General features: G+C 45.4%; 5 protein-coding genes and 2 pseudogenes across 26 annotated transcripts; 3 read left to right on the top strand and 4 right to left on the bottom strand.

The window, feature by feature from the left end:
- Positions 1–18,167: 18,167 nt before the first annotated feature.
- LOC147984299 (uncharacterized) lies at positions 18,168–20,188 on the bottom strand (annotated as a pseudogene).
- A 4,419-nt stretch (positions 20,189–24,607) lies between these two features.
- LOC125541249 (COBRA-like protein 6) lies at positions 24,608–26,731 on the top strand. The gene is made up of 5 exons (XM_048704706.2): positions 24,608–24,768; positions 24,873–24,952; positions 25,065–25,521; positions 25,653–26,120; positions 26,217–26,731. The coding sequence occupies exons 1-5, from the start codon at positions 24,705–24,707 to the stop codon at positions 26,495–26,497; spliced, it is 1,350 nt and encodes a 449-aa protein (XP_048560663.1). The 5' UTR covers positions 24,608–24,704; the 3' UTR covers positions 26,498–26,731.
- A 1,914-nt stretch (positions 26,732–28,645) lies between these two features.
- LOC125541250 (COBRA-like protein 1) lies at positions 28,646–32,552 on the bottom strand. The gene is made up of 6 exons (XM_048704708.2): positions 32,021–32,552; positions 30,940–31,019; positions 30,025–30,484; positions 29,653–29,812; positions 29,285–29,562; positions 28,646–29,132 (listed from the first exon to the last, which is right to left on the bottom strand). Exons 1-6 carry the CDS (start codon positions 32,109–32,111, stop codon positions 28,840–28,842), a joined length of 1,362 nt encoding a protein of 453 aa, XP_048560665.1. The 5' UTR covers positions 32,112–32,552; the 3' UTR covers positions 28,646–28,839.
- A 6,613-nt stretch (positions 32,553–39,165) lies between these two features.
- On the top strand, positions 39,166–49,770 carry LOC125536245 (U4/U6 small nuclear ribonucleoprotein PRP4-like protein). Of its 17 annotated transcripts, none has more exons than XR_007294939.2 (5): positions 39,169–40,907; positions 41,781–43,819; positions 43,938–48,213; positions 49,198–49,458; positions 49,547–49,770. XR_007294939.2 is itself a non-coding variant. In XM_087543467.1 (2 exons), the coding sequence occupies exon 1, from the start codon at positions 39,326–39,328 to the stop codon at positions 40,877–40,879; it is 1,554 nt and encodes a 517-aa protein (XP_087399593.1). In that variant the 5' UTR covers positions 39,166–39,325; the 3' UTR covers positions 40,880–40,907; positions 49,198–49,770. The 17 variants fall into 17 exon arrangements, 2 of the variants coding, with proteins under 2 accessions (XP_087399593.1, XP_048555388.1); XR_015615898.1 differs by having other exon boundaries at positions 43,938–44,541; positions 44,675–48,213; positions 49,198–49,770; XR_015615897.1 differs by having other exon boundaries at positions 43,938–44,319; positions 44,420–48,213; positions 49,198–49,770.
- A 2,214-nt stretch (positions 49,771–51,984) lies between these two features.
- On the bottom strand, positions 51,985–55,499 carry LOC125536248 (uncharacterized). 5 transcript variants are annotated; one of them, XM_087543469.1, is made up of 7 exons: positions 55,192–55,499; positions 54,705–54,819; positions 54,492–54,598; positions 54,292–54,350; positions 54,060–54,082; positions 53,769–53,873; positions 51,985–52,437 (listed from the first exon to the last, which is right to left on the bottom strand). In XM_087543469.1, the coding sequence occupies exons 3-7, from the start codon at positions 54,518–54,520 to the stop codon at positions 52,291–52,293; spliced, it is 363 nt and encodes a 120-aa protein (XP_087399595.1). In that variant the 5' UTR covers positions 54,521–54,598; positions 54,705–54,819; positions 55,192–55,499; the 3' UTR covers positions 51,985–52,290. The 5 variants fall into 5 exon arrangements, with proteins under 5 accessions (XP_087399595.1, XP_087399594.1, XP_087399597.1 ...); XM_087543468.1 differs by having other exon boundaries at positions 54,492–54,618; positions 55,192–55,498; XM_087543471.1 differs by having other exon boundaries at positions 54,255–54,350; positions 54,492–54,618; positions 55,192–55,495.
- Positions 55,500–55,767: 268 nt separating this feature from the next.
- LOC125536246 (putative 6-phosphogluconolactonase 2 pseudogene) lies at positions 55,768–57,684 on the top strand (annotated as a pseudogene).
- Positions 57,685–58,205: 521 nt separating this feature from the next.
- LOC125536250 (putative 6-phosphogluconolactonase 2) lies at positions 58,206–63,461 on the bottom strand. Of its 2 annotated transcripts, none has more exons than XM_048699441.2 (4): positions 63,289–63,461; positions 60,581–60,815; positions 60,333–60,468; positions 58,206–59,005 (listed from the first exon to the last, which is right to left on the bottom strand). In XM_048699441.2, the coding sequence occupies exons 2-4, from the start codon at positions 60,763–60,765 to the stop codon at positions 58,481–58,483; spliced, it is 846 nt and encodes a 281-aa protein (XP_048555398.1). In that variant the 5' UTR covers positions 60,766–60,815; positions 63,289–63,461; the 3' UTR covers positions 58,206–58,480. The 2 variants fall into 2 exon arrangements, with proteins under 2 accessions (XP_048555398.1, XP_048555397.1); XM_048699440.2 differs by lacking the exon at positions 63,289–63,461 and adding an exon at positions 62,967–63,215.
- Positions 63,462–69,960: the final 6,499 nt, after the last annotated feature.

The following is a 69,960-nucleotide window of genomic DNA, read 5'->3' on the forward strand; positions in this document are numbered from 1 at the left end:
CGATCCGAGCTACGGTTTATTTTAAAATGATTTTCTAAAGTTTTATTAATTCTTGGAATTAATTATTTAATTCAACATTATCCAGAATAGTAAAAGATGACGTCAGCATGACATCATGCTGACATCAGCAGTCAACTAAGCAGTTGACTCGGTCAACTATGTGTGGGTCCCGCATGTCATTGATTGTTTAGCCTAATTAGTGTTTAACTAATCTAAGTACTATTTAATTAAACTAATTAGTTAATTAGGTTAATCTAATTATGATTAATTAACTTAATTAATTCCTTAATTAATTAATTAATGTAATTATTATTGTTTAATTAATTATTTTTATTATTTTTTTAATTCCTTTTTTTTATATAAACGTTCCAGGGGCTAGGCCCCACATGTCATTGGGTCAGGGGGCCTTAGCGGACGCCGGCGCTAGCGGGCAGCGGGTGTGGTGCCCGTGCCCGAGGCCGTAGCCTGCCCGGGCGATGGGGGGGAGCCGGGTACGGGCTCCGGCGGCCAAGGGCCGCGATGGCGCTGGCCGGAACAGGGCGGCAGGGCGGAGGCGGGACGGCGCGGCAGCAGGTGGGCGCTGTGGTGGCAGGGGAGCAGCAGCAGGGGAAAACGCGGCGCGGCGGTTACGACAACCTGATTGAGGGAGGAGGTGGGGGTCGTCGGAGAGGCTCACAGCGGAGCTCGTGGAGGGCTCGGTGAAGCCGGGGGAGGTCGAGGCCGTCCGGCGAGGTGGGGATGAGGACGACGGTTCCAGGCGGTGGCGGTTGGCGTCGGTGCGACGAGCACGACGTCCTGCGGAGCTCGGGGAGGAGGACGAGGACGCGAGGTCCGGCAAGGAGGCGTTCGATCCGAGCGGCAACGGCGAGTGGCGATGGGTGACGACGTCGGCCTCGGGGCGCCGCGGCCCTCGGGGGCGAGGCGGGGAGATGACGGTGACGAGGCCCGATGCGTAGAGGCCGTGGGCCACAGCTGCGGCGGGACGGCGCTGGGAACGGGTGCCGGTGTCGGGGCCGAGCGGCGGAGGGCTCGGGGCGGTTCCAGCAGGAGGAGGTGACGACGAGGGCGGTCCGACGAGGAAGCAGCGCCGGCGATGTAGAAGCGGGACGATGGGGGTCTCCTGCCCCAATCCAGATCGGGTCCGAGAGGAAGGGGCGCGAGGAGAGAGTGGGGGGGTCGGGGGGTGGGGGGGTTGGTGGCTAGGGTTTCGGGTTGGAGTGGCCTAATAGGCCAGTGGGCAGCGAGGGTGGGCCGGCCGACTGGACGGGTTGGCCCAGTTGGGCCAGGGCCCGGGGGGGAGAGGGGTGGTTCTATTGTCTTTTTTTTGTTTTGTTTTCTAGTTTTCTTTTCTTTTTATTTGTTCCCTTTTTATATGTTTTCTCTAATTTTCAATATACCTTATTTTTATTAAAATATCAAAGTTGCACCTAATTTAGTATATGTAAATATGCCACAACCACATTTAACTTGGCGCACAAAGTAAAATAGTTTGCGATGGTTTATTATTATAAAAGCTTTTAAATATTTGTTTTTGCTAATGCTTTGTTCATTTTAGAGTACTTAAATATTTTATAAAAGTGAGAATTATCCACCACAATTACCTATGCATTATTTGGTTCACTTCGAACATTTAGTTTTTATATTAGAAAACTTTTATTGTTTGCCTTTATTTTAAATTTGAAATTTGAACTGGGTTTTGAACTGACGCAAGTTTATCAACAGTAACCGAGGTGACGTGGCATCATTAGCGTGGGATCACTGTAGCTTAATTATCCGGGCGTCACAATTCTCCTCCACTACAAGAAATCTCGTCCCGAGATTTAAGAGGTGTGTAAGGGGGAAGAATAGGTTACGAAATCCTAGTGATTCTTCTTGATCGTTGTTGCTCTTCTCGAAGAGGTCGATCCATAACATTGATGTCTTCAACCCTATGCTTCAGTCATCATGATGAAGTCGGCTTCCTTTCTTCGAGAACTCAATCGTACTTACGAAAGAATAAAGGGTGGGTATATTCCGGGAGAACGGACCTCTGCAAGGTTGACTATCTGGTAGTTAACATCGGGGAAGGTGGCGGAAAGTAACTCTCGAATTAATACTTAAGAAAATATCGAGAGTAAAGTAAGGAGGTACCATGAGAAGTTTCAAGCGGGTAGGCAATCGTTCGTTGCCTGAAACAGAATGTGAAAGGGGTTCAAAGCAACGGAAACAAGTATTGTGTTTAATACCAGGATTGAGGATCACACGGAAGGTGGCTCGTGAATTACATACGAGGCCAGGTGCGAGGAACAACCTTAAAAACAGGGGGGTGTATAGGAGAGTCAGGTTTCGATCCTGTGGAACTGTGGGTTATGGGCCCACCACGTGGTTAAAGTAGGAAGGGCATTGACATCTTGCACGGCCATGATAGCAAGGCATGTCAGTGAATAATCGGTCAGTTATGTTGGTAGCATCATTGGTACCAAGGGCGAGGGACAAAGAGAACCATTTTCCTGCTCGTTGAACGAGGTGGACCATTAGGCAAAGTTCTCGTCCATCGGTGGATACCAGAATGTCATCAACAATAGTAACAGGGTCTTACTGACAGAGTTATACACCGAGGTGTTTACATAAGCAGGAGATTATTCCTGCTTAGATCATATAGATCACAAGAAACGTTAAACCAACCAATGGAAGGGAAAATACGATTATCAGATTAAACAGGACAATGGAAAGGAAATTGTGTTTAAACACATATTTCAAGGGTATATCCTACCCAAGGACAAGCAGATCATGATATCCATGACATGATATAATGTAGAAAACTCCTTAGGTACGGGAGAGAATTTTCATGACATTATCCATACAGCGGTGTTTGGATAATTGAGCAGGAAACATTTAACATTGGGCTTCAATTGTTCCTGTTCAAAATCGAAGTACCACAGACATGCTTCAAGATAGCATGGACATGGTCAACAGGTGAATATCAGACTTTGGAAACACAAAGGGTCTATTAGAAATAACTTGTAGAATAAGTCTTACAATTTCCTCATGGAAGAATGGATAACCTTGCTGAAAAGGAAACTATAACAATAGGTCCTCCGGCCAGGTGTGCTAGGCATGACATCATCTTACCGGGTCATATAAGGACCAATGTTGTAACTCTTGGAAATATGTTCCAACCATCATATCTAACCTAGATTCAGATCTGATTAGTGCCAGGATACCTCCGACTTAGTAAGCCTGAGAAGAAAGGTGCAACACAATTGACGAGATGACAATGTAAGATTCTCGGGAAATGAACTATGAAGTGATTTCCGTTAACAAGAGTTCATCATTAATCCCAGGAGAGGACAAGGAGGTGTCTGGTGAACTCAACGGCAATTCATCGAGATTTCCAAAAGATGGATTTCCACAATTAAGCGAACAAGGAGATAACATTTGTCAGATCAAATGATATAAGGGAGTATGCTCACGGAAAACATACACAATTAAACATTGGTTGAAAGGTGCGCCCAAAATATGGGTTGGGTTGCACGACCAATGTCAGAATGGTGATTCAATAATCAATAGTCTAAGAACGAACGGCCGACCATTAACTTCAAATCAATAGGGTTGCTAGAAAGGCAGAATCCAAACAGCACCGTTCACTTGTTGGTACCCCGGTTGGAATCAACGTGAGGACCAAGAAAGAATGGTGATGATGAGAAGTATCACTATACCAAGAATTCTTAAGAGGAGGAGCAATCCTCACAACATCCTTGATATTAAAAGATGGTAATACTCCAAGGTAAAGAAGAACAAATGCTAGATAGCAGGGAACTCAAGGTATAACACAAAACACGAACAAGTTTGTGTTGAACGGAAGGCAATAAAGTGGTCAAAGATAACACAAATCAGCGGGGGCAAGGATAGTATTTCTTATCATGAACTCAATTGATATCCTGGAAGAGCTCATAAGGTCGATGATGATCACGACACATTTGTCGAGAGATTTCATGAAGATGTAATCAATCAGCGATGACATCAAGTCAAAGGAATGATGAAGCGGAAGGTTATTGGAACCATGGGTAGGACACAAACTTGAAATCAAGCTTGTTGTTCAAGGCGAATGGAATGACGAGGGAGATCGGCGTAACCTTAGCTCATCATCGAAAGTTGTGCTCCGGGGTTAAGGACCAGGTAGAACAGTTAAAATTGGCACGATAATGATATAGCCGAGCAGGCTAGTATTTACGTGATCGAGTTCAAACTCGGACTTAAAGAAGATTATCAAGAGTTGTTGAACCGTAGGGCAGACTCGGTTCAGTTATCGGTGTCTTTGAGTGTTTAATAACTCAGAGCCCATGAAAACTGTCATCAGTGAGAATGTAGTACTTGATGAAGAACTCATAAGAAGTTATGCAGTTCCGTGATAATCTCAAGATACCAGAGGGGGTAATACTCGACGACAGATCAAAGTAGAGGTTGGACTGGGGTATTGCTCTACAGAAGACAAGCGCTTAAACTTGCACGCGAAACGGTATTTAAAGGAGAACATGGTCGGAACCACGATTGAAAAAGGTCAGATCCCAGATATAAGATGAACTTATACCAAAGGAATAATTTAATCTAAGAGAAGCTTTAACGATAAGATCTACATCGTGCCCATGGGCATGAACACAAAGTTCAAGGTCGACTCCCACTTCTCCAATGCATAACCTTTCATTCACTTCTCACTTTTGAAGAAGTTGTAGTGTTGAAATTTCATCTGGCAAAATACTAGAAGTGTATGACTCGTGAAAACTTTCGAGTTCACACGGTTTTAGAGAAGGTTGTATAGGTTCAACCCATCGGGGTTTCTTAGAAACATATACCACAAGTTTCAAGGGTAAATATCACAAGCTCAAAAGTAGAGCATGGTTAGCAAAACAGAGGATACAATTTACCAAAGGTATCACATACCCATGGAGAGGCTCACAAGGTTATTGAATAGGAAGGACACTACCGGATAATAATCCAACAAGGGGTCCTATGGTCTACAATGGAGCTGATGCGAGTATCGGTACTTTATCTGAGGAAGATGGAATGAAAGGGCATCAGATTAGCATTTCCAAATCAAGGGATCAAAAGCCAACGCTCTCATTAAGAATGGATCAGTCGAATAGACTTAGGGGTACAATCGACGACAATTTGATTGGTCGATAACCAGCTCATGTTTAAAATGACGTGTGAGCCGGAAGGATGAATCATTGGATCTGATTGAGGCTGGCGAGCATTCACAACATTCTGAATCAACGGACTCAAAATGATAATGACAAGGGATGCCAATAAAATTATAGACTTATGGGATTAACCATAATGCAATCAAGTAAGAACTTCAAGAGTAATAGGCTACTCAAGATTTTCGGAAGTTCAAATAGTATTTTGAAGACTTTTGTGAAATACTTGAACCAACTGGGGATGAGCAAATATCCGGTGAGTGCTAGAAATTACCCATAGTGGTATTCATGTGGCAAGGAATGCAAGGCAGTAGGCACAAAGTATTCTCAGAACAATAGAGAGAATTTTGGGGCATCTTGTAATAACAAGATCAATGAGGAATGATTATATGAATGGCACGTGTACGTGGTTATCCATAGAGGTTTATCGATAGAAGGGAATTGCAAAAGCAACACGCACAAGGTCTCGACAGAATATCAGAGACTATCTTCGAAATCTTCTAGTGCAGCCGGCGATCATCTGGACTGAAGGGGCTCTCCGGGAGAAAGTATTTTCGAGAACCTAAGTTAGATTTTTAGTAAATTCATTTAACCCGAATAGAAGAGAGCTCAGAGTCCCAGAGTAAGGATCGAGGAGTAAAAGATCCTAATACCACCCAGATGGCGACGTGGGCCCGTAAGGCACACAGCCATGTTAGTAAAAGTTTTGCAATGTCTAGACTCGACTTCGGCCAAGGAGTGTGGAAGGGGGATTCCTACAGGCAATCGGCTCTGATACCAACTTGTGACGCCCCCGATTTAATCGTACACTAATCATACACGCAAACGTGTACGATCAAGATCAGGGACTCACGGGAAGATATCACAACACAACTCTACAAATAAAATAAGTCATACAAGCATCATATTACAAGCCAGGGGCCTCGAGGGCTCGAATACAAGAGCTCGATCATAGACGAGTCAGCGGAAGCAACAATATCTGAGTACAGACATAAGTTAAACAAGTTTGCCTTAAGAAGGCTAGCACAAACTGGGATACAGATCGAAAGAGGCGCAGGCCTCCTGCCTGGGATCCTCCTAACTACTCCTGGTCGTCGACAGCGGGCATCACGTAGTAGTAGGCACCTCCGGTGTAGTAGGGGTCTTCGTCGAAGGTGGCGTCTGGCTCCTGGGCTCCAACATCTGGTTGCGACAACCAGGTAGAAGGGATAGGGGGAAAAGAGGGAGAAAGCAACCGTGAGTACTCATCCAAAGTACTCGCAAGCAAGGAGCTATGCTACAAATGTATGCATTGGTATCAACTGGAATAAGGCTATTATATGTGGACTGAACTGCAGAAAGCCGGGATAAGGGGGGGATAGTTAGTCCTTTCGAAGACTACGCTTCTGGCAGCCTCCGTCTTGCAGCATGTAGAAGAGAGTAGACTGAAGTCCTCCAAGTAGCATCGCATAGCATAATCCTAACCGATGATCCTCCCCTCGTCACCCTGTGAGAGAGCGATCACCGTTTGTATCTGGCACTTGGAAGGGTGTGTTTTATTAAGTATCCGGTTCTAGTTGTCATAAGGTCAAGGTACAACTCCAAGTCGTCCTGTTACTGAAGATCACGGCTATTCGAATAGATTAACTTCCCTGCAGGGGTGCACCACATAACCCAACAAGCTCGATCCCATTTGGCCGGACACACTTTTCTGGGTCATGCCCGGCCTCAGAAGATCAACACGTCGCAGCCCCACCTAGACCAACAGAGAGGTCAGCACGCCGGTCTAAACCTAAGCGCCCAGGGGTCTGGGCCCATCGCCCTTAGCACACCTGCATGTTGCGTGGGCGGCCGGAAGCAGACCTAGCCTAGTGGCGTTCCAGTCCAATCCAGCGCGCGCCGCTCCGTTGCTGACGTCACGAAGGCTTCGGCTGATACCACGACGTCGAGTGCCCATAACTGTCCCCGCGTAGATGGTTAGTGCGTATAGACCAAATGGCCAAACTCAGATCAAATACCCAGATCTCGTTAAGCGTGTTAAGTATCCACGAACGCCGACCAGGGCCAGGCCCACCTCTCTCCTAGGTGGTCGGAACCTCCCCTGTCGCTCCACCTCAAAGATCCACTCGCGGGTGCTCCTATGAGCCGACCCGTCTTTAATCACCACATGTATCATGTATAAAGTAAATAGTATATACCCGTGATCACCTCCCGAGTGATCACGGCCCGATAGTATAGCACAGCAGACGGACAATAATGTAGGGCCACTGATGATAAACTAGCATCCTATACTAAGCATTAGGATTGCAGGTAAAGGTAACAACAGTAGTAGCAAGGATAGGCTATGCATCAGGATAGGATTAACGGGAAGCAGTAACATGCTACACTACTCTAATGCAAGCAGTATAGAGAAGAGTAGGCGATATCTGGTGATCAAAGGGGGGGTTGCCTGGTTGCTCTGGCAAGAGAGAGGGGTCGTCAACTCCGTAGTCGAACTGGGCAGCAGCAGCGTCGGTCTCGGTGTCTAGCGAGAGAAGAGGGGGAAGAAACAATAAATATTTAAGCAAGCAGGTGCATAGCGATGCATGACATGACAAGTATCGGTGCTAGAGGTGCCCTAACGCGGTATGAGGTGATACCGGTGAAGGGGGAAACATCCGGAAAAGTATTCCCGGTGTTTCGCGTTTACGGGTAGAGGAGCCGGAGGGGGAAAGTTGCGAGTTTGATAGGTTAGGGGGGTGTGGCGGACGAACGGGTTGCGTATCCGGATTCGTCTCGTCGTTCTGAGCAACTTTCATGTACAAAGTTTTTCGATCCGAGCTACGGTTTATTTTAAAATGATTTTCTAAAGTTTTATTAATTCTTGGAATTAATTATTTAATTCAACATTATCCAGAATAGTAAAAGATGACGTCAGCATGACATCATGCTAACATCAGCAGTCAACTAAGCAGTTGACTCGGTCAACTATGTGTGGGTCCCGCATGTCATTGATTGTTTAGCCTAATTAGTGTTTAACTAATCTAAGTACTGTTTAATTAAACTAATTAGTTAATTAGGTTAATCTAATTATGATTAATTAACTTAATTAATTCCTTAATTAATTAATTAATGTAATTATTATTGTTTATCTGATTATTTTTATTATTTTTTTAATTCCTTTTTTTTATATAAACGTTCCAGGGGCTAGGCCCCACATGTCATTGGGTCAGGGGGCCTTAGCGGACGCCGGCGCTAGCGGGCAGCGGGTGTGGTGCCCGTGCCCGAGGCCGTAGCCTGCCCGGGCGATGGGGGGGAGCCGGGTACGGGCTCCGGCGGCCAAGGGCCGCGATGGCGCTGGCCGGAACAGGGCGGCAGGGCGGAGGCGGGACGGCGCGGCAGCAGGTGGGCGCTGTGGTGGCAGGGGAGCAGCAGCAGGGGAAAACGCGGCGCGGCGGTTACGACAACCTGATTGAGGGAGGAGGTGGGGGTCGTCGGAGAGGCTCACAGCGGAGCTCATGGAGGGCTCGGTGAAGCCGGGGGAGGTCGAGGCCGTCCGGCGAGGTGGGGATGAGGACGACGGTTCCAGGCGGCGGCGGTTGGCGTCGGTGCGACGAGCACGACGTCCTGCGGAGCTCGGGGAGGAGGACGAGGACGCGAGGTCCGGCAAGGAGGCGTTCGATCCGAGCGGCAACGGCGAGTGGCGATGGGTGACGACGTCGGCCTCGGGGCGCCGCGGCCCTCGGGGGCGAGGCGGGGAGATGACGGTGACGAGGCCCGATGCGTAGAGGCCGTGGGCCACAGTGGCGGCGGGGCGGCGCTGGGAACGGGCGCCGGTGTCGGGGCCGAGCGGCGGAGGGCTCGGTGCGTTTCCAGCAGGAGGAGGTGACGACGAGGGCGGTCCGACGAGGAAGCAGCGCCGGCGATGTAGAAGCGGGACGATGGGGGTCTCCTGCCCCGATCCAGATCAGGTCCGAGAGGAAGGGGCGTGAGGAGAGAGTGGGGGGGATCAGGGGGTGGTGGGGTTGGTGGCTAGGGTTTCGGGTTGGAGTGGCCTAATAGGCCAGTGGGCAGCGAGGGTGGGCCGGCCGACTGGACGGGTTGGCCCAGTTGGGCCAGGGCCCGGGGGGGAGAGGGGTGGTTCTATTGTCTTTTTTTTGTTTTGTTTTCTAGTTTTCTTTTCTTTTTATTTGTTCCCTTTTTATATGTTTTCTCTAATTTTCAATATACCTTAGTTTTATTAAAATATCAAAGTTGCACCTAATTTAGTATATGTAAATATGCCACAACCACATTTAACTTGGCGCACAAAGTAAAATAGTTTGCGATGGTTTATTATTATAAAAGTTTTTAAATATTTGTTTTTGCTACTGCTTTGTTCATTTTAGAGTACTTAAATATTTTATAAAAGTGAGAATTATCCACCACAATTACCTATGCATTATTTGGTTCACTTCGAACATTTAGTTTTTATATTAGAAAACTTTTATTGTTTGCCTTTATTTTAAATTTGAAATTTGAACTGGGTTTTGAACTGACGCAAGTTTATCAACAGTAACCAAGGTGACGTGGCATCATTAGCGTGGGATCACTGTAGCTTAATTATCCGGGCGTCACAATAGCTTGCTTCATATTAGAAACACACATTGAGGTAGCAGGGTCTAAGAAAACGGCAGCAAGGTCTTGGATTCTGTTTGATGCATTGTGCACTTGCTTCACATAGTTGCATGCTTCTTTAGTTATCTGCTTGATGGTTTTGCTATGCTGGTTGATTTCATCTGACTGTTCTAGCAACCTGGCTGATAATCTTATATGTGCCATTTTCATTTGCTCTAGTTGATAATAGTTATAGTCCACAAGCACCTTACCCTCTTTGTTCTGCATGTATTCGATGGCCTTCTCGGCTGCATGATTCATTGATGCTACCACATTCTGACATATACGGCTTGATAATTTAGTCCGGCGCGCTGAAGCATGGTACCGTGCTTTTGTGCGATGAAATTGAATCTCTGTTCTAAATCGATCTTGTGAAAGATGATGCACAAAGTACACTGGTTTAGGGAGACCGAGTTTCTCGAACATTGCTTCAGCCAGTGATGTGCTAGATAGCTCAACCAACTCCATGAGAATAGATCCACAAGATAAACCCAGAGGGTTGGCAGAAGGTATAAACACAGCATCCATTAAGAACAATAAGCACTGAGCTTTAGATTATATATATGCACTAACAATTAAAGAACTTTGTACTGAACCTATGGGAAAACGAAATTTTAATATCATGAGGACATCAGGAGAGCCAAGCATGTACCGGGACAGGAAACGAAACCTATCAGACTCTTCCTCCAACCGATTTTATGTGGATAAGAAAATAATAAGAAAGCATTTATATGGACAGTGTATTGTAAAGCAGGAGTATGGCTAGAGCTAAAATATAAGGATATACCTTGGTAATTAGATTTGTCCTAGGTGGAGGATCTTGTTGCCCTTGCTGAGCATCAGAACGGATGAACGGATCTAATATGCAAGAAATCAAAACGAGTCAGAGAGAGAGGGATGGGGATTTCTCCATCTAGCAACACCACGGGGGAATGAGGAGGAGGGAGCGAGAGGTTCCCATGAGGATTACCTGCAAGTTGGCTGGCTGGGAGCTCCTCTACTTGCGGGGGATCCAGGCGACCGCGGGTACAATGCAGGTAGAGAGCAGACGAGGGTGAGCGGATGAGGGTGAGAAGATGTGGGAAGGAGATAAGAACAGGGCAGCAGACAGAAAGATTTTTTTTATAGCAACAGGATAAGGTTGGGTGGATGTGGCAGGCTAGAAGAAGGGCCTCAGTTATGGATCGATACAAATGCCATTGGGCCATAGAGTAATATTAGACAATATTGCAATATATTAGTACTATAAAGTATAAGGATAAAGACGAATACTATTTTACATTATAACATATATAGTGAATATTTTAAATATAGTTGAAACATAGTGATTAGTTATAAAAAAGTTTGCAGAATGTAAGGATGATAATAGATTAAGATTATATAATTGTGCGTGTTATTATAATCAGTAGAATAATTAAATTAAGTGTATATTTGTTTGATGTTTAAATACGATAATCGTTGTATTGTGATAAAATAATAAGAGGTATAAATAATCTATCTACTATACGGATATAAAAATGTTAATAATAAGTTCTTCTCATAATTAATTATAAGTGTGTAGTATATAAAGATAATTGTAAAAAATCCTTGCAGGGGGTGAACATGCATTCTATGCTCGTGTTGTGAGGTAACTAATATTGATCTTATTAAAGGAGTGAGGACTTAAAAATTAGCACCGCATTTGATGTGACCTTAGATAAACCTACAGCCTCTGATACAGCACAAGGCGGAGCTTGTGCGCTCGAGGTAGGGGCGGACATGGATGAGGAGAAACTATAGGAGCTTCTCCTTCTTTGGGACAGGACGGCAACAAGTATGCTCAGCACGGACTACAGGAAGTATGGAAGCACCAGAATGGCATTGTCTTTGACGGAGCAACTCCATGTGCTACGCCCGTGGTTGCCAACATGGAAAAGCAATGTAGAGCGCGGAGCATAGCCAGGCTCAAAGGCGAACCCACCACCTTTCTCGGAGGTTTAGTTAGTTCAACGGAATGAGTGGTTAGTTATGTAGGTGATCCTAAGGGTGTGCACTCTTGCAAGTAATATATTGTAAGAATGGTATGCGAATGGGGCTCTTTTCCCCACTCCTTTAATATATGATGATGATTCCAGGGGAAAAATAAATGAACAGCAGAAATCAAGCTTTGTGAAGGACCGGGACACGACAGGCAGCGAGCATATGGATCTACTTAAATCTAAATAGGAAGGATGAACTGCATAAGCGCTGGAAAAATCACCTGGTAGCAGGTAACCAGTCAAGGACACAAGGAAAATGAGGTATGGATGATACTATCTATTCTGAATATTAAGATTTCATAGCTTTTAATCCCTAATGTGTGTACTAACACAAAGAGAAGAGGGAAAACAAGACTTGAATGATGCAGTGCTGCAGCCAATCAACTGTAAAAATTAGTATGTCTGGCATTATGAGATAAGCCAGTAAAGGAGAACCATTTTTAGATCATCAAGCCCAGTAGTAAATGAAAAGCACAAGCAAACACACATAATATAGTAACAACGGTAAGATCTAGACAAAGCAGGATATCCCAGTGGTATTTACAGAGAGCAGAAATTGTCATGCGAAGGAGGATAAGGTAGAAAGGGATAAAGGTGATATTTACAATGCATAGTAGCTGGTCTTTTTAACGGCTTAGATAGAGGAATTGTTACGGCAGTGGCTTGACATACGTCTGTAGGTGTCAAAGCCTTGCCTTACAAAGACGCACAAAATATATTAAGTGCATGACCAAAAGTGTGCTGAGTTGACGACCTTGAAATCTGCTGTCTAGATCGTTCTTGCGGTGCAGCAAAGTCGAAATCTCTCGTCAGTGACACAACCATCCAGCGGTAAACGTAGCTTAATAAGTAGAAAGAACGCAGAAGTAGCCCTGAGGAGAACAGAAAGCACAAGCGTTGTATGATTACATATCATCTAGCATGGTAACATGAAAAAGCGAACGGAAAGCACGCCAGTTATACCGTATGTACATATCTAGTGCAGTTCATGGAAGAACTACTGTCTTGCCTTCTTTGGAGTGCCACTCCCCTTTGCAGCAGGGTTTGCCCTGAGTTTTTTCCATTGGCAAAGCAAAGAGGCGTGTTAGCAAGTCCAATTGCATCGAAAAGGACCCAAAGGCATAGAATGCAATAAAAACAACAAGGTCATAAAGATTAGGCAAATGAAACGGACGATGCCATAAACAAGCAGAAAGGAAACCAAACGCTAACACACAGCTAATTCCACTGTATGGTTAATCAACTCGAGTTCATGAATCAAGCTATCTTGCATGGAACAAGGAAAATGGCATGTGCATGTAGTAATGTAAAGTAAGGAGAATGAAGTCACATTCTATGCTGAAGGCACTGAATATAACAATTATGAATTTTAACCTTTTGGTTATAGACTGGACAACAGGAACGCCCTTTGAATCCTCAGCAGCTGCAGCTCCGGTTTCCTCGCCAATCTATTTAGTTTAGCAGCATTAAATTCTATTGAAAATGAAGCTTTGTCTGCACAGAAGCAGAAACATATTTGCATAGTAAAAATGGCCACGAACATTTGTCACGGATGTAGGCTGAACAGCTTTTCCAATAGAAGCATCGCCTTCAGCCTGGGGATCTACATTAGTGGTTGAGTCAGATGGAGTGGCGTCCTGAGACTGTGGTGGTCCAGCAAGGAGCTTGCGGCGAGCGTTCTTAGGACACGGTGATTTGCTGTAAAAATAGTTATTTGCAGGAGAACACACTGAACTTTCAAGATGCATGGCATGGCAAAGGCAATGACAATACCTGGGTGTTTTAGGCTTTATACCATGTCTTTTTCCTTTGAACGTAGATATAGGAGTGTTCATCTGCCAAACAAACAGTGCAGGAGTCAAACGACTGAAAGGAAATTTGAGAAAGAGAATCAATAGCAGATATACCTCATTGGGAGGCAACATGACAAGCGTAGACGATCCTGTAGGGTAAGAAGTGAGGATAGGCACGGTTGTGCCTGAGCTATCAGCAGAAGATGATGCGCCAGATGCATGTGATGCACCAGCAACTCCCAAGGGCACAAGATCAGGTTTAAAGGCTTCAGCAATCCTGCTAACTTGAAAGGACAGCTGGGTGCTTGAAGGCTGGAAGCTCTTCGTGGAGATAGTGACGACAAGGGTAAACTTCCAGGTAACAAGACGGGAAATTTCAACAGGCAAGCCTACATCAGCACCTCCTATCTGGGCAAGATCAAGTGCACTTGTAAAAACTGGGTACTTGTGGTAGATCAGAGTCATGAGTGGCCTGCCAATAGCACTCTTTGCAACCCTATCAAAGAACATAAATCCCGCCTCATCTGCACCATCGCTTCCGAAGGTGCATAGACAGTACCTAGACATTGCAAGGCAAATGTATTGAGAAACAATTTACCAGATAAACCAGAACAGAAGCTCTCGTGGGAAAAGCACTCACGAAGGATCTGCTGCGACAGAAGAGCACGTGTTGTCTGAGCATCGATACTGTCTGCCACAGGTATATGTTGTTTTATGGCATTCCTTGCATGAGAGAAACCACCAGTGATTGTCGGTGCCCAGACCTGTAATATTAACCTTGACCACGAACTGTTTTTTCTGTGTTGATGAGAAACACAAGCGCAATGAGAAGCAAGTACAAAACACAGCAGGAACATCACAGGGGAAATGAAGAGAAGGAGAGAATACCATATTATCAAACGGGTCAAGAGAAAGCATCTCCCGAACGCTCATCTCAACAGGAGGTTCACGAACAGGTGTGGCAACCACTGCCTGTTCTCCTAGGATGTGATCAGTGACAACAGCAAGACCTTCTGGAAGGCTGGATGAAGAAAAGTCAATTGAATTAGGAATGAAACATCTGTAAAGATCTTCGCGAATGATAATGTCATACAAGGAGAAAATACCTAGCACGAAAGGCATTAATCTCTGACAAGTCCTCATTAATATACCAATGGCATGCAGAGCTACCACTCAGTCCCTTCAGGCCTGTTGAGATAGGTAAGTAAAAATCTGTATTAAGGTAGCAGAGGAAGCAATACGCCAAGCAAGGTGTAAGCGAAAGAATTACCTCGGTATATTTTTGGCGGTGTCCCTACGAAGATAGCGACAACAGCTCCTGTTTCACTTGCAGCACGAACCTCTTTTGCTTCAAACGCAGGAGCTCGACAACCCCAGACAACAAGATTGATTTCATTTCCTCTATAAATCAACGCGAGCATGTCAGGAAAGGGAAAGGGCGGAAGACAAGAGGAAGAAAGAAGAAGTAAGGTAGCAACTCATGATTCATTTTGAAGAACTATAGTCCTAGTATCCGAAGGTTCGGGCTGGTACTGAGAGTGGACAACAACAATGTCTGTGACCGCAGTAATTCTACCAATGACATCTGCAAGCAACAAAACAACATTAGTATGACATTATGAAAGGCCAGCAGTAAACAGATCATACATAAAGGAAGCATAGAATTACGAACCAAGAAAGCGAGGAGTGTGTGGGCCTGGCACAGGTATATCCGAAAAGGACAGGAGGTTGTAAGTGCAGTATGGATAGTCTTCTTCATCACCGGGCTGAGGGATCACAGTAGTAAAGCGAGTGAACTGCATCATATATGGACTTTCAACAGCCCTGTAAGTCTGCTTGGATTGTTTGCACACAAATCTGTTTATCAAATAGACCTCGCCTTCCTTTAAGACATCTCTCAGAAGTTCTGATGGCTCTGGAGGGATCTGACCATACATGTGGGTGCCCTACATATCCACATCAATAATTAGGGCCAGAGGTCAACAACAGCAGTATAAGCAAAGATGACACAAGTCAAAACAAACCTCTTGGTCAAGCACCACAATGCCAGTGTGCACGAGTGGGCCATCGTCAGTTGCACCTTGGTACTCCCACAGGCGAGACACCAGAACCTTCGCATTCCAGTACAGTTCCTTGGTATGGACCTATGAGAGAAGGCTAAACTTTCCGCTTGACATCTGTAGTGCGGAAGCAAAAGTCAAAGTGATGAACAAATGAAGGGAAATAAAGTTTAAATCTGATGAGGCCATTCATACATGCTTACTTGACGAGGCACGAACTCAAGAGAAAGCAAAATGAGGGGATCAGGTGAAAAAGAAGCATAACATGCAATCGCAAAAGTGATTTGGGGCACGAAGTTGCATAAGCCAGGATGCAAGCCAAAATAAGTTAAGAACATGTAAAAACTGCAACTCTATCATAGGAAGATTATAGGAGAAAGAAAACATAGATCAGCAAAATCTTATGATATATACTATAGACTATTATCGATAGCACCTAACGAATGGACCGAAAAATCTCAGGGAACACGATGTTCCTTGTCTGAGAAGTAGTCTTATCATCCTCTCCTTTGATTAAGATCTTCAGCAATTTTTTTGAAGTGACACGCGATACAGCCACATAGAGTTGCCCGTGTGTGAACACAGGTGTATCCAGATATAAACCAACATTTGAAAGCGTCTGCCCTTGACTTTTGTTAATGGTCATCGCATATGACACCCTAACAGGAAATTGACGACGATGCAAAGCGAAAGGCCATTTAGGATCATTTGAAGTCAGGCCTATCCTTGGTATGAAAAAAACATCACCTATGTTTGAACCAGTGATGACAGCTGCCTCAATAATCTTATTAGCAAGCTTTGTGACTATGAGCCTTGTGCCATTGCATAAGCTTGTTGATTGGTTCAGATTCCTCAAAAGCATGATGGGAACGCCTACCTTGAGCACCAACCTATGGTACGGAAAGTTATTGACCTTAATCCCATTCAAGTACTCGACAGGATAGAAAGCATCTTGATTGTGAACTGCGTCAGCAGAATTCCCTATAGTATCACAGCTAAGGTACTCCCTCTCATCGGTAGGCACTAAAGACAAGACATGCTCATTTATTTTCTCGGCGACCTCATTTGTCGGTGTTAGTATTGCCCTTTCTTTTAGATAACTAACATCAGAATACCTTGTTGGGATATCTTTATATATGGCCTGAACAATGGCATCAATTTTGTCACTGTCGGTGTGTATTAAGAGCTCATCGGGGATAGTTATCCAAGAGGGTTCAGACTCCCCCTCACGAGCCATAGCAGGTGTTGTGCCATCACCTAAACTGAGGACCCACTCAGCAAAGGCAACAACCTCAGACTGGAGAATTGGATCATTTGTGTGTGCAGTCAAGCGCATGTTAATGTTTAGGTGCAAAACATCTACAATATTCCACAAAGGGGAGTTAGTGATAGCAGCAGCAAGAATCTGCACTCGAGACCCGCCCTCAATGACAGGCAATATTTGTCTAAGGTCCCCACCCAACACAACAACCTTACCGCCGAATGGAACTTTAGCTAAAGAAGGATCATTGGCAGACAGGATATCACGAAATGATCTGTCCAAGGCCTCAAAGCATTTCTGATGGGACATCAATGCATCGTCCCATATAAAAAGATCAGCTGATTCTATTAGGGCGGAGAGCATGGTAGACCGTTTAATTTCACAGGTGCCATGATCAGGTAAGTCAACAGGTATTTTAAACCTAGAATGCGCAGTTCTGTCAGCTGGTAAAAGCAAGGCCGCAACCCTCGAGGAAGCAACCGACAGAACCACCCTCTCATTACCTCTAAGATAAGCATCGAGCGCATTCCAGAGAAACGTTTTTCCAGTACCACCATAACCAGAGACAAAGAAAAAACCAGGCTTCCCGGATCTAATGCGGTCAACTATAGCAGAGTAAGCATAGAGCTAGTCTTTGTTTAACTTGTCATACATCAACTTAGCCTTTTTAAGAAGACTAACAACATCAACATCTAGTGCATCCGAAAGCATATCAGTTTGCACTGCAGCATCATGGCATGCAGATTTCAAAGGCAATCGATGATCTAGGATGCATGCACTGTTCTTAGAAAATACAGCAGCTAATTCATCAAGGACCATGTCCCTTAATGCTACAGGAGGTACGACATGCGTAAAATCATTTCTAGACTGCCGAATCCTATGTTCAATATCATCGCCTAGGTAAGTTTCATACTTCTCAAAGAAAGCACCCTCATCATTAACAGCACAGTGAAGTATCATAGTAACAAACAGCTGGCGCAATTGATTCCCCATACCCCATTTGACAGCTTCATCAAAAGCATTGTACCATTCTATATCATCACCAAGCAAACCCCTTGCCCCCACATGCCTCTCTAAAGGTTGAGTATACGATGCCATTGTAGGTCCTAACATCCTCATAGCATTTTGCACCTTTGACAATCATAAGCAACATTCTAAAATAAAAAAGTTCTCCACTTGCTGGATGGACAGAGTATATTCTACCAATTCTATCACTTCGTATCCTATGTTTCCACTTTTTGTCCTCAGCTATCCACGACCATCTAGTAGGGAAATCACAATAAGTTAAGGTTCTAGCAGCAAGGTATAGCCTGTTCGCTACAAACCATTCTGTCAACATTGTTTTCTGCATCCATGCATTATTAACAACTGAGTTCAGTGTGGCTTTAGTGTGAAATTGCACGACATGCATGTTTAGGAGATGAACAGGCAATCTCTCAACAGAGGGTGTTTTACTATGTATGTCAAACCCATAGACCCTCCAAAAAGAATCATAGTCAACAATATAACGGCACTCCCTATACTCTTTGATCTCATCAACATCCTGGCTGCTACCATTTCTAACATTCTCAAATAGGGTTTTAGACTTGTCTAGTCCTTTGGTGACGTACTTGTATAGATATTTGATAACATAAGTTTTGTTACACCATTCAACATTAATATGAGCCTGCCACTTTTTCAATATTAGCATGTTATAAGGAACCACATGTCTATTATCAAGCCTGGCATTATTCTTCATCACAAAACGACCATTGTCAGGGCGCTTATATAAGGGAAACCCACTCTCATCAATAGAAGTTTCATTCTGAAACGATTTTGGAATTTTTTTTGAGCAAACACCCTTTTTCATGCAAGGACACTTTGGGCCATCAATGCCACAGGGGCCATGCATCATGAACTCAGCGACAAGCGCATATCCTAAAGGATCCTGTACAGGATCAGGTATTTCAGCCGAAATATAAGAATCTATCAGAGCCGGCGTGACAATTCTATCATCATCCTTCTTTTGCCAAACAAGGATGTGTGCATGTGGCAATCCCCTCTTCTGAAATTCAATAGTGTGCAAGACTGAAAATAGGAGAGAAAGGCGACATAATGACGTAAGAACAACGTAGAAAGAGGAAGACCAAAATGAAAGAGGCTTGCAAGGGACAGTACCAGCAACAATAGGACCAAAGGCATTCCCTTTTTTGATCCGATGAAGGTACTGCATAAGTTTCATGTGGTACACCCTAACAGCAATGTCAGCCCTATCTGTTGTTGTTTGCCCAGGTTCAACAGAATCAAGGATTTCCTCCCACTTTGGGTTACATGTGAAAGTTGTAAAAACGTCCGGTGACCCATGAACCCGGGAGACAGCAACAACATCTTGGAAATTTTCATACATATACCGACGACCGCCAGTGTAGGTTGATGGAAGAATATTTTTCTTCCCAACCTCTGACCCATCAATCATACCCTGGTCTACTGCGTCAGCAACCCCCTGAAGATTTTCAGCCCGCATTTCATCGTTACACTTAAGAATAAAATTGAGGCGTCACTCATCAATGCAAGCACGGAAGTCAATAGCAGCCTGTGATGACAACAGGCCACATCAAAGATATGGATTGTGCTGCTTTGGTTTATAATGTGAACAAAAGCAGTAATAATCTTGCATGGTCATTTTCACCCTCTTGTTCAGGTCATCAACATCAGCACCCATGTAGTGCACACTGAGCTGAAAACCACGCTCACCATATGGAAATAGCAAAGGGTATTGCAAGGACATGTAGGTGGTATCCAAAGAAGAAATACAGTGCAGTCTGTCGCCTTTAGTCTGTATGATCAGATCTCGACATGGTGCCTCTAACGTGAACTCACCATAAACCAAAGCCGCCAGCTCATCCGTCGCCGGTAAACTAAACTGAGGGCTATCATTCTCGCCAGGAGCTATAAGCCTTATTGAAATCACCTCATGTTTATTTTGTTCTAATATCTCCGCAGCCATACAAAAATTTTTGACTAAAGAATTATTTGTATCAAGCATTTGCATAAGACCCCTCACAGTGTCCTTATCTAACCCGGCACCTTTTTCATCATGGTGATTTAAAACCTGGATTCTATTATTAACCTCATTTTCTCTATCATGTATATATAACTCTGCATACTTGGGTGTATCACCTTCATTGGGAAGCAACGAGCCTATACGATGACAAACCTGACCATTTATTTTAAAAAAAATTGGGCCTCCGCCATCATTAACAGACCAGTCAATTTTTGCCCCCATGGATGTAAACGCAAACAGACAATTGTACCGGCGTATTTGTTTAATAAATCTTAGGCTGCGTGGTGGTCCTGTATAATCAAGCAGGGTTGCTAAGAACGGGGGGGGGGGGTCAAAGGGTTTAATGAAGACCTTCCCAGATTTACAACAGTTGTTGTAAACCACTCGTCTTTTTGTAATAGCAGACTTTGACTTCACCCTCTCGCGCCACCAAAAGCTAGCCTGGTAGCGGTTGCATTAGTAGTCTGGGCCTTCGTAGTATGATCTTTTTGGATAAAAGGCTGCAGAACGTCTCGCGTGTAAGGGCACACGACATTGTGCTGGTAGAAAGAAGCAGGGTCGACGAGAGTACACAGGCATACCTTTAAGTATGTCCACCTCATCAGGAGAAAAACCAACCCAATCAGGATGCAGAGGTGACGCAAGGACATGCTCTGCGAGAGCCATAAGGAGAAGGTACTAATACAACACATTGAGGAAAGGAAGAAACCCATGTACAATGAAGGGAACATGAACTAACCACCCTTGTTGTGAGCGCGCATCCTTAGCAACAAGAACTTGCGCCTTTTACGATTGCGTGCAGTCTCAGCAGAACTAAGGAATGGAAAGTAGCCATCTCCTAAGGAAGTAGAAAAATAAAAACACGCTGAAGCAACATGACATGGCTAAGAGTAAGTATCCAATAGCATCCAAGTTATGACAAGAGGAACAGAATGTACGCTTCCTCTTTCGAACAAGGGGAGTGGCATGCACGACCGGAATAACAGGCAAAGCAGGTGCAGCACGGGCTGCTCGGCATGGAGGCCGGACAGGGACCGCACGACCAGAAGTAGAAGCACGTCCCGAAGGGACAGCTGGCCGTGTTGGAACAGGACGACGCGGAGGCATACCGTGAGCAGAGGAACTAAAAGCAGGAAAAAGCATACACCATAGTGCTGCAAACAGAGAGGAAACAAAGACCAACAGAGCATTGAAATTGCTCTGGTGGAATATAAATAAGAGGAGCATAGCCTATGAGCATAGAAGACAGCACCATGGGTGCACGTATCATGAAAAGCAGTAAGACTTTACATCGGAAACTAATTGTTTACACTGGATCTACAAGCATCTGATAAAATTATTATTTATTATTACTACTAAATGAGTACAATAATACAACAACAACACCCCATGATGATTAAATGTAACACACAGACGCTAGAAGCCTTGAGTACAGCAACGCTAAGTTAGGAGGGGGATGCGCCTGGGCACGAGAGACACTAACAGAGGAGCCCGTGCCTAATGAGTGCGGGTAGGCAAGAACTCTTTCTAAATAAGCTGCATAGAGAACAGCTGATGCAGCAACAGCGACCGCAATATTCCCACAATTCCTATAGACAACAACACACTCATAATTGTAATCTCTAACTACAAAGCCATAGAGCCCCTGCAAAAACTTGATTGCCTGAAGGGCAGCCTGTTCGTATGCATCTGCAGAACTGAGGCACGCAGGGCTCCAAAAAAAAATTCTCCGTGGCATCACCGCAAGACCATCCCCAGGGATCTCAACCTCTACCCCAGCAAGGACATGCCCATCCCCATCAACCTCACACAGATAGACAGGAGGAGGAAGCTCATAGTGTGCTGCCACAGTTTCCAGAATTGGCACAACAAATGGCACCACAGGACGCATCCTGAGCAGGCGAATAATAAGACCGTAAGCAGGAAAGAGCGTGTATGAGCAATCAAGAAAAGCAAACTGAAGAAATAGTCAACAGCAATAACAGTACACAAAGACATGGAAGAACCCAACGCACATAAGACACATGATTAGAACCAAGTTAGAGACTGAACTTTAAAGGAGTACAAGAATAGAAATAGCAGGGAAGGAAAGCATGAAACCTTGGCTAGATGAAAGACAGCACACGAGCTGTGAGGTGAACCGAAGCGTGGCAGAACCTTCCTGAAACATGAGCAAGGAGATCAACTGACCCGGAAGTCCAATGTCACCGAAGGAGACCTACACATGTATAAGAAAGTCAAATTAGATATTTAAACATCTTTGTTCTACGGAAATAGAATATAAAAATGAAGAAGCAATAAGTAACTGAACTAAAGCACGGAAAAGGGCAGATCAAGCGAACGGGAAGAAGGAAGACATCGAAACGAAAGTTGAGATGCAGAACACACACATGGCAGGCAGAAATTAAGTGAGCAAGAACAAAATCAAGTCAAACAAGCAGGAGCATTAAAGCAGATGCAAAGGAGCATTAAAGAACATTAAAGAACAAATAGGGCAGAAACAAGTCCTGGAGAGAATGTAGGTGCGACAGGCCACATCGGCATGCAACCGTACGTATAGCAACCATCACTCTAGACCAAGGCAAGAACGCAAACAATGCAGTCCTAAACCCTAAACCAACCAAGATAATCCCTGGAACGAACACACTGGGTAGGAACCGCAGCAACCAAAGCGGGCTAGCATCTGAAAATCGATGGGGCCTGTCAGAAACAGGACCGGGTATGAGAGCAGTGTCAAGTAGAGGCTAAGCTAAACTAAATCAACCCCTAGGAGCACCACACAGTAGATCTAAACATGGCACACACCCATTTGTGTCTCGCACAACATATGAGATTCTTAGGCCGACAGAAATCCAATCGCGCATTTCATCAAGCGCATAGCAAGCACAGGAGCAGGCAGAACCTCACCTTGCACAGAAGAAACAACCAGCCGCACAGCCACAACACAGCAAAGCAGTCAAAGCAGGCCTACAAGGCATAAAGAAGCAGAAGGCAGAAGGAAGAACAAGTCAGGCAGGAGCAGGCAAGAATCGAGCACGAACCAACCGAAAGAAGGAAGGAGCTCACCCTTCCTAACCAAAGGCCACAGCAGCAGCACGAGGAGACAAGACGAAACAAGGCGAAGGCGGCGCAAGCAACCAACGAAGAAGCCGACGGGGATCGATTCCTACCGATGGCGAGCGGCGATGGCGACCAGATGAGAACGAGGAGGTGCGGGCGGAGGAAGAACAAGGAGGCGCAGGCGGGGGAGTGAACCGGGAGTCGAGGCACCAGAGTAGATGAAGGCAGCACGCCCCCGACCAGACGCTGTAACTCCTAGAGGAACCGACGGACGAACACAACCTGACTAACGAGCGGGACCAAACGCGTGAATGGGCCACCTGCAGCGGCACGGAGAGAAGAAACCCCGCGTACGAACAAGAAACAGGCGAAGCGCCTCTTTACCCAGCGGACCGAAGCGGGCCAGCCACGCGAGCAAGCAAGAACGTAACCCCCACGCACCCAAGAGACGGACAAATGGGCCCAACGCAGCTGAAGCGGAACAGACGCAGCTGGGTGCAAGCACGGAAGGTAAAAAAATCGAACCAACCCACGATGGACGGGCCTGCCAGCGCTGCGAACCCACGATCGACGCCCGTTTTGACCGAGCAGGCTCTTGGACACACACACGCACACACGGCGGCACTGCGAGATGGACCCACGCGCAACCCTGGCCCAGGCTTCAGTGGCTCTAGCGCGAGAACGAAGCGTACAGGAAAACGGACGGCCCGATTTTTACCAGCACGATGAAAAGGACGCTGGCACTGGACAGCGAGTCAAATCATGCGGGGAGGTCGATTTGAAACCGAGATGGCTCTCGTAAGGCGGGTTGCGTAGCTAGAGTTATATGTTCAATGATATGACGCGCAATTCTCTTGCGCGTTCCAGAAAAGAGATACATCAGTCGTTGAATTAGAATCTAACGGCTCTCATTAAATAGACCGAAACATGAATCGTTTTCCGTAGTGCTTACTTGGGACGCAAGCATACGGCATGGGCCACACACACACGTTTTGAGAATGTTCAGGCGTGTTCGGACGTTGCGGCGTCGTGATCGGAGACCAGTCGCAATCGCAACGGCCGGCCGCCGCTACACTGCATCAACCAGTTTCTACAAAATTCCATTTCCCGCAAAAGAAAGAATCCACGAGACAGGAACCAAACTGTTCCTACTCCCACTCCGGGCGCGGCCAGACCACCCACCACGTTGCTTGCCCGGTGAGGAACCAAACCGCAAGCAAACCCCGATCCAGCCAGCCAAACCGCCAAAGGCGCACGCCACGTACGTACGTCGCGCTCGCGCACCGACCCGAGCCACCACACCCAACGCCGCGCGCACAGGGGCGGCATGGTGCCGCTCTGTCGAGTCACCAATCGTCAGAGATCAGAGCCCATGTGATGTGACCATGAGTTCAGCAGCGCACACACGCAGGCACGCGCAGCACCAGCCCGATCGAGGTTGGTGGCGCATTGCCATCGAGATCGCGCGGGCGCCGCCGGCCGCTGGCTGGCATGGCTTGGCTTCCTTCCCGCACAATGCACCTCCTGCAAAAGCCACCCGCCGCGCGCTAGCTAGCCCTGCTCCGGTGCTCCCTTTCTTTGCCTTAAAGCCCCCGGCATCGCACGCGCACCACAATATCTGCGCCTTCTGGTGAGAGTACGTGCGTTGCTCTTGCAGGCATTTGCACGCGTGGTGACCATGGAGCTGCCCAGCGCCGCGCTCGCGCTGATCCTCGCCGCGGCGGCCACGCTCTCCGTCGCAGGTTCCTCTCTAGCTCCCTACGCTTGTGTTTTGGCGAATTCGATCATGGTTTGTTTGCTCCATGGTGGTGCTGAGCAGCGTGTTGATCTCGCTCGTGCGTTGCAGTGGCCTACGACCCGCTGGATCCCAACGGGAACATCACCATCAAATGGGACGTTCTCTCGTGGACGCCAGACGGATACGTCGTGAGTATCCTCTCCTCTCCATCCATCTCTCTCCGGGGTTCATTATGATCGATCGTGTCAAGGACAATGTGAAGGAGCTAACCGATCGGTTGCATGCGTGCGTGCATGGCAGGCGACGGTGACGATCAACAACTTCCAGACGTACCGGCAGATCATGGCGCCGGGGTGGACGGTGGGGTGGACGTGGGCGAAGCGGGAGGTGATCTGGTCCATGGTGGGCGCGCAGGCCACGGAGCAGGGCGACTGCTCCAAGTTCAAGGCAAACCTCCCACACTCGTGCAAGCGCACCCCCGCCGTCGTCGACCTGCTCCCGGGCGTGCCCTACAACCAGCAGATCGCCAACTGCTGCCGCGGCGGCGTCGTCTCCGCCTACGGCCAGGACCCGTCCGGCGCCGTCTCCTCCTTCCAGGTCAGCGTCGGCCAGGCCGGCACCACCAACCGCACCGTCAAGGTCCCCAAGAACTTCACCCTCCTCGGCCCCGGCCCCGGCTACACCTGCGGCCCCGCCAAGGTCGTCCCCTCCACCGTCTTCCTCACCGCCGACCGCCGCCGCAAGACCCAGGCCCTCAGTACGTCCTCACCTTCTCTCTCTTCTCCTCGCCATGCATGCATGCATGCATGCATGCATGAAATAGTTTTGTAAGTAACTAACGAGTAACGAGCCACCATGGATGGATGAATATAATGGCGCTCCATGCAGTGACGTGGAACGTGACGTGCACCTACTCGCAGCACCTGGCGTCCAAGTACCCGTCCTGCTGCGTCTCCTTCTCCTCCTTCTACAACGACACCATCGTGCCGTGCGCCAGGTGCGCGTGCGGCTGCGAGCACAAGACCTGCGCCCGCAGCGAGCGGGACTCGAAGCGGCTCATGCCGGCGTCGTCGGGGAAGAGCGCGCACGCGGTCACCGCGGCACTGCGCGGGCACGTGAACCGGCAGAGCGCGGCGCCGCTGCTGCAGTGCACGACGCACATGTGCCCCGTGCGCGTCCACTGGCACGTCAAGCTCAACTACCACGACTACTGGCGCGCCAAGGTGACCGTCACCAACTTCGACTACCGCACCAACTACACCGGCTGGACGCTCGTCGCCCAGCACCCCAACCTCGACAACATCACCCAGGTCTTCAGCTTCGACTACAAGCCCGTCGTCTCCTACGGCTCCATCAGTAAGCAAACAAGATCTCGATCAATTCCCTTCGTTTCATCATCACAAACTCTGCAATGAGAACTAAATTTAGATCTACGGTTGGGTGGGTGTGCAGATGACACGGCGCTGTTCTACGGGATGAAGTTCTTCAACGACCAGCTGATGGAGGCGGGGCCGTACGGGAACGTGCAGTCGGAGGTGCTGATGCGCAAGGACGAGAGCACATTCACGTTCAGGCAGGGGTGGGCGTTCCCGCGGAAGATCTACTTCAACGGCGACGAGTGCCGGATGCCGCCGCCGGACTCCTACCCTTACCTGCCCAACTCCGCGCCGGCGCCGCTCGTGAGCTCCGCCTCCGTCGTCGTCGTCGCCTTCTTGGTTCTCCTCGTGGCATGAGCGTCGGAGGCGGCCATGATGTTTTGCCTGTAGATCATAGGAGAACGTTTTGGGCTTCAAGATTGACATCGGTTGTGTTTTGATCTGGATATAATTAAACGCAAGTTTTTTCCCCATTTCAAGTAGAGCACGCAGGACAGGAGCATGATTTCGGTAGAGGAATATGTCTGTGTAACACAATCAGGTTGGAGTTTGCATCTCCCGTTTCTGACCCATAGCACTTTCTTCTGTTCATTGGTGTTTTTTCTTGGATGCCGATATCTGCCACCCGTGTGGTACAATGGACACCCACCCGCACGACTCGTCCGGTCGTACCTGGGAGCCAGCCCACACGATCCCGTGCGGGCGAGCATATAAACTGCACGCACGTTCGGGTGTAAGCATGACAGCCTGCAGGCTGAACCAACGACAACTACTAACTCCCCAAACCATGAGCGCGAACGCGTGGGCCACCACGGGACAGACTCCCCGAAAAACCTCTAAACCCCTCTCCGATCCGCGGTGCGAAGGCAGTCATCAAAGCCGCCACTCCCAGTTTCGATCATCTCCCTCCCTTGCCCCGATCCCCTTCTAGCAAGTTGCCATGGCGACTCGGCGCAAACCCTAGGCAGATCTAGAGGACTACGGCGAGGACATGCTTAATCAAGGTCAGTTATTCCCTTGAAATCGGGTCATACCCCCCCCCCCCCCCTCCCCCTCAAGATTTATGCCATCAGTTATTTGTGTTGTTGCCCACAGATCCGTAACCTTTTCGAACCGTAGTTGTCAACTATGGGTGAATTTGCCATGTGCAGTGTTTTTTCTCCTGATTTTTTTATGCACATCATGTCAAAACCTTGGAGTATCTAAAATGAACTACTCCCTCCATTCTTAAATATAAGTCTTTTTAGACACTTCAAATGGACTACAACATACGGATGTATGTAGACATATTTTAGAGTGTAGATTCACTCATTTTGCTCTGTATGTAGTCACTTGTTAGACTCTCTAAAAAGACTTATATTTGGGAACGGAGGGAGTAGTTGCCACGAAAATGAGTAGTTCATTTGACATTTGAGGGGAAAGGGGGAGAACAACAACGCAAAATTGATCAGATAGAAATGAAATTCCCTTTATGAAACAAATAAAAATTGTCATCCCTATTGGCCATCCAAAAAAATCCGATCTGCCTAAATTAGAGATTTCAAATGAGTCCTAGCTATTGCACATCTAAGTGGCTCAAATCAAACATAAAAAGAAAAAGGAAAAGGAAAAAGAACAAGCAAATTTCCGCACAAATCTTCATGTAAATCAATGACATAGGACTTAGATGTGCAATACTTAGGGTACATCTGATGTGCTTTAGCAAAACCGATTTCAAATAACCTCAATTTGCCTGGGTATATGCTTTTCTTCTTCTTTCCAAGAGCATGCATGAAGCATGAGCTCTACGTGTTTATATGTTAAGATAGAAAGCAATGCTTATCTGAATGTGCTTTTCATATCCACAATGGAAATAGATGTTCTATACTTCTCTGTTTAGTGCACATAAAATATTTGAAAAGTCAAATTTCCCAAACTTTGACTACATTTATAGAGGAAAATAGCAATATCTATAATAATAAATAAATATCATTAGATACATCATTAAACATATATTTATAGTAGGACTAGTATTTATTTGGTATTATTTCTGTTGATATGTTTCTCGCTAAGGCTAGTCATAGTGGGAGTAACTTAGCTAGTAACATAGCGCACTTCAAGAAAAGTTTGCTTACGTGGCATATAGTTAATGAGAAGTGGTAACATAATATGTTACTGTAACATAGCGCTTCCCAAGACAAGATGAGTCTATAAACTAATAAATGAAGTCATCTATGACACTAGTACTATGTTACTTTGCACTATGAAGATAGTAACTTAGACTAGTGTCATATGCATGACACTAGTATAAGTTACTCCCCACTATGACCAGCCTAAACTTGGTCAAACTAAACAATGTTTGACTTCCAAAAAAATATGCACACTACACGAGGAATAGAAGGAGTACAGTCAATATCTATCTTTATTGTGTTTTTTTCTTTATTAAAAATTTAAAATGTTTTGCGTCAACTTAAGTATCTGTCTTGCCTTAGTTAGAATGCACATCAAGTATCCCCGCAAAAAAGAAAAAAAGGAAGCACATCAAGTAGTAATGTACAACCATCAGCCAGAGCTTCAGGCTTGGTTAGGTTGTTCAATAATCATCTGAATCTGAATCTGCACTCCAAGATAGTTGTCATATAAACCTTTGTTCAATAATCATGTGAAAACCTCTGTGCAATTCCATCTAATGTATTCATTCCTCCTTGGACCGACCTTCACTACGCATGAACCAGCAAGAATGCCAATGCTGTCCAAACGGTTATGAATGGAATGGTAAGTGACGCCGACAGTCGATGAGAAGCGTTCGGCAGCCATGGGTACGCATCTGGAGGCGGCATCACGCAGTTCTCGCCGTTGAAGTACACTCGCCTCGGAAACGCCCATCCTTTCTGGAAGGTGAAGGTGTCCGGGTCCTTCCGGAACAAAAGCTCAGACTGAACATTTCCATTATGCTCGGCAGTCATGAGCAGGTCATTGTAGTACTTGATGCCCCACATCATCCCGGTGTCGTCTGCGATCGACAGAGCAATAACTTGTCAGTAGCTGGAACATAAACATTCTTTTCTTTTTAAGGAGGATTGCCCCCGGCCTCTGCATGGAGACAAATATACACTGCATAATGTATAAGTTTTCAGGGGAAGATGATTGAAACAAAGCCCTCACTTATTGTTCCATAAGGGTTCAGATCTTTGTATCTGAAGCTGAAGATAGTGGTCAGGTTGTTGAAGTTCGGGTGCTGCGCGACGAGGTTCCAATGCGAGTAGTTCATCAGGTAGTTGAGATTTGTCGCCGTGATCTTCACCCTCCAGTAGTCCTTGTAGTTAGCCTTGACGTGCCACTGCACCCTTATTGGGCACATATGAGAGGAGCATTTGACGAGAGGTGCCGGGATGTTGGTGCTATCCCCGGGCACGACAGAAGCCAGATAAGGTGAGTTGGGCCTGCCAAGGAGGACACCCAACCGTGTCACATATATAACCGAACACAAAAGTTGTGACTCATGTTCTTGCATCATATGTAACTTAACTTACTTGACACAGCTCACTGGGTTTGTGTTGTTGTCTTGGCAGCCACATGAGCACGTGTTGCAGTCGACTATGGTGCTGTTGTAAAACGACGAGAGCGCAACGCAGCACGTCGGGGATCTTCCCGCGACGAACTGCGAGTATGTGCACGTCACATTCCATGTCTCTGCACAGAAGAAACACAAAGCTATCACCAAAATGCTAGTAAATGTTGTTGCCACGGCAGGAAGATCATGAACACGGCGTCGAAAAGTTCAAAAGCTTCGCCGGGGGTTTATCCTCCTTCTCGAAGAAAAAAAGCTCCTTCTGAAATATACTACTACTGCTATGCATCAAATGGTGGTAGGGAGGGTAGATGATGAAAAATGGAAATCTCACTGAGGGCCTGAGTCGTCCTCCTCCCGTCCCCGACAATGAACTTGGTAGGGTCTACTTCCTTTGCAGGCCCGCAGGTGTACCCTGGCCCAGGGGCCTTGAGGGTGAAATTGGCGGGCACCTGGACGGAGCTGTTCGTAGTCCCTGCCCGGCCAACCCTGACGTCAAATGTGGCAATGGCGTTGGCGGGGTCCTGTCCCCATGAGCTGAGGACTCCTCCTTTGCAGCAGTTTGGGGTCTGCTGGCTGTAGGGTGCCCCCGGAAGGAAGTCCACCACCTCCGGGTCCGTTCGGCAGCAGTGCGGCGGCGGCTCCACTTTGAAGTTGGAGCAATCGCCCTGCTCCGTGGTTTGGGCGCCGGCCATTGTCCAGATCATTTCCTTCCCCGCCCACGCCCAGCCGAGCTTCCATCCCGGCGCTTGGATGTGGCGATACTGCTGGTAGTTGTACAGTGAAACGGTGGCCTGCAGGAGGAAAAAGGAGTTTACAGCTTGTTTGTCATCAGTTTGGATAAACGATTTTGTATGGACTGTGGAGGTTGTTGCTTCTCAGCTTATAAGTTGTGCAAATACATATGAAGAAACCCTAAATGCTGCAGCATATCGGTAAATCATCGTGTCATATGACTTTTGATTGTTAAGACCAGCCAAATAGACCAATTTTCCTGGTGGAAAAAAAAAGATACTACTAACAGGGAAGCCAAATGTTTTGTGTCATTTTCTTTTCAGCATCTCTTTGACCTGCAGCTCCACAAAGTATTGCAATATCAGTGCACCATCTATTCTATTTTCCCATGGGAGATTCTTCTTCATGGAATTTGCTCATGTAAGAATGGAGAACGCTCGTGTGGACTCGTGTAGCGATAGGGGCATTCGCTGAATTGGTCTTAGCTTCGAACAGGCTGAACTGGCTTACTTACCTCGTAGCCATCCTCCGTCCACTTCTTCACATCCCACTTGATCGTAATGTTCCCAACCGGATCAAGCGAATCGTACGCATCTGCAAAATGCCAAGGAAATTTGCTTGGGGCATGGTTCCACAAAAATGTAAGGATGTCATGGTAGGAGACATGTATCAAGTTCATAAAGTGGACTGAATTTTACTCCCATAAAGTGGACTGAATCACATGTTACCATAAAGTGGACTGAATTTTTTGAACAAGGGCCATAATAAATTAAACTGAATGAACACTAACTGGAGCTGCCACTTATCAAGTTACCAAATTGGTGATTAAACTACACCCATTTTACTCTCACTAAGTGTTGTTTACATACCAAGTGGAGGTCACAATTTTAGCATGATGCCGTTCATAAGGCGGTTTTTTCGCTGAAATGAAACAGAATAGTGTGCACCCACTCAGTTTCCACTGCACTTGGTCATAATACAGACCAAGCCTAATACATGGCTACATGAACTACAAAAGCTATAAAACTAAATTGAACGAAACCAATTTGAATAAATAAAAAACCTCTAACACGATCGAAGAGCTAATGGTGGTGCAAGAGGCCTAGAAGTGTTGTAATTTCAAGCTTTTTTTAGGAGGCAGTGAAATGTGGGATGGGGAACAGGAGACCCTTCCGGTTTCAGACAGGCTCTCAGGCGACGATGAAAGAAGACTGTAATTGACGTGAAAACAGATCATTCAATGGTTGCAAAAAATAGTACTGGTAAAGATGAACGATGGCATGTGATTTCTCGCTCCCCAAACAAAGCCCTCCCAGAAATGCATCCCCGAATGAAAATCGCGTGTTGATCATGACGATCACATTTATGGCGGACGGAGAAATCATCGCCGTTACCAAAATTAGCAGGGCGGACCAAATCCTCCCCCTCCCTCTCGTGCTTCTACCGGTTACCCAAATCTCCGTCCGTGGATCCCCAAGAATCTGCCCGCGTCTCGCCCCCGAACGATCTTGCTCGAGCAGCGCATGAATCGACGAACAACTCCAAGAAAAAATAAACAGAGAGGAAAGAAAACCCAAGAAATCAAGAGCCCTTACCTGACGACGGCACCAGCGCGGAGAGGGCGAGGGCGAGGAGGAGCAGCGCAATGGAGGTCCTCAGGGGACGCGGTGCCGCCGCCGCCGCCATGGCCGGTCGAGTACGAGGTCGCTCGCTCGAGTGAGTCTCAGGAACCAGCTGCACCCCCCTGATCACTCCCTCCGACGAGCACGATGTGCTCTGCGCGGACGGGGCTCCAGAAAAGCGGGCCGGGGTCAGAGAGCGAGGTTTGTGCCTGTGGCCGTGTGTGCGTGTGCGTGTGCGTGTGTGTATAGTGTGTGAGTGTGAGTCGGATTTGTTGTTGCGCGTAGCCGTGTGCTACTACTACATGCAGACGGCTTTGAGCTATTCTCGTGGGAGGCTTTCCCCTTCGCTGCCGTGGGACGACGGTGGGAGTGCAAGTGTGCAGCAAGCCAGCTACCGAACGGCTTGTTTGTTTTTTAAAAGGGTCTGTCTAGGACACATCTAGATTGACATAACTATGTCACATCTAAGCTTATATCCACTCTATTTATGGTCTATTTTTTTGTCTTAGTTTTTTTTTGTTACTGCATTATAAATTTGTGGGAGTTTAGATGTGACATTCTTAAAAAACATCTAGATGTGAATTAGTCAAACTGTTCTTGGAAATACTAGCCGGTAGACTTGATCGTCATTACTGCTAGCCGTGTTTCTGGTTCCCTTCCCTCTATTTCCGTGGCTCCGACGCTCCACCGATGGCTGTCACGTTGCCTTTTCCTGGCCTTTGCTTGGTTCATTCAGTGATGATGAAAGATTTCTCGTCGCTTGGTTGACCGAGGAGCAACAAGTATCCGATGTTTGGTAGAGTCGGATGTCCTGATTAATGTGCGTGATGGATTTATCTTCATCATCAGTCCTCTTGACTAGCGCTCGCTGATCCGAACCCAAGGTCCATTTTCTTCTTCTAGACTAGATGGACTTGGACCGATCATAAAGCTCAGCTTTTCGTGTCTTATGTGCGCAATCTTTCCCTTTCCCTAATAAAGGCTAAAGGAATTTCCCACTGGCTGGCGCGAACGGCCATCGGCACGCCATATCAACCGGAGTGTTGTGCTGCAAACGTTAACGTCTCCGTTTCCTTACGGGAAAAGCCTCGACGTATGAAAGTTGCCTATATATAGACTCTGGCAATTAGTGGTGGTTGAGTTCACAACATCCCCCGGTTCTTTGAGTACGGCAGTCCCTGCAAACCAACCTGTGATTGAGATGGTTAGGTGGACAGTGGTATCCCCAATCCATCAGGATTCAAATCCTGGTGCTCGCATTATTTCTGGATTTATTTCAGAATTTCCGGCGATGCGCTTTCAGTGGGAGGAGGCGTTCCCGTCGACGACGAGGCGCCTACTGTGGCTTCATAAATCTCAAGATGATATGCCGGCTCAGTCTCTCAGAAGTGCTCATAGGGGTAGGGTGTGTGTGTGTGCGCGTTCATAGGGGTGAGTGTATGCACGTGTATATGAGCGCTTGTGTCTGCACTAATGCTAAAAAAAGGCAGTCCCGGTGAAAGGGCAATCTAGGTGCAACCTGCACGCGTTTTTTTCGTTGTTCTTTTTGCGACGAGCTCGGTTCAATTTCATGGACGCAAAAGAATGTCACGGCTCGTCTAGAATTTCCACCTGCGGACGTTATGCAGAGACCGTCCACGGAAGGCTACGTCGATGTCGCGTGTCCATCCATGCATGCAGGCCTCATGAACGTGCCGCTCTGCATACGACAACCGAGATCCAGCTGAACGCATGCGGCGCGAACCAACCTGTGGTTGAGATGGTTAGGTGGACAGTGATATCCCCAATCCATCAGGGTTCAAATCCTGGTGCTCGCATTATTCCTGGATTTATTTCAGGATTTTCGGCGATGCGTTTTCAGTGCAAGGAGACGTTCCCGTCGACGACGAGGCGCCTACGGTGACTTCGTAAATCTCAAGATGATATGCCGGTTCAGTCTCTCGGAGGTGCTCATAAAGGTAGGGTGTACTTGTGTACGTTCATAGAAATGAGTGTATGCGTGTATATATGAGCGCTTGTATCTGTACTGATGTAAAAAAAGACACGCTCGGCCGCCCTATGCTCTTCTTCCGGTCCTCGGTCCGTTCGAAGCGGCAGATGAGATGCACTGCTTGCGTGACCCGGAGCGCCTGCGCGGCGCAACCCATGCGTGTGCGACCGATCTCTCCCGCCGGCCGTCTCGTTTGCATTGGCCCGGAGCCGCCGTGTTTCGTTCGTGCGCGCGGGCACGCTCCTCTCCTCCCAGTCGAAAGCGTCGTAGGATGTGGCTGGCTAGCGGTAGCGGAGGCAGAACAAGTCCAGGAGGGGAAAATGTACGCTCTGACCCCGCCTCTAGTCAATCAAGATTATTATCTTCGGTAGCAAAAGGAGCTCGGTCGCTCGGTCTACACACACTTTGCCATCGTCTATAGCTGATCAAGCCACTCGGCCAGCCCGTTTGCCAAAACAAAAGTTAGTCGGCCATGCACTCAGGCTGCTTCCACTTCTATGTGGTCGTGTCGTTAGGAGGATCCAAGTACCAAATCTCACTCAGTTGACTAGGATCCAGAGATTGCAACCCAACTCGAGGAATATTTCCAGCACCTTGCAGTCAAAATATTGTCCAAGATAAACAAGAAAAAAAAATACTGCCAGTATGTGGCACATGTGTTTCAAAAATCAGTAAGCTGCTACTCCAGTTGAGTTAGGATATATGCATTAACAGTAGATTCATTGTTCGTGGACTGCACAAACCGGAGATGCATACAAAGTTACAACACCATGTGTATTATTTCAAAACGATAATGACCATGTTCATTACCAATTCAACCATGCATGCCCATCAATCAGTTTTCAGCACAATCATGTTCGTGTAGTACCAACACCGACATTCCCGCAAACAGTTATTCTTTAAGAACCATTCACAAGCACGTCATCGTCAACTTTACAAAGCTTGGAAGTTGTAACAAAACAAGCACGGGTCATCAAGAGGACCATTCAAAGGCATGCACACGACGCAAATTCTACCATACTTGGTGCAAAGAAAAATCACTTTAGCCAGATTTCAGTCAGCTGACTTTTAGTTTTGTGGCCAGTAGATTTTCTGTCCGTTGGATTGTCCTTTAAGATTTGTGAGTTTTTTTTCTGCTTTTATTTTTCTATTTTTCAGTTGAGTTTCTTTTTCTTTACGTGTATTTTCTAGATGTTGAGTGTGTGTAAATGTATACATGTACAAATTATGTTAAAGTATGGAAACTTCACTCTTATATATTAATTCGACATATTCTAAAAAGTGCAACTTCTGTGCTAATTGTGTGGAAATTTTATTTATTTTTCATTTTTTTATTCTTCAGGGTAATAAAAATGCTAATTGTTTTTGTGCTAATTTTTTTGCTAATTAAATATTTTTATTATTATTATGTGTATGAATGCATGAAAGTACTATACAACATTTTTGTAAATTATACTCGACAGCTGAAGTTACATTATTATATGTGTATTACTGCATATTATAAAAAGTGCAATTTCACTGCAAAGTTGTGTGCAAGTTTTTTTTATTTTCTTTCTTCTTAAGAGTAATACAAATGTCACTAATTTACTCTCTCTCTCTCTCTCTCTCTCTCTCTTAGAAAATGTTATTTGTTTTATTATTTTTAGTTTTAAATTCATTTCCCGTTTTTAAGGATGATACCAGTGCCACTAATTTGTTCCTTGTTTAAAAACTTTGTTTCTATGTAAAATTCACTATTATATGTTTATTCTTACATAACTTAAAAGGAGCAATTTATGTGTAAATTGTGTGCAAATTGTATCATTATTATTTTTACTTTCTTTCTACTTAAAGGGTGGTCCCAATGCCACTATACTTGATTTCTTCTTAGATAACAAATATTTTTATTTTTGTGTTTGTAAGTAAGTATGCACACAAGTATGATATACCATGTGTGTAAATTATAGTAGAAAGAAAAAATTGCACCGTATATGCTTATCTTCTGCATATTACAAAAGTGCAATTCCAGAGCATACTTGTGTGCAAGTTATTTTTTAATTATCTTTCTTCTTAAAGGGTTTCATTTTCCCCTAGAAAACTTCATTATTTTGTTTTTTTGTTTTTGTTTTTATATTTTCTTCCTTCTTAAAGGGTTTCATTCTTACATAAAAAACTTCATTATTTTGCTTTAGTTTTAGTTTCTGTATTTTTCTTTCTTAAAGGGTTTCATTATTCCTCAGAAAACTTCATTATTTTATTTTATTTTTGTTTTTTATTTTATTTTATTTCTTCTTGAAGGGTTTCATTCTTCCCTAGAAAACTTCATAATTTTGTTTTAGTTTTATTTTTTATATTTTCTTTCTTCTTAAAGGGTTTCATTATTGCACAGAAAACTTCATTATTTTGTTTTAATTTTAGGTTTTTTATTTTCTTTCTTCTTAAAGGGTTTCATTATTGCACAGAAAACTTCACTATTTTTTTCTTTCTTCTTAAAGGGTTTCAATCTTTCCTAGAAAATTTCATTATTTTGTTTTTGTTTTTTATTTTCTTTCTTCTTAAAGTGTTTTATTCTTCCGTAGAAAAAATCATCATTTTTCTTTCTTTTTTTTTCATTTTATTTCATTTTCTTTCTTTAACGGCAATTCCAATTTCGTTCCTCTATTATATGGTTATCCTTTCGTATAAAAAGCACAATTTCTATGTAAAATGTGTGCAATTTTATTTTTGTGAAACCCTTCTGTGTACATTGTGTGTAAATTCTGTCAACATTTGATTTATTTTTTATATTTTTATTTCTTTTTAATGATAAGACCGATTCCACTAAATTATTCATTCTTAGGAAATTTCTTTTTTGCGAAAATTTCATGATTATATATTTATTCTTGCGTGTTATAAAAAATGCAATTTCTGGATAAATTAAATGCAAAATTTTCCATTTTTCTAATATTATGTATATATTCATTTTTTCTCTAGAGAACTTTATTTTTTTATTATTCTGTTTCAGTTTTTATTTCATTATGTTTCTTCCTTAAGGAAATACTAATGCCACTAATTCATTTCCTACTAGAAAACTATTTATTGCGAAAAATCCATTATTATATGCTTATTCCTGCATATTATAAAAGCATAATTTGTGTATACTTGTGTGCAATTTTTTAATTTTTTCATTCTCTTTTAAGCGCAATACTAATGACACTAATTCATGTCATCTTACAAATCTTTTTTTTGCAAAAGTTGCACTTTTACAAGCCTATTTTCTTGCATATTATAAAAAGACGTAAATTCTATGTAAATCATGTGCAAATTTGGTTATTATTTTTTAGTTTCCTTTTCATTTTCTTCCTTTTGGAGGGTAATACCAATGCCACTAATTCATTGTTACTTAGTAAACTTCATTATTTTGATTTTGTTTGAGCTTTTATTTTATTTTATTTTATTTCTTCATTATGGGTAATACCAATGCTAGTAATTCTTTACTTGTTTGGAAACTTTTGTTTGAGAAATTTCACTATTATATGCCTATTCTTCTGTATTATAAAAGAGTGCAATTTTCTGTGCAAATCGTGTGTAAAATCTATCGTTATTTTTTTGATTGTTTCATTTCATTTTTTTCTTTAAGGATAGTACCAATGATACATTCCAAAAAAATTGTTCCAGAAAATGTAGTACTAATGGCACGTATTCATTTCATTTTAAAAAACTTTTCTTCGCAAAAAAATCCACTATTACATGCTTATTTTTGCATTTATAAAAATGTGCAATTTTCGGTGTAAATAGTGTGCAATTTTTGTTATTATTTGTTTGAGTTGTCTCTTTTTTTCATCTTTATTAAGGTTAGTACCAATGCCACTAATTCATTCTTAGAAAACCCCTTTTTGCCAAAATTCTACTAGTATAGAATTATTCCTGCATATTTTTTAAAAAGTGCATTTTCTGAGTAAATTGTGTGAAAATCTTGTCATTATTTTTTTCATTTTTTCTTCTTAAAGTGTAATACTGAAGACATGAATGTATTCTTTTAAAAGAACTTCTCTATGGGTAATACTAATGGAACCAATTCATTCCGTCTTAGAGAACTTTTGTTTTGCAAAATACTCCTCTATTATATGCTTATTCTTACATATTGTAAACAATCATACTAGCAATCTTCCACGCCGAAAAAAAACAATCTTCCTTTTTTTTTCTAGCCATGTCTTATCCAGTCAGGCTCAACTCATCTCATCTTACACACGCATAGGACAACTTGTCATGGCACCGCTTGCTTATGAAACAATATGAGATTACAAAATTCAGCAACTCAGCTTTGCTATTAGTTGGTGAAAGGACATGCATACATTGGTCGGTCCACTACTACCCAAGGGAAGCCTCGCTAGTACACAAATCGACTGAAACAAATTGTGGTCAGTTGACTGGCCCAAATATTGTTTTCAGTCAACTGTCATCTAGCCGCTCCAAGAAACATACCTCCTCCCCTGCCTTCGCGTCCCCTTCCCCTTCCATAGGGTGGTATTGTTGTTGGTCATGTTGAGCCTCTGTTGTCACGGCCTCGGCCATGGCCATGCTCATTGTCCTCCTCCGCCAAGTTGCTTTCGCCGCCAATGCCACCGTCCACCTCCACCTATCGCCCCACACCATCGCTCTCCACTGCATCCACCCCTCCCTCTGATCCATATGTCGACGATGCCACATTATTCGGATGCGTCCTGGTCGCCGGAGACAACACCAATGACCACGAGCTCGAGCTCCCTCTGGCCCCAAGTCGATGGAGCAGCGCCTCGCCCCCTCCCGCGGCCGGTCATGACTAGAAGAGAGAGCATCGGGTTGTCGAAGACTTCACCAATGTGCACGCGGTCAAGTTTCATTCGGACGCGAGTCGATGTGGGGAGCCTCACCCCTCCTGCGCCCCCATGCCAACCAACGACGTGCAGCTTGCACACCCCCGAAAGGATGCAGCGTTTGCGCTGCCGCCTTGCTCGAATCATGTCGCCGCTAGCGGCCGAGAGAGAGAAGAGGAAAGAGAGTGGCGCCGGATTGTGGCCTAGGGTTTGTGTAGTGGCTGTGAGGTTATTTATGTTTTCTGTTGTGTGTGTACTGGGACGGGCTTGACCAGATCCCAAATTCAAACGCAGGCCGAATCTTTCGGGCGCTCGGTATTCTGATAGCCACCGGAAAGGCCGGAAAACTGGACGAACTTCGAATTCTCTTCTTCGGCAATAAAATATTGGTCACAGATCGCCGCTACCACCACCGCCGCCGCCGCCTCGCAGCTCAAAACCCTAGTCCTCGTTCCCAAACCCCGGCTAGCGTCCATGGAGAACCCCAGGCCCCTACCCCCTGCCATCACCCCTCCCATGGCCCCCCTCCCCGTCCACCCACCCATCGCCCCCGTCCCCGTCCCCGTCCCACCCCGCGCCCCCGCCTCCACATCCGCCGCTGCCGGAGGCGGGGACGATGACGAGGTCGGCTACGAGGTCTCCGACGACCACCGCGCCGCGCGGAAGCGCCACGAGCGCGCCGTGCAGGAGCTCCTGCAGCGCCGGCGCGCCTACGCCATGGCCGTGCCCACCAACGACTCCGCCGTGCGCGCGCGCCTCCGCCGCCTCGGCGAGCCCATCACGCTCTTCGGCGAGGGCGCGATGGAGCGCCGCGACCGCCTGCGCGCGCTCATGGCCCGCCTCGAGGCCGAGGGCCAGTTCGACCGCCTCCTCCGCGCGCAGGAGGACGAACAGGTAGTCCCGGGCGACGACGACGACGACGAGGGCGCGGAGCAGATCAAGTACCCGTTCTTCACCGAGGGGACCAACCAACTGCTCCAGGCGCGCGTCGACATCGCCATGTACTCACTGCCCCGCGCCAAGGCCAGGGTCGAGAGGGCCAAGCGACGCCTCGCCGACCCCGACGAGGACCCCGAGGCAGAGGCCGCCCTTGTCGTGAAGCAGGCGGCGGATTTCGCGCTTGAGCGCAGCGAGATTGGAGACGACCGCCCGCTCACCGGCTGCTCCTTCTCCCGGGATGCCTCAATGCTCGCCACAAGCTCCTGGAGTGGGATCGTCAAAGTATGGAGCTTGCCACAGATAACCAGAATCGCAACCCTGAAAGGCCATACAGAACGTGCAACTGATGTTGCCTTCTCCCCAGTCGACAACTGCTTAGCGACAGCCTCAGCTGATAAAACTGCCAAATTGTGGAACAGCGATGGGTCACTTCTGATGTCTTTTGATGGCCACCTGGATCGTCTTGCTCGCCTTGCTTTTCATCCATCTGGAAAGTACCTTGGTACAGCTAGCTTTGACAAGACCTGGAGATTGTGGGACATCAACACTGGAACTGAACTTCTACTCCAGGAGGGACATAGCAGAAGTGTATATGGTGTCAGCTTTCACCCGGACGGTTCTTTAGCTGCATCTTGTGGGTTTGATGCGAGTGCTCGAGTTTGGGATCTAAGATCAGGAAGATTGTACTGTACCCTCATTGGACATGTCAAACCTGTCCTAGGAGTCACCTTCTCACCTAATGGTCATCTGGTTGCAACCGTGAGTGAAGACAATTTCTGTCGAATATGGGATTTGAGGACCAGACAAATGTTATATTCTATACCAGCACATAAGAGTCTCATCTCGCATGTGAAATTTGAACCCCAGGAGGGTTATTATTTAGCAACATCTTCCTATGACACTAAAGCAGCGCTATGGTCAACTCGGGATTACAAACCAATTAAAAGCTTGTCAGGCCATGAGTCAAACGTTACTAGTCTGGATATTAGTGGAGATGGACAACAGATTGTGACTGTTTCACTTGATAGAACGATAAAGATCTGGTCATGCAGAGGCAGCGCGCGGGATAATGAGATGGAGCTGGATTAAGCATTGATTCCACCGTTGCTGGAAACAGGTTGTGCTAGTCTGTCCTTTTGCTGATCTGTTGTTCCAAGCTCTTTACATTCGATGATGCTATTTTATTGTGTCTATAATCCTTGGCCTTTGAAATACTAGATTACCCGTTGCGCCAAAATATTTGTATTTGTTATAGTAACTTTAGGTTTAGGGTACGAATTGTAATCCTTATATATGAAAAATTAAGAAAGACTTATGTTTCAAAATATATATTTGAGCTTGCATAATTAGTTACGTCATTCGGGTAACATGCAGCGCCAAATGGCGCAAGGTCCCATTTAAAACCCAGAGTGCTTTGAAAAGGATGGTCTTTCTTGGTAACATTAGGTTTTAGCAACCACTTAGGGCATCAATTGAAACCCTCGGATGAAAAATTAATGAGGATTTCTCTTTGAAAAATATATACTTGAGCGTGCGCAATTTAGAATCGATCACATTTGGAAACATGGGGTTGAAATAGCTGTTAAGATAGTTAATACCTTGCATAAGATAGCATATGATAAGATAGAATCAACGGTACACTTCTTCCATAAGGATTCAGTAAACTTCATTACATGGAAACTAGCCAACAAAATATTTCTTCACCAGGAAGCGTCTTTGATTTGCAGCTCTTTGCCCAGACATCTTTGGTATTGGAAAATGAAGTAGACATTACTTCAGCTGGTGGTATGTTCAGCCTTTTTCTGTTAAATGGAAGAGCTGCCTCCGACGATGCCACTATTTCTCTCAACAAAGCATCCGACAGAAATAACCATAAGAGAAACACAAGCAGTCCATAACTCAAATAAAAAACAAATGGCCCATCTCACTATAAATGTACCACAATGTGCACAATTATTGATGCTTTCAGGCTAACACATGTTCTTCACAGCAATATTGCTTCACAGCGAACTTGGCAGCGCGTATAAACACAGAGTTGCAGACTGGGAGAACTGCAGATCGAAAAGCATATCTGATAGGTATGTTTGCCAGGCATGCCATACATTTTCTATAGTACCTTAGTGGAAATTCCACCAAACATGACTGGAAAAGATTGCCAGTTTTCAGTTAACATTATATCAGTACAGAAGATGCAAGTATTTAGACAAACATAATTGAATGAGCAGCAGTGCACACTGATCTTTAGACGTAACGCCGTACAGAGAAGCTGGATTGATTCATGTAGCAGAAGTTATGTATCAGCTGGAAACAGAAGGGTGGAAATACATAGTGTAATTACCGGAATGGTATAATTTTGATACATCCCACTGTCTCACGTATCATCCTAGCATAGTTGCCAGTCTAGGAATACGTCCTGATCTTGTGTATGTGTTTCTCTAATCGCATGCCCATAGACATGCCTATCCGCCACCTCTTAAATGTTGACAGGGGTTGTATTCATAATCTCATCATCCACAACGTTTTTCCTGAAGGACAAATTAAGTGCAGTCACGTTCCTTTTTTGCTCAGAAAAGGTATTAATATATTCGACTGCAAGTTACCACCACCTGGCCTTTATTTTGGTGCTATTATTCTCATGTGACAGCAATATAGAACAACGTCAGAATCTTGACAGTATATATCTTGACTTAATAGATGTACTCCCTCCTATTCATATTAGTTGACGCACACTTGGTACAACTTTGTATTAAAGTTGTACTAAGTGTGTGTCAATTAATTTGGATCGGAGGGAGTATGACTCTTTCAAACCAAAGATTCCTAGCTGCTTTTCCAAAATATGCTCACTTTCAGTGTAAGTGTTCAATAGGGAATTTATTACTACTGGTGTTGGACTGTCAAACAAAGGAAACCTTAATTACTGTGGTATCTCTCCGTCTGTATTTACTTAGAAAATAATTCCCCTGGAAAAAGTGGGGAATCCATAAACAAAGAGGAATTCATTTCTACATTCTTAATTAACCAATGAACTAAAAATCAAGAGGGGTTGACTGGCTGTACCCGTGCACTAAATTGGCAGCCGGTACGCATGTGTTTCTCTAAACTTTATTTCTATCTTCTGAATAGGAAAACAATTTTGGGTTTAGCTACGATTGTAAAAAACTTGATGGCGAGAACTATGTTGCAACCTTGCAGATCCTATATCCTAATGGTAACCATGGTAAACAGCAACCTAGGCGACAAACAAAGGAGTAGCACCAAGCAGAATGTACCTCTAAGTATGCCCAGGATAAGCTGTTGCCATTGCCATGGAGTTCATCATTGTCCACAACTAGCTCCTCTTGAACCTGTGGTTGAATGACCTCCTGATCCTCCTGCTGGGGCATGGCCCAATAGCTACCTTCATCCCATCCATCATCATCTGGAATGTCATTGTTTAACTGGTTGTCATCTGGTTCAAATCCTTGAAGGTTATCAGCATTTTCAAGCAGAGGATGGGGGCAGGGGCGGCGCCAGCGTGGGGTCGTGTAGGGGCGGCCGCCCCGGGTAAATTTTGGGACCTAGGGTAGCTCCTCTACTACTTTGGTTAGTGGCCGCCATGGAAGATGAGACGTGTTCCCTGTAACCTGTGTGTTCGATCGTGGGATCAGCCGAGGAGGAAGACGAGGAGCGAAATAACGATTCATTTTTGAGATGGGCCAGCTAGTACGTCTTATAAGTTGGTAGTAAAGGCCCAATTAAGCAGGAGCCCATTTTTATGTACAGCTTCAAGCCTTGACGTTCCCCAATTTCTCTAACTTCCCATCACGATCGACGGAGTAAACAAATCTGGGCATTAGGCCATCACGTCTTCCGCCGCCGGCTCGCTGCCTCACCCTGGTGCTGCCCAAGCCCGATAGATGGTGCTTAATGGAGATCTGAGAGCCGGGTCGCCGCCTTGCCGTTCCCAATTTCTGGCAACTTCGCCACTGGAATAGCCATGCGCCGCGCTTACAAGTACAAGCAAGCAGCCATGGAGGACACAAACAGCAGGTTCTTCTGCTCTCCCCCAATCTTCTTTTCTTATCTTTTGTTGGTATAAGTGTCATATTATGCTAAGATTTATATTTTATTTTTTGTGCATTTTTTGAACAATCTGTGCATGTTTTAGGTACCTGGACTTGAAGATTGGACATTTTGGGATGAAGAACGAAAGATTCAATCAGCGGGAGCACAAGTTAAGCCTTATAATTGTTTTGGTTGTTTTTAATGCTTTTTTACCTAGTTCTTGAGATTGAAACTACTTTGAACAATTGTTTGTGTTGATTGTCTTATCTGTATGCATACTACTTGCTAAATTTATGGTGTTGATTGTCTTGTTTGATACCATCATGGATTCGGATTTTGTTTACTTTAAAAGTCTGCCCCGGGTAACTTCAAATCCTGGATCCGCCACTGGATGGGGGTCTACACCAGGTGGAGGGAACGGGTCCTCATCAGCTGGCCCTCGCCCAAGCATGTTCTCAAGAAGCAATTCCATAGAGCATGACCAGGTATCCTCTTCAAAATCCTCTCCCTCACACCATATTAAGCTCTTGGGGATGCTGCCAAGATCAGTTACTTTAGCATTAACTAAAACCCCTCCTCTCCTAGTTTCATCCTTCTCCCACATCATCAACCTACCAAACTTGCTGATCGCATGCGTCAGATCTTCAGTGGTCCAAAAATCAAAAGGGACTCCAGTCAGCAGCAACCAAACATCTCTGTTAAAATAGGTGCGTCTCCAATTTCTCTCCTCATTGTGTTTGACAAAAGTAAGGAATATATCTCCAAATGCATGCGGATTGTCTCTTATTAACCTATCTCTGTCCCGAACCCGCGCAAACCGCACATACGCTTCTCCAAAAGGGCACTCTTGCCCATCTCTCACCTCAGCATGAACAGAAAGGGGGAAATCTTCAACTACTTCTCTGACATTCTGAAAAATACCTCAGCTGGCCCAGTCTTGTGCATGAAGATAAGTTGGAGTTCATTGATTGGTTTGCTAATATCCATATGCCAAATGAAGTAGACTGGATGATCATAGGAGATTTCAGCTTCATTAGAAGCCCATCTGATAGAAACAGAGCTGGGGGAGATGCCAATGAGATGCTTCTTTTTAATGAGGCCATTAGCAAATTAGGTTTTGTTGAGTTGCCCCTAAAAGGCAGACAATTTAGTTGGTCTAATATGCAACTCGGCCCTCTTTCGGAAAAGTTGGACTGGTTCTTCACCTCTGCAGCTTGGCTTACCTCTTATCCTGACTCTGTGGTGCTACCCCTTGCTAGACCAATTTCTGATCACCTGCCTTGTATGATCAAAATAGGGACTTCCATTGCTAAATCAAACATTTTCAGGTTTGAAAATTTCTGGCTTCACCACAACACTTTCAAAGAGATGGTGGCCAATGCTTGCACATACCTGTGGGTTACACCGACTTTGCTAAGAAAATTACTACTAAATTTAAGAATTTGGGAACGGCTATTAAGTTATGGGCAAAACAATTGTTAGATCTTAAAAAGCAAATTGCCACCTTGAATGACTGGATTGGATTATTTGATACTTTTGAGGAGTTCAGAGAGTCAAGTCTTTGCGAATGGAATTGCAGATCTATTTTGTTAAAGAAGAATTACTTGTGGTCCTTAAGAACCAAATGATTTATTGGAAGCAAAGAGGGAGAATCAAAGGGGTTAAATTTGGAGATGAGAACACAATTTTTTTTCACACAAAAGCAACCATAAACCTTAGAAACAATCACATTGCTATTCTTCAGAACGATGACAAGGTGAAGATTACTGATCATGATGGAAAATCAGCTATTTTGTGGAATGCTTTCAAGCAAAGATTGGGCATGACTGAAGAAACTACTATGCATTTTGATCTCCGGGATATTTTACATCAACAACTTGACCATGCCCTCTTTGAAAGTTTGGAAACTCCTTTTACTGATCAGGAGATAAATGATGTAGTTAAGGAACTACCCAATGACAAATCTCCTGGTCCTGATGGTTTCAATAATGAGTTCTACAAAGCTTGTTGGGGTATCATTGGTCCAGACATCAGGCAACTAGTTCATGATTTCCATGCAGGGAACATCAATTTGGAAAGCATTAATTCCTCATACATCACTCTCATTCCAAAGGTGGATTGCCCCATATCACCAAATGACCTATATCCTTGCTAAATAGTTGCCTCAAAATCATCACCAAGCTATTGGCAAACAGGTTACAAAAAATCATCTTGAAGATTGTGCACATTAATCAATATGGGTTTCTCAAGGACAGAGCAACCCAAGATTGCTTGGGTTGGGCATATGGATACCTGCACCAGTGCCATGCCTCTAAAGAGCAAGTGGTTGTGTTAAAATTGGATTTTGAAAAGGCTTTTGACAAAATTGAACACCAAGCAATTTTGGAAATTCTCAAGGCTAAAGGATTTGGTAGTAAATGGATTCACTGGATGAAAGTGCTATTTAATTATGCCTCATCTTCTGTGATACTCAATGGAGTGCCAGGAAAGGAATTTTATTGTAAGAGAGGGGTCAGGCAAGGTGATCCCCTCTCCTCTCTACTGTTTGTCCTTGCTGTAGACCTACTTCAATCCATCCTAAACAAAGCAATGAGCAGAAAGTTAGTTATACCCCCTTTAAATGTGGGTAGCTGTCCTGATTTCCCTGTTGTGCAATATGCTGATGATACCCTGATCATTATGAAGACAAACCCAGTTCATTTGTTCAATCTCAAGGCTTTGCTCAATACTTTTGCTACTGCTACAGGTCTCAAGGTAAATTATCACAAATCAAATTTGATTCCTATCAACTTATCTGAAGACAGATCTGACATCATGATTAACACCTTGGGATGCAAAAGAGGTTATTTTCCATTCACATATCTTGGATTGCCACTTGGACTAGTTAAACCCACTTGGTGCAGAGAATTGCAAAAAAACTAATGGGACTGGCAACATTCATGACACAAGCTGGGAGACTGTTACTGGTCAAATCTATTCTTGCATCTTTACCAATCTTTTTCATGTGTTGCTTGGATATACCACAGACCATCAAAAAACAAATTGCAAAATATCTTAGACACTCTCTCTGGAGAGGATCAGACATGGAAGATCACATGCCAGCAATGGTTGCTTGGAGTGTGGTGTCTAGACCTAAAAATCAAGGAGGCCTGGGAATTTGCAACTTAAGTGTGCAAAACAATGCTCTTCTGCTGAAAAACTTGCACAAATTCTTTAACAGTCACAACATTCCATGGGTAAATTTGTTTTTTGGGAAATTTATTACAGTAATGGCATGTTGCCTGGTCAGAACATGGTTGGATCTTTTTGGTGGAAGACAAATTTGAAACTGCTTGACTTATTCAAATCCATGGCCATATGCAGTATTGGTGATGGGAAGTCTGCTCTATTCTGGACTGATCAATGGCACTCTACATGTCTATTTCAATGCCTGCCTCACTTATCCTCTTTTACAAAGAATACTCTATTATCAGTTCAGGAAGCTACCAACTTGGAATATTTGGAAGACCTGTTTCACCTCCCCCTGTCTACACAAGCTTATGAGGAATTCCAGCAACTTGAGATCATCTGTGAGGAGGTTAGATCATCTGAATACAGGGATTGTAATGACACCTGGAGCTATTTATGGGGGTCTGCTAATTTCTCTTCTTCAAAAGCATATACCTGCATGATTGGAGTTAAAATTGTACCACCTCACTTCCAGTGGGTTTGGAACACATCATGTCAACCCAAGCACAAAGTTTTTTCTGGATGGTGCTTAACCTACTCAGAAGAAAAACATTTCATTTGGACACATACAACTGTGTTGTGATGGATTGTCAACAGGAAGAAACCTTACACCTATTCTGGGGATGCCCTTTTGCTGCTTTTTGTTGGAACTTTGTTTGCCCCAACAAAAATGTAGCTCTGTCAGTCTTACAGACCATTGAAGATATGAAGCAGAGTCTGGCCTTGCCTTTTGCTATGGACATTATTATTTTGGCTTCTTGGGCCATCTGGATAACTAGAAACAACAGGATATTCCCAAATCCCCCCTTCATTTCAAAGATGAAAGGACACCTACTTCATGGAGCTCAATTTGTTAAAATTCAGAATGAAGAAGTACTCCACTTTGTATCAATCATGGCTGGACTCTGTATTGTAATTTTCTTGGTTTTTCTTTTCTTTTCTTTTACTTCTCTCTGTTTGGCCTTTTTAGATAGCTTTTATTTTATTTTATTTTAGGTTCTATTTTTGTTCTGTTGGCTTACCTCAAGCCTGTAAGACCTGCCCCTTTGGGGCCTTTCAGGGATTTTCCCTACTGTGTACAGTCAAAAAAAAAAAGAATGTACCTCAACCGCAGCAGAGGCTGATGAACAGAGAAAACAACCGCCACACAGGTACATGTTATTTCCTTGTTTATAGTTGCTACATCACCTGCAAGATAACCATTAAAAGCTGCAACCACAGTAAAACACCTTGCAGATTCAGTATTTCACAATTCGTCAAAACTATCAAAGTTTTAAATACAATCTCTCCTTGACCCATTGCATGGCTACTGCCAGTGCCAAACTATCAAAGTGCCTTTTCAGCTCCGCAACATAAAGAAATTCATTTACCCCAAACACCTAGATTCACAATACAGCAACACCAATGGACCAACTGAGTGGTGTCACCAGCAACGTAACCTACAGTCCAAAAAGTAAAATCTGATGCCTCCAGCTAGATTGCTGAACAAACAAACTACTTGATTCTAATGAATAATGACTGGGTGCATCCTAAGCTCATACAGCATGATTTATGAACATAGTTTTTTTTTCAAAGCATATATATGAAATAAATTAATTAACTAATTTGACCAACCGCTGTCGCCATCTTCTGAACTTAATCACAGGAAATGGCTGCATAGAGCAAAAATCCAAATCACATCAGTGAAGAAAAGCTATTTCTATGAGGCACAGTAGAAGTGGTTAGGAGAGGAAGCTGCAGTATCCTCGTCCCTTGTTGCCTGAGAATAATAGAAGATCAATTATATATATAGAAACTCTATTAGTGACCCAGTTATTCTTCACTCTGATCGATCGACGGGATGAGGGGCTGGCTCAACCAATCCTCCACAGATGTTATGTTAGTTAATTGCTATTGAATATTCCTATTTGGTTGGACAGGATACTGCAGACTGGCTTCTGCAAACATCCAGAGTTAGTCCATGTAATTCTTTAAATTTATTACATAAGTAGTCGTTTCTGCCAACCAAGTGCCAACAAAATATGGCATCCATTTTTTTTTTGCATGATTTGTAACCGCACTCGGTTGGTCTGCTATGTGTTATCATTGTTGTGAAACCAGCTAGTAATGAAAATATCGCTTGCCTATTTTGTTAGATTGACCCAGCCAATTGTAAGAGCATCACTTCCGGATTTGGTGTTTTCCTGAAAGAGCAAAGGGGCAAAGGATTTCTTCAGTATTGCACAAGACTTTGATCTATCTGGCTGGTTCTGCTTCAGCTGAGGCTATCGCCGATGTTGCCCTCTGCTCTATGGAGCCATGGAGGTTGTGAAGGTCCGTGTTCAGACACAACTTGCCTTTGCAAGAGGTTTATCTGATGGGCTCCGTAAGTTTGTGAAGGCTGAAGGATATGCTGGGTAAGTTGAGGCAAGTGACTGAAATATTGAAATTTATTGTTCTCTGTAACTGTAATCTCGCTCTTCATAAACAACTCTCCTTATGCAGCTTGTACAAGCGAATTGTTCCGCTCTAGGGCCGACAAATTACTGTTGCTTAACTTGTAGCCCCAGGGATAGAGTGTTGCTTCCGTGTGCTGAGTTCAAACCTGTACGATGAACACCAAGTTCAAACCTGTACGATGGCAGTGAAGTCGCGCCACCGAATCTCTTTGCATCCTGATGTAATTAGTTCGTTAAGTATTCAATTCTATAGCAGTAATTATTTCTGAATTTCTCCTGCTGCTGGTTACCGAGTTCCAAGTGACATTCAGTGTTCTCTAAAGGAATTTTTTTGTACTACTAGTAAAAATGATTTTTATTACATGAGATATTTTCCAGAACCATCAGTTACTCTTCAACGTGGAATCTATTCATTATATGGATTTGTTATTCCTGGGCCATGTCGTTGATTATATGATTTTATGTTTTTCCACTATTGGGAAACTGCAATCGCAAGTGTAGTGGGTGGCGGTGGCAGTTATGTTTTGCCAGTATTGGGGAATTGTAAGCGTGAGTGTTGGTGTTATGTGGATACTTTCATTGAATTATTATTATATTCTTAACATGCAGATCATTGGCCCATTGTATTAGTGGTATTGGATGAACATGCAAAATAATACTCTTATAAACAAATATAATGGTTTTAGATCATTAGGTAGTGATCTAAAATGTCGTTTCTAAATATAAGTCTTTTTAGAGCCATATGTAGTGCATATTGAAATCTCTAAAAAGAAAAAGACTTATATTTAGGAAAGGAGGGAGTATTTGCTTATAGAGGGAGTAGCTGATAAGGAGGAGGGAGAACACTTCGGGTGTGAGCCAGATTCTTTTTTAGTGGCACGATTCATGTTAAAGTAATATTTGAGGGCTAAACTGGAAATATGTCAAAGTGATAAAGCAAAGTTACGAATGAAATAATGTTCTTACGTTAATGGAGAACCCCTCCGCGTGTGGAGGCCGAAACAGGCTTGCGCCCCGCACCCCGCTATATTAATATAGCAACTGGGGCACCAACAACACAACCGCACATAAAAGGAAACAACTCACATCTAGGGTTCCTAGCGCCGCCGCCGGCTCCCCCATCCAGCACGTAGCCGCCGCTGCCGCGGCCGGAGTCCGCCGTCGCGGCCAACCCCTTCGCCCCCTTCCCGACCCCTTCCTCCCCCTCCCTGCGCCGCAAGCGGCGACCGAGGCGACGCTGCTCGCCATGCCCCTAGCGTCCATCCTCCCCGCCCCTCCCTGCCGCCGCCCGGGCGGTGTCGGCGGCGTCGGGATCTCCCTTCCCCGCGTGTCCTGGCCTCCCACTCGAGGGTGAGTCTGGATGGCGGTGCTACTTGGACGGCAGGCGGTCCGGCGATCCCCGGGTTGCTAGTCCGCGGTGGTGCTGCCCCTTGGCGGCGAGGTAGTGGCCGCCGGTGAGCTGGTCCGACGCGTCGCCCCTGACCCAGATCTGGGCCCTTGGGCCCCATCTGGGTTATAGGCGGACCGGTTCGGTAGTGGCTGCCAGTGAGCTGGTTCGGCGCGTCGCCCCCAGCCCAGATCTGGGCCCTTGGCCCCATCTGGGTTATAGGCGGGCCGATTCGGTAGTGGCCGCCGGTGAGCTGGTCTGACACGTCGCCCCCGGCCCAGATCTAGGCCCTTGGGCCCCATCTGGGTTATAGGCGGGCCGGTTCGGTGGTGGCCGCCGGTGAGCTGGTCCGACGCGTCGCCCCCGGCCCAGATCTGGGCCCTTGGGCCCCATCTGGGTTATAGGCGGGCCGGTTCAGTGGTGGCCGCCGGTGAGCTGGTCCGACGCGTCGCCCCCGACCCAAATCTGGGCCCTTGGGCCCCATCTGGGTTATAGGCGGGCCGGTTCAGTGGTGGCCGCCGGTGAGCTGGTCCGACGTGTCGCCCCCGACCTAGATCTAGGCCCTTGGGCCCCATCTGGGTTATAGGCGGGCCGGTTCGGTCCTCCTGCATCGCGGTGGCGGGGCTTCACAGGCCCCTCCGAGGCTTGGTCGGACCTGCAGGCCCGGTATGCTTCTGCTGCTTCTGGTTTCCAGCAAAGGTGCGTCCCTTTTTTTCAAGCATTGCATATAAGTCCCTTTTTTTCAAGCATTGCATATAAGTCCCTTTTTTTCAAGCATTGCATATAAGTCCCTTTTTTTCAAGCATTGCATATAAGTCCCTTTTTTTCAAGCATGGCTGACGGTAAACCAACAGGAATTATTTTCCTGGCGGTTTTTCCTGTCGGCCATGCCCAGGAAAAACTTAGATCCGTCAGGTTTAGAAATCAGCTTATTGTGATGGTTCCCGTCAGGAAAAAGACACCAGGAAAACAATATTTCATTTATTGCGATTAACCATGCATTTAATCAGTATAATTTCTGGTAAATAGATACTAAGAAAATTGTCCATATCATATATCAATGGCAACCAAGCATCCAAAAAAACAATCTATAGATGTCACATAAAGTTGAGTCCATATATAGACTTGACCAAGAGTTGCATACAACAGTGCTACATACATACTGGCCACCACCACTCTAATTATCATATCCATCACAGTGCACAAAACACTGCAGTGATATCAAACTACATGGATAGAAAGCCTCCTAGGTTAATGAGGACATCACTTTAGAAAAGTGAATGCAACAAAAGGATAAGCTGCTAAGTTTGGCCCGGAGCATATGGTACTACTACACACATATCCAGAATACCATAAAGACCATTAATCATCAATTGCCATGCAAGTGACTAGTGAGATCCTCCTCAGGAGACACCATCAGGATTGAAGCCACAATTGTTATCGGTACCACCAATGTTCTCCTCATCATTGCCGCTGTCATTGTTGCAATGGTCGACATCATGGTCGATAGGGCCATCCTCTGAACTAACATGAGATGAATCCGTGTTTACCTACAAAGTCATACACAACATTAATGAGAACAGGCACATAAGAACACATGATTTGAAGCTATTTCAGTAATCTCCAACCATTTTATAACAGGTTTATGAAGCTATCAGGTCTTGCTTCCAAAGTAACCAGATTTGCAATATTACAATTAATTCCAATAGTAGCAAGGTGCACTTAGTTCTGTTTACATCTCTGCCTTCTGTTGTGCTCCAGGTTTCATAAATCATTATCTAAAATTCGTAAGATCTCATAATCACATACACCAACAAACATAGTAAGATATACAAGGTGTACTATCAGCAGAAAAGAAACATGGCTGAGCTTGCTGAAAAACGACTAAATTAAAAGGATAACTTACCGCAAAAGAATTACAAATTCCTAACCATGATATAAAAAGGAAAAACAAATCTGCAACTTACTTAGCACGCTGATACATGTTCATACAAAAGAAACAACTAGAAATACTTCTAGCTTGAACCAACAAGACAAGCTCTAGCTAATCAGAACTTCAAGAAAGGAAGCTATAAATGATAGTCACATCAAACTTGCCTAAGTACCAAAGGGACGAGCAAAAGGTTACAGTAGAATATTGTGTGGACAGCTATGTTTTTAAGGCGGTAAAGCGTCATAAGGCGGAGGAGGGCCGCTCTGACGCCTAAGCGCCAAGGCGAGGCGGTAAGGCGAGGCAAGGCGACGCCTTAAACATTGCAGGAAAAGAGTCATCAATAGGTCTGCACATATTAATACTAGAAAAAGAGCAATGGCTGAGAGATGGGCCACTACTTATGCACCTCCCAGTGGCCCAAAAGCCCATCTAGTGGCCATATACACCCCGTGACCTAATTCCACTATCTCCTTCCCTTCTTTCCCACCACAGCCGCCACGAAGCCACACCCTTCTGGTCCTCCCTCCCTCCTCCAGTCCCCTCTCCTCTTCATGGCCCCACCCTTCTCCCTCACAGCAGCAAGCCCCAGGAGCTCCCAGTCCTCCCTCCTCTTCATGGTGCCGGGAGACAGCGGGGCCGTCATCTCCAAGCCCCAGGAGCAGCCAGAACTAGGGCAGCCACAGCCGTACACTTCATGTCTGTCTAAGGCGGGGTAGACGCCTTGCCATCCTGGGGCGCCTTGACGCTTAGGCGACGCTTAGGCGACGCCTTAAAAACATAGGTGGACAGATGCAAGGTTCCTAGGCAATTCGCAAGCAAGAGGTTTTACTAGCAATAAGTTTCAGAAGTAGGCATTGAACAAGAAGTAAAGTTTCACTAGCAATCAGAGAATCAGCAAGCATAGGATGTACAAGCTAACACAAAAAAGGGGAAAGAGATGAAACATACAAGGCGCTTTTGTGCTTTCTGGCTACTGATTGCACCATTATTGCCACTTTCGTCGAGGTCTTTCATACCAGATTTCATCACAGCATATGTGTTTATTATGGTGGCCTTCTCAGCACTGACGGAGCTAGGCAGGATCTTCAGGGGGGGCCAAACAGAAATACTACATGTTTGGGGGGGCCAAAGTGTATACTTTTTCTAATCCAAGCATCCCTTAAAAAATTTCCTTCCTATTCTTTGTCAAGGCTGGGGGGGGCCATGGCCCCTGTAAGCTACAACGTAGCTCCGCCACTGCTTCTCAGGTCCAAAGTATATTCCTACAAGTGCAAACAGATAGTTATAAGTGAAAGCATGTTGCAGCCACTAAAGATAAATTGTAGTGAGATCCTCAAAAAGCATCTGCCAAGAATGCATTTTATCATGGATTATACAGCAAAGTATATTTATTTGAATTTCGCATGGATTATAGTAAAGCATATTTATCATTACCATGAACATTTGGTACTTTGGGATATGATACCATTACCAATTGAGTTACCATCAGCTTTGCAATGGAATCTAGTGTAGTGAAGTGAGGCGGTCATCCTGCATGATTATGTCTGGATATTAGATCCGATGTGCCAATAGTATATACAAATAACTCCTGACTGTAAACATAATAGGATTAACATAGAACAGGACATTAAACTGTAATTCAATCATGAAGTCATGATCAAATGCACATACCCAACATTGAGAAAATATCCAGACCTCATCACCAGTGAACCGAGAAAAATTGCCTGCTATTCATTGATGCAATAGGAGAAAGAACACAGAAAAAGCAAGTGACCAAGCTACATGTTGTTGCATAAGCCTGGGTCAAATACAATACACTATCAAGCCAATATAAACACTAGCACTGACATTTGTATGCGAGAAATCAGTTCAGAAAGCATGTACCTTTCTTTTCTTCACTTGGATCTTAAGGTTTCTCTCACTATGGAGAAGCTGTACGGTAGAGAAGAGGTGCAGAGTTCCGAGCGACCAAGAGAGTTTCTTAATTCTCAGAGAGTTCCTGAAAGCACATAGTAAGTAACGGAACAAATTATATGGAGAAGAACATTTTCCAGTTTTTCAATGACATCAACAAATGGAAGTGCTAATAGCACACCTAAAAGTAGCTCCTAAAATTTTCTAGATAGGAGAAAGAAGAAAGCTCTTTATTGAAAATGAAAACTGAATAAATCAACACACTACAAACAAATGCAAATGGCGCTTATTTGTCACTCATATGGCAAAATCTTTCGGTCGCTTAGCCAAGAAAAAAGAAAATCGAGATCCTGTTGTCCCGAGACCATTATTCTTATACATAATTTGTATGAACAACTTCAGAATCTTTTTTTTTTTTTGCGTGGGTGAACAACTCAAGATCCTAGTTGAGACTTACCACGGTCTTGGAGAAAAGGAGGAGGAGGTCACATCGGAAGAGGAGGCGGCGGCGGCTTGCTGGATTTGCGACCAGAGACTCCCCAGATCTGCAGTAGGAAGCACGAGGCGCCGGCAACGCGTAGCGGACGACCCTATTAGAGTGCGGTGGAGGGTGTGAGCCGAGGGAGGTGGGATGCGGCGGCGGACGCTAGTGAAGGCAGAACGGCGGTAGAGGATGTCAGGACGGGACACGGGAGACGGATGGGCGTGGCGGACGCATGTGGACGAGATGAGATACGGGCGGTAGTGGAGGTCGGAGGCGGGCGGCGCTAGAACGAGTTATTTGTGGAGGAGAAGCATGGAAGTACCTACAGTAAAATAGGTTATTCTCGTGAGGGTCAAATTTTGCCCGCCAGGAATATTCGAATTCCTGTGGGGAGCTTCGGGCCTCACGGGAAAATTAAGCCACTCACAGCAAAAAGTCAAGTTTCTGGTAGTAAGGCCATGGTGGCGCATGCTGATTGATGGTGTGTGTGGGAGGGAGGGCTTCGAAACGTCTGAGGGTGGGGTGAGAGTCGGGAGAAATCCGTGTGAGGTTCGACACCGACGCGGGGACGTGTTCGGGCGCCATCATCCCTTCTTAAAGGGCGTCGGTTTTTACACCCACCCAACTCCCTCGGCGTATCGGGGGAAACCCCCGGACTTGCCCGGGCAGCAACAATGTCGCTATCGCTTCCCCTTCTGAGGGTGTTGCTTGTTTCGCAGCGGTTCAAAGCACTGGGAGCATGGTGAGACAACTTCGGCGGGCGCAGCGGTTGCGTGTCTTTTTCATCTTGTTGATCCGCCGTTTTGTCGACGTTGTTTCCTTTCCCGCGTGTGGAGGCAGCCGCCATTGGCCGCCGCCGGGATGCGTCGCGCGTCGGGGTTGCCGCGCCAGGGCCGGGAGATGAGGAGCTGCAACCCCGCCTTTGTGCCTGTCGTGGCGCCGCCTTAATTTATTCGGAGGCCGATAGTCGTGGTCGCGCTAGGAGCATCATCGGGCCGAGGGCTGCCGCGTGACGCAGTGGCCACGCCATCGCCTCGCCGTGTGCATGCATTGTGTGGCGCCTCCGTGTGGGCCGGGGAACAGCGCCACGGTGGAGGACGCAGCGACGGATTACGAATTTGTCATCAAGCATCTGGTCAAGATCCGCACCGTAGGAGTCTCAGATAGCACCGACTACCCCAAGTTTGATCTCGTCCTCCTTAGCACGGGCTCCGACGGACATGTGGACTCATTGTTCCCTAACCACGAAGCCATGGAGCTGAAGGACGACTGGGTCACCTACATCACAGACTCCCCGTAGCCTCCACCCGAGAGAATCACCTTCACCCTCCCTGTAACAAACTCGACATCAAACATAGCGATCCAAGCGACGGGCGTCGGCAAGGCAAACGGCGTGCATCTGGCCGTGCCTGACAGCAGCGACGGTCCAGACGCCCCCGTGCCCCTGCCTGCCAGGACGGTCCAGCCAACGCACGAGAAGCCGGTGTGATTTTTGCACAAGGCGGCTGCCTCATCACTCGAGGCGCTGTCTGACGATGCCTACGAGCAACAACATCGTGAGTACTAGTAGCTAACTGAGAACAAAGCGGAGATTCCTTTGCTGTGAAAAATGAAGGCGTGTAGGTACTTAGGTGGGTGGATCATATGATGGGAGAAGGTTTGCTTGGTTCGACGCCTTTAGTCCTCTCCGTGATAGTCCGACGCATGGTTCGTTCCATGAAATCGGAAGGGCCGTCAGTTTTGGCGGACGACGTAGATGGTTTTGTTCGGCATTGATGTTTATGCGCGAGTCGTGGCCTCGGAGACGAGAACATTGAGACCTGAATTGTGGCCAGTTTTTATGGTATTGTGAACTCTATTCTATCTGGCAAATATTAGATTCTTCTGCAGGCATGTTTTTCTTTGTATGTGGCCGATCCCTTTGCGTTGTTTGGAGCACCACCTAGAACCAGGGCTATAGATTCGTCTGGTTTTACTTGATGTGGGTTCTGTGTTTTTCTGCCGTGACATTTCTCGTGATTTCTTGTGTTTGTCAGATGGAATTTGGTTCCATGTATTTTTGGTGAATTGCTGCCCAAAAAGGTTATGAAAATTCTTGAAATAGGTGGTTGTACAAGCATGTGCATTGCCACTATCCGCATAGCTTTTTTTTGCCATTTTGCATACTTGTCCCATGTTAGCCTGATTGAGATAATACAGATAAAAAAGTAACATCTGCATGTTGATTGGTTGTCTGCATACTCTTAAACACTTGGATGCAGCTATTTTTGTAGCCCGCCACTTGTTCATCGCATGCTTCCCATAAACTGTAAACCCTCGGAACACCACATACCACTTGTCCTAATATGGCAGAAGAGCAAACAATTCAAGCAGAACTTGTTGTGCTGTATGATCATGCATGCTTACTTATATTTCATGTCTAGTGTGCTCCATTGCTTGCTGCTTGAATTGTTTGCTCTTCTGCCATATTAGGACAAGTGGTATGTGGTGTTACGAGGGAGAGTTCCGAGGGTTTACAGTTTATGGGAAGCATGCGATGGACAAGTGGCGGGCTACAAAAATAGCTGCATCAAAGTGTTTAAGAGTATGGAGGCAACCAATCAACATGTCGATGTTGGTTTTTTGCCTGTATTATCTCAACCAGGCTGACATGGGACAAGTGTGCAAAGTGGCCAAAAAACGGTGCGGATAATGGCAATGCACATGCTTGTACAGCCACCTATTTCAAGAATGAAATTTCAGAACCTTTTGGGCAGCAATTCAGCAAAATTACGTCGAACCAAATTCCATCTCGCAAACACAAGAAATCACAAGAAATATCAGGGAAGAAAAACACTGAACCCACATCGGGTAAAAACCGGACGAATCTATAGCTCTGGGTTCCAGGCAACGCTTCAAACAACAGACAAGGATCAGCTACGCGCAAGAAAACACATGCCGGCAAAATAATCTGATCTTAGCTAGACAGAACGGAGTTCACAACACCATAAAAAACTGGCCACAATTCATGTCTTAATGTTCTCAACTCTGAGGCCACAACGCCCGCATAAACATCAACGCCGCACAACAAAACCATCTCCGTCGTCTGCCAAGACCGACGGCGCTTCCGGTTTCCCGGAACGAACCACCCGTCGGACCAACACGAAGAGGACTAAAGGCGTTGAACCAAGCAAACATTGTTCCATCATACGATCCACCCACCTAAGTACTTACACAACTTCATTTTACACAGCAAAGGAATCTACGCTTTGCTCTCACTAAGCTAGCACTCACGACGCTGCTGCTGGTAGGCGTCGTCGGACAGCGCCTCGAGCGATGAGGCGGCCTCCTTGTCCAGGAACCACACCAGCTTCCCGTCCGTTGGCTGGACCATCCTGGCCGGCAGGGATGCAGGGGCGTCTGGGCCGTCGCCGCCGTCAGAGACGGCCGAATGCACCGCGTTCGCCTTGTCGACGCCCATCGCTAGGATCGCGATGTTTGACGCCGAGTTTATCACAGGGAGAGTGAAGGTGATTCTCTCGGGCGGAGGCTGCGGGGAGTCCGTGATGTAGGTCACCCAGTCGTCCTTCACCTCCAGGGCTTGGTGGCTAGGGAACAATGACGCCACGTGGCCGTCAGAGCCCATGCTGAGGAGGATGAGATCGAACTTGGGGCAGTCGGTGCTCTCCGAGACCCCTACAGTGCGGATCTTCACCAGCTGCCTGATGACAAATTCGTAGTCCGTCGCCGCGTCCTCCACCGTGGCGCTGTCGTTTATGGAGTAGACATGGCCACTCATAATAGGTACCTAGAAAAAATTTAGACACAACAGATGGTTAACTTGGTGAAAACAAGCGATTTTTTCTCGTTGGTGCAGGATAATAATAAACCAAATAAAGTGAAATCATGGAATCTACTCATGTAACATGAAATGGCAAGGGCAGTGGCATGCAGGGGAAAATGGTATCCAGACTTTGCCTTAAAACAAACTCCTTCAACTACATAAATCATGTGGTTGGTGCAACTTAAGACAGGTGTGCCAGAGGCAATCATCATGTTTCAATCAAGAGTACTCATTTGGATAAGCTCCTTAGTCCGACAATAAAGACTGGAGAAGATAGGGAAGGGTGTGGTTGGTGGTGGGGGTTGCAGGAGTAGTTGGAAGTTGGAACTACTGAAGTAGCTGTTAGGAAGTCTTAATCTGGTTCCCATGGTTGCCAAATGACACCGAACAATCTGAACATAGCAGACTAACAGGAAATGGTAAAGCAAAATGGCCTACCTGACTCACAAGCTACCAGAACAACCACCAGTATCTAATATGCAGAATCTACAGAAAGGTGATATTCTTAACTTACATAATAATAATATTTGCATATTTGTGTCTTTCACCATGTTAAAATACCAGTACGAAAGCACAACGAACAGTATTCAGGCAAGTAAAATGTACTATATGCCAAATGAGAAAAAAGACATGAGACTGCAATACAACTCTGAGCCAAGGCGCGTTATATTTTCCAACTCTAAACCTGGTCTTTCTTTCAACTTTTTTTAATTGTAACAGAGAACATGAAATATTTGATTATTAATATATTATTGTAGCCCATCGGAAGGTCCTTACTACTGAATTCTTCTTGTGAACACTTACACTTTTGACTACTCAAATTAACTGTCAAAAGTCCAACAAGTTGGACATTTATCAAGCACCAGATACTCAGAACATTCGGCGAACAATAATAGTACGAAGTCACAGGTCCATCGTACAATCAATTGGATTGACAGGCAGGATAACCTACTAACAGTGGACACCAATAATGATATATCTACAGTGTAACAATTTCAAATATACCCACTTCAGCTCTTTTCCCTCATAGCTGATACACAAATTGTAACCTAACACCATATGCAGTACAGAAAATGAAAATGAAAAGGAAAACCCTGAATGACCCAACTGGGAACTGCTATTGGCTATTTGACTTGATATACTGAAGAAAAGTACTATGTATGATGGACCTCATGCAAGGTATAAATATCATCTCATAAGCACAACGTAAAATGAAACTCAGGCAACAAACATCCAGAAACTAATATATGCTCTAGGTTATACAGCAAAATTTCTCCTAAAGTCCACATACCTTTGATAGAAATCCTTCTTTTGTTAACTTATAGTTACTGTCTGCATGGTTCTTTGCTACAGCACGTTCGTCAGACCAGAATATGTACCATTTAGACCAATCCAGGGTCTTGATGTATGGCGCTTCACAAAGTTTGCTTTTCATAAATTAAAAAAAAACTTCAGATGCAATAATCCGAACTGAATGAAATTTCTTGCGCAGAAACAAATATAGCATATTAGCTAACAAAGAATAGGAAAATTCATTACCTCAAAAAACTGACAAGGGACCCTCCAGATAGGGCAATAGCGAAGTATCCCCTTTCTTTAACAGAGATTTCTGAAACTTGGGAGATATACTCAGCTAGATCTGTTAATATCTCATCTGAACTCTCAAAAATCCTTATTTCACTGTTCAGTTTTGGCTCATATGAGGCAGCAATTTCCCTCTCCATTGTTTGCTTCAGCCTAGAACTCTAACGAGTTATTACTACACCAAATAATCCTGCACAAAAAGCATCAATATATTATCAACAAGGAGGTCCAGCAGAAGTGATCCAACTCGTGCACAGAACATCAGAATTTAAGAAAACTGCAACATAGTGACATAATCTAGCTTTCAGCAAGGCACCAAAATCTTGAAAAGCAAAATAAAATCTATCCTGCAAAATATCATGTACAGAACATCAGAACTTAAGAAAACTTCAAAGTTCAATCATGGAAACAGTTCTTAAGTTCCTAATAGTTTCATGTTGAAAAACAGAGACAATCTCTAACAGCTTCAGCCAGAAAGGTGCCAAAATGGTGAACAGAGGCACGTGATCAATCCTATACAATATCATCACCTAATCCCATACACCCTGTTATCCTATATAGTGCATATCACCATCATAGCAGCGCTTTCCTTATTAACTGGGATGTCACAATTGACAATTGGCAGTGAAAGATAACCTCCATCAACCAATATTAAAACATGCATTAGCAAGGCTATTTTGTCACTTTTATGTTAACTGACTATAGAATTAGAAATATCACGCATAACCTCAAATGTCTAAAATAACCCTGCAGTAGAATATTACAACATGGGGCTACCTTCTAGAACACAGAAGAGTGACAATCGAGGAAACTGGAAAAGCAAGTAGATAACATGTTCATTTTTTAATATGGCATCCTTCTACAAGCTATGTTTGGACTTTCAGATAGCATAACAGGACAAATTGCCAACTTGCAGGGGAAATGGTTAGAGAACTACTACTGTGTTTGTAGAGCTTGACCAGAAGGAAATAGTTTTAAAGAAAAGAGTTTGCACACAACATCAAAACACCTAAAAAAAAGGAACATAAACGCCTTTCACGTCAACCTGAGGAAGCATAGATTTGCTGTATAATATGATGTGACAGAAAATCCAGTTGAATTTGCTAATACGCATGACATGATAGATCTACCATTGCTTTAAATCATTCTACTTTGGCATTCCCGGTAAATTTTGCAAGAAGGGATTTCCACCATTGCGCGTTAATAGCTGGAACTCGCTCTCAACCCACGGTTGAGTAAAACATACTGCTGCACATGAACATCAGGCCAAAACGCCAAATCCAAAATTGAGATGCAAATGATCTCTTGTGAACTAATAATACACGTGGCCCAAGGTTCCCAAACTAACTACCAAAACTGAACTTCCAACGATATTAATCTGAAATAAGAAAAGGCATAGCAGCATGAGTAATCTCAGCATTACACACAAGAGTATCACACAGTCAGTAACATTCGTCTAGAGAACATAAATACTGGAGTACCTCCGTTCCGAGTTATAAGATGTTTTGGATATTTCAATATGGACTACCTACGGACTAAAATGAGTGAACAAACACAGGTAAAACGCGTCTATATACACCCGATCCAGAAAAAAAAAGTTAGAACACCTAATAGTTCCAAACGAGGAAGCAGGTCATTAAAAGAAAACACGCTGGCTTCTACTGGCGCTAAGCTTAACCCAACTCTGTAAACAGCATTGGGGAAGAAGAACTAGCAAGGGAAGCTGCAGCTGCAAGGTTTAGCGGACACCATCCGAGCCGAGACCAGCTCAAAGATTCCAAAGCATTCTTGCTGTGGAGTGGCAACAAAAGCACACCAGTGAAAGAAAAGAGAAGAAAAAGGCAGGAACGCTGCAGTGAAACCCGCTCTGGATGCCAGACTGACAAAAGGCGCCGCTTCCTTTGGCCCGTTCCGCCCTTATCCCGCTGGGAAAAAGAAACCCAGAAGGAACTCGGATGACGCCACGCCATTGCCCGTCAGATGGAAGGAAGCGGCCAGATCAAGAACTGATCCCCCACCCACCCGTAATTCAACAGTTCGTCTCCAAATCGAGCTTCCGGCTCCACAACTGCACTGCACCCCGTCTAAAACCCCGCTGCGGCGGAGCGGACCAATCGGCCCTTGTTTTTACGAGCGGCGACGTTCTAAGGGCTGCTCGAGAATTTCGAGCCACGATCCGTTCGAGAAGAGCAGGGAGAATTGCGGTCCATGGCCGCTGCCTGGCACTGCTCCGAGCCATCTCCGCCGGAAATCAAGAACCAGCCCAACACCGAGGAGAAGGAGGAGGAGGAGGAGGAGGAGGAGGAGGAACCCTAGTAGCGCCCGGATCCGAAGGACTCACCAGCGCTGCGCATTTGCTTGGCCCCGCTCCTCTCTTCCTGCTGCTGCTGCTGCTCTCTTCTCGTCCTCCCACCCAAAGCCGCAGCGAAACAGAGGAGGGGTATAAAAGGAGAGGGCGGGGCGAACCTACTGTACGCGCATACGCATGGAACAGACGGAGAAGATGGCCTCTTTTTTCCTCTCTTTCTCTCTCGGCGCATATAAAATTACTACTACTCCCTCCGTATCCGTAAAGAAATACAAGAGCGTCTAGATCACTGAAATATCAGACGAGAGGAAGGGGCCGACGACGTCCGCGTCAGGGAGGGGAGAGGGATATAAACCTTCGCTCTGATCTGAATTCTCTGCGGTCGTGCTTCCCCTCCGGCGCCTCCCTCCCTCCTCTCTCTTCTTGCCTTTGCTTCTGCTCCTCCGCTCTGCTCTGCTCTGTGGCGCCTCCGCTCTACGAGTGGCTTTATCACACTCTGCTGTTTGTTGGCATGGATGCTTCCATTAAATTTTAGTTGGGTCCATCTGTCGAGCCGCAGGGCACGTGCGGCTGCCCTCATCCTTATCTCCCCCACTCGCCTGTCGTCTACCTCGGCGCGCCGATTACCGCCCAAAACCCATTACTTCCTCTAAACGTATACTCCTTCTCGTCCGTCCATAAACATAAGTTTTTTTAGAGATTTTATTAATATGAGCTACACACGGATGTATGTAGAGGTAGCTTAGAGTATGATTCACTTGTTTTATTCGTATGTAGTTCCATCCAAAATCCGATACTTTCTCTAGACGTGTACCCCATCCATCCGTTTCTAAATATAAACTTTTTTAATTTTTTTTTAATATAAGCCACATGCGAATGTATATAGACGTAGTTTAGAGTATGATTTACTCATTTTGTCCGTAAGGACTTTATTTAGAAACGGAGCGAGTATTTCCAAAACGCGACGTTATTACAAAGAGCCGTAGATAACTCTGCTGCGTCACTAGGACTGGAGCCGGGCCAAGTGAAAGGGCATCACGACGCCCGACGCTGAACGTCACCGAGGAGCTGGTTTTGCAAATCGATGTGCCATGGACATAGTTTTCTTTTCTTTTTTTAAGTGGTAACGTTGTGATTGTGTGCACATTATCATGTTTCTTTTGGTCTCGCCTTTTATGTGTTCCATTTCATTTTCTGGGTCAAGTATCTGTAGAGTTATTTTTTTTACTTTTTTTTGCGGTTGCCATGTTGTTGATGCAAGTTGGAGTGAACTTGCTGTCCAGCTCTTCTTTTTGGGGAAAACGATGTGACCCCTGTCTACATCTGCAACTGATTAAGGGGGATGCTTGGTTAAACGGGCTTCTAGCTGATGAATTAGACATCTAAGAGCAACTCCAACACTCTCACACATTTCATCCGCGCGTATGTGTTTGGGTCGTCGCGGGCAGAAAAGTCGGCCCAACGCGTCGACCCAGACGGACAAGCGTCTGCTTATCGTCTGCCTGCCGACTTATTTCTGGCCCAAATTTAGGCCTTATTTGCGTCGCACGGACACAAAGCAGACGTGGGCGACACACGCCTACTCCTCTTGTCGGCCCGCCAGTCGATGGCACATTGGCTATTCTCTTCCATCCCTATCGTCAGCAAGCCCTCGCCCGCTCCATCGCGTCGCCGCCGTCGCCCAGTTCCGGCGTCCCTGCCTATTGGAAATATGCCCTAGGGGCAATAATAAAGTGGTTATTATTATATTTCTTTAATAATGATAAAGGTTTGTTATTCAATATATAATTGTATTGAACGGAAACTTAAATACATATGTAAATATATAAACAAATATATCAAGTCCCTAGTAAACCTCTACTAGACTAGCTCGTTGATCAAAAGATGGTTAAGGTTTCCTGACCATAGACATGAGTTGTCATTTGATAAAGGGATCACGTCATTAGGAGAATGATGTGATGGACCAGACTCATCCGTTAGCATAGCATATGATCTTTCAGTTTATTGCTACTGCTTTCTTAATGTCAAATACATGTTCCTTCGACCATGAGATCATGCAACTCCCGGACTCCGGAGGAATGCCTTGTGTGTATCAAACGTTGCTACTTCTTGAGCTTGTGTTGAATTTTCCCTGGAAGAGAAAAGGGTGATGCCGCAAAGTAGAGATAAGTATTTCCCTCAGTTAAGAACCAATGTATCAATCTAGTAGGAGGCACAAAACAAGTCCCCAATATATGCACCTACACAAACTAAAAAACACTTGCACAAAACACGAAAAGGGGTTGTCAATCCTTTCACGGTCACTTGCAAGAGTGAGATCTAATAGAGATAGATATAAAAGATAAGTAAATATAAATAAATTGCAGCAAGATATTTTTGGATTTTTAGTTTTGTAGATCTGATAATAATATGATGGAAAATAGACCCGGGAGGCATAGGTTTCACTAGAGGCTTCTCTCTCGAAGAAAGCATACGGTGGGTGTTGGGGATATAACTATTGGGTATGACCCGCTCAGGAGGGGCCGGGTCACGCCGCTGGCGACTTAAAGATGAAGAAGCCCGATAAGGTCCAAGGAGATATGAAGATGGCGGTTCATGAAGCAGGCTTATTGGAGGCCCAAGACCCAGAGGCGACCTGAGGCCCAAAGGGATGAGCCGCCATATGTTTAACTTGTTTTGTAAAGCAAGCTTAGTTAGAAACCGAGCCGGTCACGTTTGTGTGAGCCGGCCGGGATTCTGTAAGCCGTCGGACATCCACCTGTATATAAAGGGGTGACCCGGCGGCGGGTTAACTCAAGTAAGAATCAATCGAGAACTAGGTCAAGCGTATTCGCTCCCTGGTAATAGAAACCCAAGCAATACAACCTAAAGCAGAAGTAGGCTTTTACCTCGTTGAGAGGGGCCAAACTTGGGTAAACTCTCTGTGTCCTTTGTCCCGTTTAACCCCTTTAAGTTAACCTAGTTGCGATGGCCCCACACCTAGGTCCTTTTGCTAGGGCATCTGCCGTGTTAAGACCTCGACAATTGGTGCCCACCATGGGGCCAGCGCACGGTGGTTTCGAGTTCTTGAAGGGCAGCTTCACAGGGATCAAGGGATACATCGTAGGGCGGATGACCAAGAGCCGTCGCGACAAGCTCTACATCGACGACGCTGACTGGGGCCCCGTGGCCAGCTTAATCGAGTATGGGTACCGGGTCCCCTTCGGCGGAATCCACATCTTCATCGGCAAGATCGGCGAGTCGGAGCTTGAGCCGGGAGTCTGCACCGACATCATCGAGACGGCTCAGCGTGCATGACCCACCAAGGTTCAAGCCGTCGTGAAGGATGCCTTTGTTGGTTTTATCCATGGGGCGGATCTCGAGGACGGATCTGTATCTGGTGGAGAGACGGCCATCTACTCTGATCACGAGTCTTCCACTGGTGAGACCAATTCGATGTATCAATTGCAAGACGGCGGGCTTGGGGGCTGCTCTGATGGTAACAGTATTCCGGACCCCTATGAGCCGCCGAACAGGGTCGCAATCTTCATGGCCGGTACACAACCGGTGCTCAATTCCTCAACTGCTGCAGCTATGACTTCCAACTCAACAGCGGCGGCGTCGGCCGGGGCGAGCGGCTTTGCGTGCCCGCCGGCTCAAGTTTTATCCGAACTCTTGGAGGCTTTGGCAACCTTATTGACTGCAGAGGTAACAACGGAGAATCAAGCACATCATAAGGTGGATGTCGCGAAACTGCAAGATGAGATAGCTCAGGCCAATGAGGAGTTTATGTTGGGGAACGCAGTAATTTCAAAAAAAAAAATCCTACGCACACGCAAGATCTATCATGGTGATGCATAGCAACGAGAGGGGAGAGTGTGTCTACGTACCCTCGTAGATCGAAAGCGGAAGCGTTTATCAACGCGGTTGATGTAGTCGTACACCTTCACGATCCGTCACGATCAAGTACCGAAATACGGCACCTCCGCGTTCAGCACACGTTCAGCTCGATGACGTCCTCGCCTTCTTGATCCAGCAAGAGGAGCGAAGTAGTAGATGAGTTCCGGCAGCATGACGGCGTGATGACGGTGTTGGTGAAGAACAATCTCCACAGGGCTTCACCTAAGCACTATGAAAACTATGACGGAGGATAAACTAGAGGGGACGGGGTTGCCAGCACATGGCTTGGTATTTCTTGATGTGTCTTGGGTGCTATCCCTACCCCTCTATTTATATGTTGAGCCTTGGGGTCGAAACTTGGAGTAAAAGCCTACACAAAGTCCGTTTCACCTGAAAGGCAAGAGACCTTCTCGGACTCCAGGACCAGACGCCAGGGTTCCCGACGTCTGGACCCAGACGCCAGGGACCTTGGCGTCTGGCCCTTGGACTCCGCAAAACTTCCTTTTGCTCTTTCCAAAAAACTTGTGGGCTTTCCCCTTTGGCCCAAATAAAGTGTTCTCGTACCCAAACATTTCGCGAAACATCCGGAACCCCTTCCGATGAATTCCGGAACCCTTCCAGAGACCAAACACTATTATACCATATATCAATCTTTATCTCCGGACCATTCCGGAGTTCCTCGTCATGTCCGTGATCTCATTTGGGCCTCCGAACAACATTCAGTCACCAACATACATAACTCATATAGTACTATATCGTCAACGAACGTTAAATGTGCGGACCCTACGGGTTCGAGAACTATGTAGACATGACCGAGACACCTCTCTCATGAATAACCAATAGCGGAACCTGGATGCCCATATTGGCTCCTACATATTCTATGAAAATCTTTATCGGTCGAACTGCATAACAACATACGTTGTTCCCTTTGTCATCGGTATGTTACTTGCCCGAGATTCGATTGTCGGTATCTCAATACCTAGTTCAATATCGTTATCGACAAGTCTCTTTACTCATTCCGTAATGCAACATCCCGTAACTAACCCATTATCCACATTGCTTGCAAGGCTTATAGTGATGTGCATTACTGAGAGGGCCCAGAGATACCTCTCCGATATACGGAGTGACTAATCCTAATCTCGATCTATGCCAACTCAACAAACACCATCGGAGACACCTGTAGAGCATCTTTATAGTCTCCCAGTTACGTTGTGACGTTTGATAGCACACTAAGTGTTCCTCCGGTATTCGGGAGTTGCATAATCTCATAGTCATAGGAACATGTATAAGTTATGGAGAAAGCAATAGCAGTAAACTAAGCGATCATCGTGCTAAGCTAACGGATGGGTCAAGTCAATCACATCATTCTCTAATGATGTGATCCCATTTATCAAATGACAACTCTTTGTCCATGGCTAGGAAACTTAACCATCTTTGATTAATGAGCTAGCCAAGTAGAGGCATACTAGTGACACTCCGTTTGTCTATGTATTCACACATGTACTAAGTTTCTAGTTAGTACAACTCTAGCATGAATAATAACCATTTATCATGTTATAAGGAAATATAAATAACAACTTTATTATTGCCTCTAGGGCATATTTCCTTCAGTCTCCCACTTGCACTAGAGTCAATAATCTAGATTACATTGTGATGATTCTAACACCCATGGAGTCTTGGTGCTGATCATGTTTTGCTCGTGAGAGAGGCTTAGTCAGCGGGTCTGCAACATTCAGATCTGTATGTATCTTGCAAATCTCTATGTCTCCCTCCTTGACTTGATCACGGATAGAATTGAAGCGTCTCTTGATGTGCTTGGTTCTGTTGTGAAATCTGGATTCCTTTGCCAAGGCAATTGCACCAGTATTGTCACAAAAGATTTTCATTGGACCCGATGCACTAGGTATGACACCTAGATCGGATATGAACTCCTTCATCCAGACTCCTTCATTTGCTGCTTCCAAAGCAGCTATGTACTCCACTTCACATGTAGATCCCGCCACGATGCTCTGCTTGGAACTGCACCAACTGATAGCTCCACCATTTCATAAAAATACATATCCGGTTTGAAAGGATCGATATGGTTGACTAGAGGGGGGGAGGTGAATAGGAAACTAACAATTTTTAGCTTTTCTTTAACAATTTAAACTTTGCATCAAAGTAGGTTGTCTAGATATGCAACTAGGTGAGCAACCTATATGATGCAACAAGGAGAGGAACATAAGCAAGCAAGATATATGAAACAAATAAGCTTGCACAAGTAAAGGCACGAGATAACCAAGAGTGGAGACGGTGGAGACGAGGATGTGTTGCCGAAGTTCCTTCCCTTTGAGAGGAAGTACGTCTCCGTTGGAGCGGTGTGGAGGCACAATGCTCCCCAAGAAGCCACTAGGGCCACCGTATTCTCCTCACGCCCTCACACAATGCGAGATGCCGTGATTCCACTATTGGTGCCCTTGGAGGCGGCGACCGAACCTTTACAAACTAGGTTGGGGCAATCTCCACAACTCAATTGGAGGCTCCCAACGACACCACGAAGCTTCACCACAATGGACTATGGCTTCGCGGTGACCTCAACCGTCTAGGATGCTCAAACACCCAAGAGTAACAAGATCCGCAAGGGATTAGTGGGGGGAATCAAATATCTCTTGGTGGAAGTGTAGATCGGGGCCTTCTCAACCACTCCCGAGCAAATCAACAAGTTTGGTTGGCTAGGGAGTGAGATCAGGCGAAAATGGAGCTTGGAGCAATAATGGAGCTTAGGGTTGAAAGAGGTAAGTCAACGGGGAAGAAGGGGACCCCTTATGTAGTGTGGGAAAAGGATCCAACCTTTACCCACCAACCAGCCCGCGGCCAGCAGTACTACCGCGCCTGGCCAGCGGTACTACCGCAAGGCCTCGCAGTACTACTGCTTGCAACCAAGCGGTACTACCGCATGGCTGTGCGGTACTACCGTACCGACCCACGGTACTGCCGCAACCCCAGCAACAGAAAAGATAAACAGATGCGCAGGAGCTGGGGGCGGTACTTCCGCACGTGCGGTACTACCACGCCCCCATGCGGTACTACCGCAAGGCAAACACCCCAGCCAGGGGGAAGGGAACTTCCGTGCCTACTTCCGCAAAGAAACGGAAGTAGCAAAAACCCG

This window comes from Triticum urartu, chromosome 2A (genome assembly GCF_056163025.1).
Source record: "Triticum urartu cultivar PI428250 chromosome 2A, HENAU_Tu73, whole genome shotgun sequence".
In the NCBI taxonomy this organism is placed as follows: domain Eukaryota; kingdom Viridiplantae; phylum Streptophyta; class Magnoliopsida; order Poales; family Poaceae; genus Triticum; species Triticum urartu.

Bases quoted from the DNA above. Each gene is read 5' to 3' on its own strand.
- LOC125541249 (XM_048704706.2), top strand. From the start codon at position 24,705: ATGGAGCTGCCCAGCGCCGCGCTCGCGCTGATCCTCGCCGCGGCGGCC. The intron at 24,769-24,872 runs GTTCCTCTCTAG...CGTGCGTTGCAG, and splicing joins GGCCACGCTCTCCGTCGCAG to TGGCCTACGACCCGCTGGAT. The intron at 25,522-25,652 runs GTACGTCCTCAC...CGCTCCATGCAG, and splicing joins CCGCAAGACCCAGGCCCTCA to TGACGTGGAACGTGACGTGC.
- LOC125541250 (XM_048704708.2), bottom strand. From the start codon at position 32,111: ATGGCGGCGGCGGCGGCACCGCGTCCCCTGAGGACCTCCATTGCGCTG. The intron at 30,485-30,939 runs GTAAGTAAGCCA...TTCCTCCTGCAG, and splicing joins GGACGGAGGATGGCTACGAG to GCCACCGTTTCACTGTACAA. The intron at 29,133-29,284 runs GTGAGGGCTTTG...TGTCGATCGCAG, and splicing joins GAACCCTTATGGAACAATAA to ACGACACCGGGATGATGTGG.
- LOC125536245 (XM_087543467.1), top strand. From the start codon at position 39,326: ATGGAGAACCCCAGGCCCCTACCCCCTGCCATCACCCCTCCCATGGCC.
- LOC125536248 (XM_087543469.1), bottom strand. From the start codon at position 54,520: ATGAGGTCTGGATATTTTCTCAATGTTGG. The intron at 54,351-54,491 runs GTATGTGCATTT...ATAATCATGCAG, and splicing joins GGATATTTTCTCAATGTTGG to GATGACCGCCTCACTTCACT. The intron at 52,438-53,768 runs GTATGTTTCATC...ATGACTTTGTAG, and splicing joins AGAAAGCACAAAAGCGCCTT to GTAAACACGGATTCATCTCA.
- LOC125536250 (XM_048699441.2), bottom strand. From the start codon at position 60,765: ATGGAGAGGGAAATTGCTGCCTCATATGAGCCAAAACTGAACAGTGAA. The intron at 60,469-60,580 runs GTAATGAATTTT...ATTTATGAAAAG, and splicing joins TCCCTTGTCAGTTTTTTGAG to CAAACTTTGTGAAGCGCCAT. The intron at 59,006-60,332 runs GTATGTGGACTT...AATTTTTTCTAG, and splicing joins AAGAAGGATTTCTATCAAAG to GTACCTATTATGAGTGGCCA.